The following is a 72089-nucleotide window of genomic DNA, read 5'->3' on the forward strand; positions in this document are numbered from 1 at the left end:
CTGTTCAGTGAGTCTTTTAAACAGAGTGTTTGCAAAACCGATGATGGAGAGAAAGGCAAAGCATGCCCTGCTCCTCCACTCCCCGAGCCACCTGGAAAAGGGGTTGCTTGGCACAGCGACACTTCCTTGGCTTTGGCTCGTCCAACGTCACAGGGGCAGGGGCTTGGCTGGGAAAAGCTCCAGGAGGTGAGATGCCAGGTGGTTTCCCTGAGCATGAAAAGGCTTGTCCCTAGGGCTCTGCAAGGTCCCTCCCTGTCCTAACTCTCTAGGAGTCTGTCGCCCAGATGTCCCTTGAGTTAGAAAAAGCTGGAGTGCCCCCGGAGGGTGAGGGGAGATGGTGAGAGTTCCTTCCCCTTTCTCTAGCCATGCCTGAGCAAGCACAGCACCTTCCCCCACAACCCCGGAGCACATGAAGGGCACTTTGCCCAGGCTTGGGTACAGAGGCCTGCTGCCAGGGACAGAGAGCCAGGCCAGCCCATGACAATAAAGCCACAGATGAAAACAGGGAAGGCATTAGCTGGCAGTAGGGGCTTTGGTGTCAGGTGGACCTGGACTTGAATCTCCAGTGGTTCCACGGCTAGATTCCACAACCTTGGGCAAGTGTTTGCATGGCTCTATATTCCAGTTTTCTGTCCTCTCAGTGGGGGATAATGAAGGACCTACCTCACAGGGGACAGCATGTGCCAACCTGCATAGAACTCTTAGTACAGTGGCAGGCACACAGTAAGCACTTAATAAATGGTGGCTCCTACTATTAAAACCCATGCAGCGAGGCAGCTTTGAAAGACTGATTTGACCATATTTACAAAGTTACCAACTTGGCTTTGACTCTGCTGATGACTTCACTGAAGGGAAGAGTCTGTCGTAAGAAAACCGTACTAACCATGAACAAAATGCTTTCCCTAGAAAGAGGTTCATCACAGCACCCTTTACACTAGTGAAAGCGGAAATAACTGAGATGTCCGGCCATGGGGGGATGGTTATCATTAAGAGTGATAACATACCTCCCTTTATTGAGTGCCTTCCACGGTACAGACACTAAACACACAAGATATCGTTTAATCCTCCTAACAGTGCCACTGTCCCCATAGCAGTGTGGCCATCCCCACTTAAGAGATGAGGAAACTGAGGGCAGAGGGAGGAAATCGCCAGCTGGAGGTCATGGGGGAGGGTTTACCATGATTCAGTCTCAAGACACAGAGGACTCGCTGGTGGTGGTTTCTGAGCATTCAGGAAGCCAGGGAGTAGTTATCTACCCTTACTACAGTCTCTTCAAGAGGCGCCTTTCCATGGTTAAGACTCTGATGGAAAGCAGGACACGACCAAAACCTCGGTGGCCAGAGCTGAGCATGGGAATCTGTCTGGTGTGCTTGTCCTTCCATCAACTGATGCTTTGAACTGACCTCAAGCAAGAGACCACAGACAGGTGTTGGCAAGGTGGCAGGAGTCAGCCGGGGTGTGTGGAGCTCCATTCCCCCAGAGACTCGCCCTGTTACCATCCCGAGGGCTGCCGGGAATGGGAGACACAGTAGTGTTTCCAGAGCCAGGTGAGATCTGGAATTGGAACAGAGGCCACCTGCTGGAAGATGCCATCACAAAGGGATACAACTCCTAGCAGAGACACAACAATAAAGGATGGATGGCCTGGAGAAGAAATACCCCAAGTTCTCTCTCTTCCACCTTCTGATGTCCTGCTAATGCCTCCCATCAGCCAAACGTGGGAGTCGGAGGGGAGTTTGAACAATGCAGTCCCCAAGGCTCCCAGGGCAGAGCGCTGTGAGAACAGAGCTGGGAGGAGGGCGTACAGAATACCCAGCCCTGGGTAATACCGGAGCTGCCTTTCTGGGGAATAAACGAGATGACAAGATAACTTTGTAAGGTTAAAAACGCAAACGTGAGGGATTCCTATTGGGCTTACAGAGTGGAATTATATCATCATTTATTTCTCTCCATTCAGCCAACCCGGAGCCAGTGCTGGCCTTGGGCTACTGGCTGGGGACAGATACGTAATGCAGTGTCTGCCCTCAGATGTTCATGGTCTAGCTGGGAAGACAGAGAACAAAACGAAGTAAAAACTGGCAACATTAGCTAAGAGATGGACACTGACAGTGGGATGTGCAGATGTACCCATGACCATCGAGAATTGGAGGAAGGGAAGAGGAGCCGGTCAATTGGCTAGAGGCGGGAGGAGAGGAAGGCAGTGACCAGGAGACTGGATTCTAGTCCTAACTCACTGTGGGACGCTGGAAAAAGCACCCATTCCCTTTGGACTCATCTATAAAATGAATAGAAGACTCCCCACCGAGCCACCCTCCAAAATGAAGTAGGGATGAGTGGCTGGGTAAGCATACAGCCACCATGGAAAGTTACAGCTCAGCTTGTCATTGTAAGGGTGATAAGATGCCCTGCTTCATCTAAAACACCATGGTGATCACGCAAACCAAAGCTCCCCATGACACTATCATCCTCTTTCAGTCCCAAGGTTCTTCCTGGACTCTCCCTAAAACTTTTCCTCTCCTGCAGAATGAGGATGAGTGAGGCCAGTGCCCTTGGGTAACTAGAAGATCTTGGCTGACTTTCCCATATGGTCCCAGATGTAGGAACAGTGACAGTAGTCTCCTTTGATTTTTTTCTTTTTAATTTAAAATTTTGGGCTAGGGAAGGGGTAGGGTAGATTGCTTCAAATCCATCCTAAGCTTCAAAAAGAAGGCTTCAAATCCCTTCTAACTCTGGAATTCTGAAACTCCATGTGTCTCTACTTTAGGATCCCTGGATTTTATAAACAACACAAGCAACAGTATCCATCCTTCTATCTAACCATCCAAACACCACCCACCCATCCATCCATCTATCCATCTACTGACTCATCCAGCCATTTTTCATTCATCTGTTCATCATCCACCCATCATCCATCCATCCATCCATTCATCCATCCATCCATCCATCCATCCATCCATCCATCCATCCATCCATCCATATACAATCCATGAAGGCATTGATATATACCTATATATTAAGAATCTTGTGCCAAGTTCTGTGAGTGGAGCAAGGAATCTCACCTTCAGAAAGCTTCTCATAGCAGAGAAGCTATGAAAATCTCAATAAGAGTCAAAGGCAATTCAAAGGCGGGACAAATGTAACTAAGTAGTAAGTGGTCCAGACAGGAAAGGTTCAGACAGGAGTGAGACCACTGGAGACTGCCATGAAGAAGCAGGTTTCCCAGAGAACTGGGATCTGGCCAGAGCCTTGGAAAAGAGAAGTCTTAACTTGACCCTGAGCTCTTAAGCTCAGGGACTTCTCATCCATGTGGTCCCCTATCCTTGGCTGGGCCTGAGGAAAATTGGAGAAGTGTCTTGTGTGTGAAGAGCAAGCTCTTGGATCAGATTCAGTCTTTTCTCCAGCCAGGAACGCTGTTCAATTTTATTTCTTGGGCTGGAGTTTTAGCCTCTGCTCCACCGACCAGCCCAGCACTGCAAATGTCTTTTAAGCCCCCTTGGGAAACAAGGAGTGGGAAATGGGGACGGGAAGGTGCAGATCCAAAATGGGCTCAGCCCATTTCATCATTAGTGCTTACAAAATAATAATTGCTCCTTTAAAAAGTGCCAACCTAGAGGCACTCTCAAGGAGTAGCCCCACACATTGAAGCCTGACCCCCTCTCTGCCTGGCAAATGCGCTTTCTGCTTTCCTGGCTGGGCCATAAATAACCCGGCCACCTCTAATTTGGCCTCCAATACCCTGACCAGCCGTGATTTATTCACAGACCAAAACAGGCATCTCTAATTTGCTAACCAATCGCTGCAATTCTGGCCTCGCCAACCAATAATTCTGCCATCTCTAATTTGCCAATAAATAATTCTGCAGCCTCAAATTTACTAACCAATAATGTGACCAATTTGCTGACCAATGGTTGTGTCAAGGCATAATGGTGCCCCTAGCAGATGGTAATTTGCTAAGCAATATTTGGACCTTTCCCCCTTCAGCAATAAAGAACCTTCATGATCTTTGAATTTCAGATCCATTACTTTGCTCAGAAGGATGCTGCAGGCTGCTGGGTGGCAAAGGGCCCTTCCCCAAAGCCTGCACTATCCTCTACGTTCCCTCTCGAGCTCCTGGAGTCATAGTTCATATCGTGGAATATGAGATGTCCTAGCTTGCTCATTTCATAGTTGGAGATATCGAGACCCAGAGAGTGCAAGTGACGTGCCCAAGGTCACACAGCATGGTCGTAGCAAAGCTGGGACCAAAACCCAGATCTCTGGGCTGCCGGGCCAGTGCCAGAGCTTCACTGTCCTGGTAAGTTAACTTCCTTCTTCAGGGCATTTGCACCAAGGAGCAGGTTGACTCTGGTTGGGCTGGCTGCCATGGGACCTTGGTTTGGCCTCAGACAAGTTCCCCTGGTGCCAGGGACAGAAGAAGCTGCCCCTACTGACCCCACCACCTGGGGGGTCTGAGAGCTGGACAGGAAGGAGGATTTGCTGTGCCACACAGAGGACTTGGACCAATTTCAGCCCCAGGAAATGCTGGCTGTCAGCAGAAACCAAGAGCCAAATCCCACATTCCCTACAAGAGCTGGCACCCACATTACCCAGAATGAGTAAGAACAGGAGTTCAGCCAGTAAAGCAGAGACCCCCTCCCCCAGTAGGTCCCAGGGACCAAGGCCCAATGGCCCTACAGAAGACAGGAGAAGCCTCAGCACAGGAAGACCTAATTATGTCAGGGGCTGAGGTGAGCCACATAGAGGAGCGTCCAGTTCTCCCCCTCCCCGGGTCAGGTGAGTCTAAGCTGGGTCCTCCCAAATCTTTGTGCAACTAAGAAAGACAAGACCTAATTTGGCTGCCTCTGTCCCTTCATCTGCAGAGGTCTATTTGGCTCATTTTTATGCTCCTGGATCTTTTCAGAAATGAGAGCAAATTGCTTTGAGAATGAGAGGGAGTTCTTCTTGATGCCAGAACATGCCTGGAGTCCGCCGTGGGTGTCATCTGAGCACCCTCGTGTGATTTCGCCTTGAGAAGAGGTGGCTGGCCATGGAGATGGGTGAACCTGTGAGCTATTATACATTGCGAGACTGAGGCTTCTACTCCTAAGAGACACATTCGATGCCCCCGGGACCATGTCCCCCTTCGATACTCTGCCACGTCTGGGCCTGTGAAGGGAAAGGACCCAGGTGAAAGCAAGAGATGAAGAAAAGGTAGCACAGAGAGTGGTCAGCCCAGAATCTCCTGGCCATGAAGGACAATCTTAAGACTGATTGCATTTTGCTCTCTGGTGTCTGGGAACCCTTCCATCCATCCCCTCAAAGATCAGAGCAGGAAAAAATGGATACACTGGAGCAGCCAGGCTCTGGTGAGACTCAAGGGAGTGCTCAGGCAAATCAGTAAATTCTGGTATATTCTAGAAAGGATGACACATTAATTATATTCATTATGTGTGTTCAATTCCTGTCTTTCTGGGGTGGACTTTGGGAACTGAAGAGCCAATTTGGATTTTGTCCTGGTCTAGTGACAGATCTCAGCTCAGACATCACCTCTTCTGGACCGAGTGGGTTGGGTGCCCACTCTGTTTTTCCTGATTATGGCTTTTATTCTGCTCCAAAGCTTCCGTGGGCTCATGACTCCCTCCCCCACACACTGGGAGCCCTTGAGGCCAGGACTTTGGCCCTGTCCACTGCTGCATTGGGAGGACGTAGCACGTGCCGGTCCCAGGGTCAGAGCACTTGTTGAATGGTTGGGTGGTGAATGACCTCTGTCAAGCTTGGAATCTCAGATCTCTATTTAGGAAGTTCTCTACCTGCAGTTTCCCCCAGAAGCAAAGCCTGAGACAAAGGCTTACATTCAAGAAGTTCATTAGGGAAAGATGCCAGGAAACAGGCATGCAAGACCGTAGGCAAGAAACAGGGAAGGTCAGAAGGTCATTGCGAGGATGCTTTATGGTGCTGGCCACGGATACGGATGGCTGAGCTTGATCCCCTGGGACCTTTCGGGGAGCCTTGGGACATGCATATCAGAACTGCCACCCAAGGATGAAGGGGAGCAAGGATTCACCGGCTTCCACCCTGCGTGGTCAAAGGCATTCACGTCCAAGCTGAGTATGTGTGAGTTCTGCGCCCCGTGAGACAGTGTTAGAGGAGCTTCGACAGGAAGTGAGACCAAGAGGCGAGGTCTATCTGGCTGCATCTGTGGGAAGCTATTGCTGCTTGTGTGGAACTGGTTGCTATAGCAGTGGCTACAGTGTGAGGCGAGGCTGATAGGCCCTGAAGTGGTGCACAGGGGGTGCCTGACACTTGGAGCTCCCCTTTCTAAAGAGGGAGGGGATGGGGAGCATCCTCAGACCCAGAAAGGAGGGTGGAGGGGTCTGCCAACAGCTTCCTGCAGGGCCAGGCTTGGGTCGTGGGGGGCGCAGGGAGTCTGCATGCAGGATGGGTGTTAACTATATGCCCCATTTGGCAGGTGTGAAGATCATATCTGGAGTCACCATTCCTACCAGATGCCCTCCCCTCCCTTTCCAGGAACACATACTGCCCCATAGAGGCTCCCCTCTCCCCCTACCCACTTCTGGCTCACCTGCCCCTGTTGTCAGCTACTGGGTCCTCGGCGTGAGACTACATTCCATACTGTCTGAGCCCACCCCGCTCGGGGAATCCAGCTGGGGAAATGTAGGAGGTCAGGGGCTTTGAGTCCAGCCGGGGTCATTTGCTCTTTCACTCACCTGTGCAGCCTGTTGGCACTGACCATGGAGGGCAAGACTCTCCTTGGTCTCTGGACGCTTGCGGGTCCATCTTTCCTACCCGTCTCACTCAACGTGACTTCCTTGCCACATCCTAGCCTTCATCAGTGGTTCTCCTAGTGCCTTCTCTACTGGTCCTTGCTGTTATCGGCCTTAGCTGGGAATTTGTGATGCAAAGTCTCAGACTCTGGGAGTGGGGCCCAGCAGCCTGGGCTGTGACAAGCCCTCTCAGGGATTCGGAGGCACGCTGAAGTTCAGACACCACCGCTGTAAATGAACAGTGGCCTATAGTTTCTTACTCAGTGTGTGTGTACAGCATGGTAACTAGGACGCCCTGGCGAGCCCTCCAACTCACTCTCCAGGCTGAGGCTGGAGAGGGAAAGTCCCTCCCAGCAGAAGTGCGGGCCAACGTTCAAAAGTGTGGTCAGCTCAGCTGGGAAAGCACTTTGAAACGCCATCCAGGCCTTAGCACTGATAAGACTGCGACCTCCAGGTCACCTGCAGAGATTGCCACCAGTTCCCCCACCCACACTATCCCACCCTGTGTCCCTGGGGAGAGTGAGTAGTAATACAATGGTGAGAGTAAGAATAATGGAAAAAATAATAATAGTTACCATTCTTATTGGACCCTCAATATGTGTTCAATACTTTATCTCATTTTATTCCCACAGAAAACAAGTGTATGACATATGTCCTGTTGTTATACCCTTTTCAAAGATAAGGGAGCAAAGGTACAAGGTCCCACAGCCAGCAAGAGCTTAGGGGTTGGGTTTAACCCAGATTAGGCTGGTTCAAGTGACGACGCTCACACTCCCACAAACTCTGCTTCTTCCAATTCTGGAAATTGCTACACACTTTAATCATGTGTATGACAATGTGTATAATAATAATGTCTGTAAAAATGTGTATAACATATAATAAATATGTAGGTAACTGTGTACACATATAATAGATATGTATATACACACACACACACACATATATACATTATTTTATTCACTCACTTATTCATATTTGTGTTCATTTAGTTTTTAAATTAGGGAATAGGATTTCATGGCCAAAATCAGCTGAACAGCAGAGGGAAAAAGGGACTGAGTGCCATAATCCTATAACGTGAAGAGACCTGGTTTCCAGCATCACTGCTAAACGTGTCAGTTCCCCGTGAACGGATGTGATGCCCAACCATTGTGGTTATGCAGCCACACGATGGTAAGAAAGAAGGCAGAGGGTGAAAGGGAGGAGCCAAGAAAAGGCCGTCGTGTGGAGGGTGTGACTAGGAGTGTGTAGGGAGAGGGGCTTGGGCAGGGCAGGGAAGTGCAGAAACCAGGTCCAAGGTGAAAGCCAGAGGCCACAAGTGCAGACCATGTCAGGATCTGGTAATGGTGAAGGTCAGCAGGCTGGGCTCGGAGCAGTGGGGAGCAGTGGGGATGCAGGGAACTGTCAAGCACTAACCCTGTCTAAAGGGGCAGATGTTGACCAACTCCAGCTAGTCGTTCCCTTGTGAGAATGTGGGCAATGCTGGATCTTCCCATTTCTGAAGAGAAAGTGGAAATCAGATTTTTGAGCAAAATCTCCTGCTTTTTAAATTTATCCATGAATTTAAAAGAAATATATTACTCAGGCCAAACAAAACAGTCCTGAGGGCCATATTAACTCTCTGACAGCCAGGTCCTGACGCCTGCCAAAAAGAACAGATCCATGAGGTTTCTCGTTCAACAGTCAATACTTCATACACTGAGAACCCCAGTCCTCTCCGCCTGCGAATGGGGCGATTCTAAGGCTGCTGGGGACCTTAGCCTTGCCATCAAGCTGTGTAATGTATTACTTGTGTGTACACACAAGGGTTTACTGGTTGTCTCCTCGTCCCAAGTGTAATGCCCAACTACAATGTAAGCTCCATGGGACAGACCTTATGTCCTTCTTTCTCTTTTGTATCCTAAGCACCTAGCAAAGGGCCCACACCTAGTAGGTGCACAGTAGGTATCTGTTGGATGAATGAGTGATAGAAAAGAGCCAGTTGGGTCTCCTTTCTAACAGGCCCACGAGGCAAGCTCTCCTCAGCCAAGCAATCCTACCTACCCCTTCCCAGGGGCATTTCACAAGCAGCTCAGAATACAAGGGTGATCAAAAGATATGGTGAATGTTTTTTTAAAAAATTATCACAGTAAAAGACACATTGCCATTCATTCCCCTCATAATACTCCCCCTTACTTTCAACACACTGATCTCATCGTTCTTGCCACTCTGTGAAGCCGTTCTGGAAGTCCTCTTTCATGAGTGTCTTTAGTTGTGCTGTCGTGGCTGCCTCAATGTCCTGAATCGATTTGAAACATTTTCCTTTCATGGTCATTTTGACTTTGGGGAAGAGCCAGAATTTGCACGGTGTCAGGTCTGGTGAATAAGGTGGATGAGGACACACCATAATGCTTTTATTTGACAAACTGCCGTATACCAGAAGCGATGTGTGACACGGAGCATTGTCATGGTGCAGAATGAAGTAAAGACGCTCACGAAAAAGGACTTCCAGAACTGCTTCAGGAAGTGGCAAGAACAATGGGATAAGTGTGTTCGAAGTGAGGGGGAGAATTTTGAGGGGGGTTAATAGCAATGTACCTTTTACTGTAAGACATTTTTTTAAATGTGAACATTCACCGTATTTTTCGATCACACCTCATAAGTGGGCCAAGCAACCCTAGGCTTCCCTCTATTTCCTCTTAGGCAGAATGATATGGTTGGTGGTTGGTGGGGATGGGGCCCCTGAACCACAGACTGGGGGTGAACGAAGCAGGTCTGACAGTGGTTAAAGAGGACAGAGACAGACTGAGGCAGAGGAAAGAAAAGAGAGAAAGAAAAATTGCCCCACACCAGCCACGGTCAACATGCGTTATTAGGGTGTCCAGGAAATTATAGCTTATGTCCATTAGTTCTTTCAGGGTTAATATTGATGCAGATATTATTTCTACCCAAGGCCCCATTTGTTTGAAATATTATGACTGGGAGTAGCTGTCGCTGTGAATCAAATCAATTGATGGAGTAGTTAGCTGTGCCACCAGGGCAGCCTGCCTGCCCCCTCCCCCGCCGGCAGCATGAAATATTACGGAGATGGTTCCTTAAAGTGAGCACTTTATCATCATTTGTCTGCAGGCCCCCGCTAGGACCGCCTTGCTCGGCTCCCCGTTGGGCGCAAGGAGCTGTCATAACTCAATCAGGCGACTAACGTGACTCCGGCACCTCTGGCTCACGGCAGCCACTGGGCAGCCTTCTGACAGTTGGTGGTCCCTGGGCCACGTGCAGGGGAAAAATATTTTTAGAGGTGAAAATGGGAGGCCTGTTGTCTCGTGCCACTTAACCATTCTCCAAACACAATTTGTCATGTTACAGCACCGAGCTTTTGGTCATAGTTTTCTCAGCCTGGAGTCCCTTCTCCCCTGCTCTGTGTGTCAAGATGCCATACTTGCTAAAATCAGGATTGGAGACATATATCCGTGGCCTGGTGCAGGGAGAGAGGCCACATCTGAGCCCCTGTTTCCTATCACCTCCAGCGGCAGCGTCATTTAGCTGTCACCTAATAATAACAACAATAATAATTGGCTCCTAGTGGGGTTCAGATAATCTACGCATGCTTTCTGCTAGTGGTTGGCAAACTTTGTCTGGCGAAGGCCAGATGGTGAATATGTTACGTTTTGTGGGCCATAAGGTCTGTGTTGCCACTACTCCACTCTGTGGTAATAAGAAGGCAGCCGTTTATCAGGAAGTGAAGGAATGGGAGAGGCCAGATCGGGCCCTTGGCTTCAATTCGCTCTCTCTGCTCTATGCGATTATCTCATTTAATCCTCTTCCCAGGTCTTTGCTCAAATGTCACTTCCTCAGGGAGGTCTTCACCGACTGTTAAACTCTGGGCATCCCCAGTCCACTTTCTTGCTTTATTGTTCTCCATAACTCTTATCATATATTTAAAAATATATTTTGGCTTCGGTACGTTGCCAATCATACCACCATCACCACTACCTCCTGCACCTGCCACTGGAATGTCAGCTCCACGAGGACAGGGACCTTACCTGCTGTGTTGATAGGTGGCATTTCCAGTGCCTGGCACATAATAGGAATGACGGCCCTATGAGGTAAGTGCTATGAATAGCCCCATTTTTCACATGATGAAACTGAGGATCAGAAAGCTGTACGATTGTCCAAGGTCATCCAGCTGGTAAGTGTTCTTGAGCTCAGACTTGAGTCCTCACTGAGGTTTTATTTATTTATTGTTTCAGTGTATCAAGTTATCAAATCTTTTTCACAGCTCTATAGGGTAAGAGGGCCCTGCTAGTATTCCCCTGAATAGGTGAAGAAACTGGCTCAGAGAAGTAACTTGTTTCAGAAGTAACTAGGTACCCAGCAAGTGTCAAAGTCAGGATTTGAACCCTATTCACAAAGTCCATTATCTTTCCACCTGGCATCCATACTTTGTGAGCATAACCAAGAGCCCGGGGCCTGGGGCTACCTAGCTGGGAGGTGGGGAACCCTGAGCTTGCTTACCTCACACCAGCTATTGACTTACTCATACCTGTGAGCAGGGTGAAATCAGTTCTCCATGACCAAACTTGGAGACCCCAAGGGCTCTGGGCTGGTCACGAGGATGCTCCATGGTTCCTCCTCCCACCCCCGTGTTCCCAGGACCTGCTCTCTCACTCGCCCCCCACACCAGTGGTCGCACCACCCACCTGCTGCCCACCGCTTCGCTCCATCTGGAACATCTTCTCCCCAGCTCTTCCTGTTCATATTCTTTGCACTCTTGCTGAACAAAGGCTGAAAACATACAGCCTTTTAGATGGTGTTCTCAGGGGCTACTTTTTATTGGTGGGAAGTCAAACTTGAAACCCCCTCCTCTGGGGCTGTGCCACTCCAGAAGGAGAGAAGAGGGAAGACCACTTGGGGCAAGATCCCTCAGTCCTGTCCTGCCACTGCCCTAGGGGGCCCGAGGACCTTTGGCCACCTCCAGCCACCTTCTCAACCTGAAAACACCAGAGTTTGAAGTTCCCTTGCAGAAAAGCCCATAGGAACCAAAGAAGCTCAGAGACTGTGACGATTCAGTTTGTGTCAACTTGGTTAGGCCATGATAACCAAGTGTTTCGTCAAACTCCAACTCTTCCCTGGATCTCCAGCCTGCCATCTTTTCCTGTGGATTTCAGACTTGCCAGGCCCAAAATCGTGTGAGCCAATTCTTTAAAATAAATCTATCTACATCTACACCTACATCTCTCTCTCTCTCTCTCTCTCTCTCTCTCTCTCTCTCTCTCTCTCTCTCTCTCTCCTGGTTCTGTTTCTCTAGAGAACCCTGACTAATACTAATACTGAAGTCTAACTTTCCATTTAACAGAGAGGGAAACCAAGGCACAGAGAAGGCAAGTAACTTACACGATGTCACACAGCAGAATAATAACTGAGCTTGGATCATTCAAAAAGTCCTTAGGCTAAGACTCTTGCCCTGTAGTGAGGGGTGGGGATGCCCCTCCACCTTTCCAAGCCTCTCGGTCAGGTGGAGGGCAGAGATCACAGTGTTCTGAAGAAAATCAGCTCCTCACCAGAGGTGGGTGGGTGGGGATTAGAAATCAAAAATTCAGTGTGAAAATACAGAAATCTAACTGCACAGCCAATTTTCCATCACACTTAGCAACTCCATTTGATGTGATAGTTTGCTAATAAAACATGAGCATTACGGTAACATAATATTTTAGGTATCCATTAACTAATACGTAAATATAATGGAACCTTATGGAAATATACTTAAGCTGTCACCAACACCCCTAATGTAATATGCATGATTTCCAAGGCTATTTATAACTCCGTGGGTTCACTCTCTCACCAGTGACTTCATTGGCTCCATCAAAAGAGGATCTTGTTTTCTCTCCCCAACCCCTCTCAATACACTCTACTGCTTGGCCCCTCTCCCGTGGCACTGCATGGGCCTGGCCAACCCCCATTCATGCCATGAGTGCCGGACGTGTGCCTGCTCTGGACAGGGCACATCCTGCTGGCGAGGAGCTGTGAGCTGGCAGACACATGCCACATGGGTGATGAGCGCTGTCAAAGAGGAGTGGCAGGGAGTTGTGAGAGGGCAAAGCAGGGAGGCCTCTCAGAGGAGGTGATGCTGGGCTGAGGAATGGGGAGGATGAGCAGGAGTTAGCTGGGGGAAGCAGGGCAAGGGGAGGGAATGGAGCAGCACGGGGAGGGATCGGCCAGTGCCGAGGCCCAGGTGTGGAGAGCAGCGAGCATCCTTCTGGGGACCGAATGGAGTCCAGATTCTGAGGGGCAGAGAATGGCGAGACAAGAGGTGGGACTGGTGAGCAGGGGCTAAGCTGCAGGCCAGATGACAGGAGGAGACTCTCCTACAAAAGGCCAGAGGCTGTGCACGTGTGTGAAGTGCCATTTCTATACTGACACCTCTGTCCCCACTTCAGATGCCAATCACAAGCATTGGGTTCCCAGGGTACCCACACTGCAATCCAACTTGGCTTCAAAATCTAGGCGGTTCCCTCTGCCACCTCCTCAGGTAGGATAATTTGCTGGACCGGCTCACAGAACTCAGGGAAATACTGTACTTACAATTGCTGGTTTATTGTAAAGAATACAACTCAAGAACTGCCAGATAAAAGAGAGGCCAAGGAAAAGGAATGGGGGTGGGGGTGCGTGGGGTTCCAGCCCTCTCTGGGCATACCACCCTCCCAGCACCTCAACATGTTCACCAACCCAGAAGTTCTCTGAATCTTGTAATTCAAGAGGTTTTATAGAGCCTAAGCTCCAGCACTATACTCCTTCCCAGGGGGACCAGTGGTTGGGGCTGAAGGTTCCAACCCTCCAATCACTTGGTCTTTCTGGTGACCAGCCCCATGCTGAGACTACCAATGGACCCCACCCTAAGTCACCTCATTAGGACAAACTCAAGTATGCAACGGGGGTTCCTTATGAGTAAGAAAAGACACTGCTATCACTCAGGAAATTCCAAGGGTTTTGGGAGCTCCGTGCCAGGAGCCAAGGACAAAGACCAAATATATTTTTGTCTTGTACCACAAAGGGACTCACTTTCCACTGGCGTAGCATTCTAAACTCGGAGGAGAGGAGAACGACAGCAGGAGACACCCCAACCAATTCTATCCTGGGTTTGTGTCCTGAGATGTGTTTCGTCTCCTGTTTCCTGTTTCAGGAGGACTCCCATCCCCTAGTTTCCACTCAAACACTCTACGCAGCCCTCGACAACCTCTCTCTGAGCCCTAGCGTCCTTATCTGCGAGCCTGGAGTAGGTCAGGCCTTCCGGGAGTGCTTTGGTGAGCCCTGCCCCTGCCCACGAAGCACCACATTCACCAAATCCTGACTGTGGGCAGCAGACTTTGTGCCAACATCTAGCAAATCTTCACCTGCAAAGTGCACAGCAGGAATCACCACCGGGCACCCCTGCCTCGGGTGGAGTAATGCCTCCTTCATCCGTCCCGTGTGTAGGGTTTTGTAGCTCTCTTAGTTTGGGTTCCCCAGATACAAATGCTGAGACAGGGATTAGGGCGCAAGTGCTTCATTTAGGAAGTGAGGACCTGGGCTGTGAGGCAGAGAAGGTCACAAACGCAGGGACATTATTTAACTCGTTGCCACATCGGACACCGGGAGCGTAATGCCCTGGGACTCCAGAAAATGAGGCGAAACTCTGCCTTAGAGTTATTGTGCCAAGGGGGCTGGGGTATTCTAGGACAAATCTCACCTGCTATTGCTAATGGGTGGCTCCCACAGGGGGCTGTGTCCTGAAGCCTCCAGCCTGCCATACGCACAGCCAGAACGACCTTCCCAAATTCTGGAGAACAGCTCTGAAGCAAAGCAAGCCAGATAGGGGCAGCTGAGAGCTGTTCAGGCAAGAAGATGGTAAGGCACACAGGACACTGCCAGAATCAACTACAATACTAAAATGCAGCACTTTCAAGGGACTGCGCGGCCTCCCTCACTGGCTTCTTAAAGGGCCTGTTTGGAGGCGGTAAGGGAGGAAGAATTGATAATCCCCATTTGACAGGTAAGGCCATTGTGGTTTCCAGAGACGCTGACGTTCCCCTACCTAGGATGTTTCCTTCTTCTCCTTTTGGCTTCCACATGTCTCCTTTGGCGATGGTACATCTTCACGTAACCTTTTCCTTTGCAGACACGTCACTCACCTTGGGCTGGAATCCTAGAGGATGACAAACCACACAGTGTGATGAGGTTGTTTGTTACTGCAGCATGATTCCACGTACCCTGACTGACACAGATGGATGAAACAAGGCTGATATAAAACTAATAGCAATTAAAGAAGCAACAGCAGATGACATATAGCTGCAGCAAAAGGGAGTCTGCAAATCACTGAGCAGGTGAAGCAAACAATGTGTTTGTGCTAACAGGTTGGTGTGTTTGCTGGGAGGCGGCTTATTTGAACAGTGGAAGGACCACTAAGAAAGAAAAATATCTGGTAAACTCTGATGCAGTATCTTACCAACAGTGTAGGCAATGGTTAGTCAGACCAGCCGCTTGTTGCTTTCAGTTTGTTTCATGGATCCCCCAGTATTTGGCAACTTCTCCTGACTCTGGCTCATTCTCGGCAGGTGCTCGACAATCATCTCAAAAGCGTCTCAGTCTATAAAACAACACAGCTTCACCTCCTTGAGATAGCGTCCTGCCTTACGTCCCATAATGCACTCTGTGTGGCTTTGCAGGAAAGTCATGCATTGCGGTCCGCCCCACGAGCCTTTGCCTCACTAACCCCGGCTGCACGCCCGCCGTTCTCATCCGCATCTCTCTACATGCCCAGCAAGTTCTCAGTTTGTTGCTGAATCATAGTCTGGTCTTTTTGAAGAGGCGTAAAATGGCAAGTACACTCAGCACGGTAGTCCAACAATGCAGAGCACTCCGCTGCCAAAGAGACAACAATGGGAAGAGCTAGGGCCACGCACGCCAGGCAATGACAACTGCATCACGACAGCCACTTGGCTGGTGGTTGGAGATGTCATCGCTTGTGAGATGGGGCCCAATTTCAGCGTGTGAAAATGGGGGAAAGCCATCTTCGAGTTGGTGACATAGGGTGGTAAGGTCCAGTATGCTCATCTCATTGGGGGGATTATGACTATTTTCACGGCACTCGTGTGGTGGGCAGGAAGCAGGGCCCATGGAAGGGAAGGTGGGGATGGTGGTGGGACTTGGGATGCGTGGAGAGTCGTGCTTCTTAGCCAGGACAGAGGCCACTAGCTCCTTACCTCTGCCCCCACCTCCAGAGGAACAGAGACTGCATCCCTTTCAATCCAACCAGTGTGGATTGAGTGACTACTGTATACATGGCTCTATGTGGGAGAAAAGGGAAGGGAGGCCCCAGGATGGGACCTGAGGTGGCTGCTGTCCTCCTGGGGCCCTGGAGCAAAAGGGGGAGACAGACACCTGCATAAACAGTGATGGTGCCCAGTGGACAGCAGTCACCACTAACATGACCAGCAGCTCAGGCAAGGGTTTGGGGAGCCCTAAGGACACCCCCATGGTTCCACCTGGGAAGGCTTCCTGGAGGAGAGAATATGTGAGTTGAACTTTCAAACAGGGAGGTTTGAAGTGGGGGATGGCAGGGGTGCTGGGCAGTGGCAGCAGGTGGAGCTGAGTGGCAGCAGGTATGAATTAGGGAATAACAAGGTCTTCACCAACTTAACCACCTGTGGGAAAGTCTAGACCTGGGTCCAGGCCGAGGCCCTGACTTCTTTGCAAGCTGCGCGTGCACAGAAACACACAGAGGCAGACCCAGGGGTAGGCATTGCACCTGCTCGAGGGGACAGTGACACATGCCCACATGCACATGTCCATACACTTTGCATACACATGTGCTTCTGCTGCTGCTCTCTTCAGCAATCGTGCATGCACACATCTGTACACATGCATGCACACGCAGGTATGTCCACACACACGTGTGCACACACAGAGACACACCCATGTGCACTTACACAGCCTCCTGCAGCTGCTTTTTGGGACAACCACACATATGTACACAAACAGGTGTATGTGTACATGCAGGGGTACACGCACATGTACTCTGGGTAATTTTTTTGTAAAAACAGGAGCCGTGAGTCCCCTCCTCCCATCCGTGTCCTTGGTAATGTCTCCCCCTCCCCCTGGTGACTCTAGGCTTAATCGTGTGACCAGGGGCCAGTGGGAAAGTAGCAAAGCAATTGAGGTAGAGGTTGAAACGTGTTGGTACACTAAGACTTGTTCTTCCCACACTTGGAACCTGAGGCCACCCTGTGAGCCAACCCTCACAGCATGTGGGGAGAGACCGTGTGGCCAGGTTAGCTGCTGATACGGAGTAAACTGCCCCCAGCAGACATAGGAGTGATGCCACTGTAGACTGTCCCCCAGCAGAGTCACCAGCAGCCACAGACACAGGAACAGGCTCAGGAGAGTTCAGTCAAGCTGAGGAGACCCTCCTATCAGTCAACCCACAAAATTATGAGAAATTATCAGTGTGTTTTGAGCTGCTAAGTTTCAGGGTGGTTTGTGACACAGCACGAGCTCACGGATACGGCAATCACTCCTAGGAAGGCGCAGATACACAACAGGCACGCACCCAGGCATTGCCTGGGGTTATTTGTCTACAAAAGCCCAGAAGATAAAGTTCACGCGTGTGGTGATCACACACGGCACACGTGTACATGTATAAACAGCACACATACACAAGAACGCCTACGACACGTGCTGTGGCACACTCATGCCTGCTCACATAGGCAATACCACCCAGGTCAGGACTGACCACACGACAGGCAAGTGGGTGGACCTGGGCCAAGCTCCCCATTCCCTTCTGGAACCCCACTGGAGAGGGTAGGCAGTGGGAACAAGCATCATCCTGGGAACAAGCATCACCCAGCCCAGCCAGGGCCCTCAGACACAGTGTGGGCCACAACTTATCAAGTCGGGTGACCATTACTTGTTTAGTCATTTGCACACACATGTGCATGCACTAGAACAGGAGCTCCTTGAGGGCAAGGCCTGTGTCTCGATCGCCATTTTATTCCCAAGCAATTACCTGGCACATAGTAGGTATGGAGTAAATGTTTGTGGAAGGAAGGAAAAAGGGAGGGAGGGATGGAGGGCGGGAGGGGGTAAGGTGAGAGCTCTGGAGAGAGTGGGGACAGTCCTTGGCTGGCATGGTGTTGATGTTGGTGGACACACTTCATTCTCACCCCCCTCATAGAAGAACGGTGCTTGCAGGTCTCATCCTCTGAGCTGCGTCTCCTTCTTAGCAAGGTCCTCCCACTTTCTGAACAGATCTGTGCATTTCACTGAGATGACAGCTTTTCTGGCCCCTGCCTGGTCTCATCCCAAACTTACTCATGTGTCGGTCACTTCAGGGAACACCTGCTTCTCTTTACTCACATTCCACACGGTGGAGGTGTCGGTGCTGACGATGGCGGGGCTGTGGGCATCACAGTAGATAAATCATGGTGGACAGACAGGAGAGGCCCCAAGACCCAGATTCAGTGTTGAGAGAGGAACCAGGTTGAAGCAGCACAAGGATTTGAATAGGAACTTCTAAAAGGAAATGCTCTAATGTCCATTTATCCTGATCAAGAGTATTTATTGCAGCCCATTTTGTCTGAGTCAGGAGGTGTCCGGGGAATGCAGGATGACTGAGATGTGACCCACGGCCCCTACCCACATGTGAGTCCATGGTTAGAAAGGTAGGTCTAAGTCTTACACCAATATGCCAAATACCCACACGATGATGAGGAGATGTGTGACATGTCAGGCAGCTGGTACCAAGTTCTGAGTCAAGATGCTTTTCTTCCGGCTGAGGAGGCAGAAAAGGTACCATTGAAGAGGAGGGGTTCAAGTAGAAGAGAATTTGGCTAAACTGAGACTGAGGCTGGAGACACAGGACGTGTTCTGCTTAGAAGGGGTAATAATACCAGCTCTCGTTTATCAAGGACCGCCTGAGCAAGGAACACTGCGCTAGACATTTCCCTGTATCCTCTGTGAGCCTCGCAGCAAGCCTGCCGAGAAAGTGTCATCGCTTCCGTTTTATAGGTGAAGAAACTCTGGTCCAGAAGGTATGTGACCTTGACGAAGCAGCTTATCTTAGAGGGAGCCTTTGAAATAGAGCTTTCTAGCGCTACAGCCCGAAGTGTCAGCAACCTACTGCTGTGTAACAAAGCACTCTAAATTAGCAGCTTAAATATCAGTAATCACTTATTTTATCTCCTGGTTTGAGGTCCACTGGGTCCACCTACGTGGGACTCACTTGAATGTCCCAGGCAGCTCCTTCCAGATGGTGGGGGGCTGGAGTCCTCTGAAGGGTCCCCTGTCACACAAGACAGTGGCTGGCTCCTGGGCTGAAGGTTGGAGGAGTGAGGACTCCTCAGGCATATCGCTCTCAATGCGGTCTCTCGAGCATGGTGGCTTCAGCATGGTGGTTCCGAGAGAGAATGTCAAGTGGAAATGGGGTTGCCCTTCATCATCCAGCCTTGGAGGTCATCTAGTGTGTCTCCTGCGCTCTTTCAGGAGAGGCAGTCACGAAGTTATTCCCCTTCTCCAGTTTCCAGGGACAGCCCTTAGCCTTACCATTTTGATGAGGGAGTGGAAGGTTCTCGAAGAGTATATGGGACAGGAAATATTATTCAGACTATGTTGTACCACACCTGGGTTCTCTTACTCTCACACATGAAGGCCTAGGAGCAGGGAAGGAAAATGGTGTCTGATCTGGGAAGTGGAGCCAGTGACCAGTTGAGTAGCAACAGAGTTTCCCCCGAGGAAGTGCGGAAAAGCTCAGCGGTGACCGCTTTGAAAGTATAGACAAAGGTCACAAGTCATGAGCTAGGTGGCACAGGTGCGAACAAAGAGGACAGAAAGGGGAGAGATATGGCCAAGAGGTACAGACTGGGAGCTGAAAGGACAGTGGGGGACAGACAAGGTGCCTCCCAAGTAAAGGCCAAGGTTTGGGCCTGGATGACCCTGGGAAGTGGTGGTGCCAAGAGCCAAAGTGGGGACATCAGAGGGAGAGCTAGTTTGGGGTGGTTTACTTTGGAGCCATGTTAAATAAAAGACATGAGGAAGGCATGTTGGAAAACTGCCCAGAGGTGGGTAGAATTGTAGGGCTAGAGATTAGACAGGGGACCGGGGCTAACAATACAGATTTCAATGACTCAAGGTGGGATTGGAAGCCATAAGCATCGTTGAGCCCATCAAAGCCAGGAGAGGAGAGTGTGCAGAGAACAGCAGAACACTGGAGCTCTGATATTTGGAGAGTGGTGCCGAGAGAGAGAACAGGTATGACCAAGCTGAAGGAAAGGCCTCAGGAGACCCTCTGACCCCAAGACCCCAGGGAAAGCCAAAGTGAAAGGAAAGGGTAAACAGTCACTCAGCCCAAGACCCATCTCCTTCACGTCCTCTGCAGGGTTCCCATGAGCCCTTTCTTCGTTAGATACAATTATTGATCATGTCAGTGTAAATTCTATCTCTGGTCATATTAGAAGCCCCCATGAAGCCAGGCACCATGTCACAGGTACTTGTGACATCAGTGGTGGTCTTGATATGCATAGCTAAGTATATGCAAAGAACGTGGATGGAATGATTGGATGAAACAGGTAAAAACAGGGCTGCTCTGAGAATTGAGGGCTTGACATCTTTGGTTGGCTATCTCCCTTTCGTCGGAACTCCCTCCACCAAACTCCCAAAAGAAAGTTCCAAAACCACTCATCTCCCCCGAAGTTTTCATGGTACAGCAGAAGCCTAGAGCGGGAAGTGACTTACCAGGAGGTCACACAAAGGGTCAGTGTCAGAAATGGGCTTGGGAACGAATGCCCTGTTGGTCAACTCCATGACCAAGAGTGCCCAGCAGTCTGACCAAGCAACTGCGGGAAGAGACAGGCCTGTTTCCCAGGAGGAGGGCAGGGCCAACTGGGCGTCCTCATCCAGTGGACACACGCACCTTGAAAAGCAGCTCTGGGTATGATGGCCAGGCCAGGCCAGCGCAGTCAGAAGCATGGTCAGCACCGGCCCGGGGCCCGCGGAGTGAGCGCCAAGCTGGCCGAGGCCCCTCCCTTGGCAGCGGTGGCGCCTCTGGGCCCTGGCGGCAGGCCGATCTCCTTGCAGACCCTGGGTCCGAAGGCGGAGGGGAGGAAAGGAGACATTGCTGTGGTTTTGCGGCCAAGGAGGGAACATACTTAGGATATTTAGGGGATAGACAGGGATCCAACCCCACTCCCCCCGGGCTCTGCCTGCCAGCACTCAGCCACTGGGACATGCCATTTGAGAAATGTCTTCATTTTCTCTCAGGCGTTGGCCAGGTTCCCGCCACACTCGTTGAGAGCGGGAAGAGGGGGCAGGAGAGGGAAGGTAAAGGTCATAGCCGGGAGCAAGGAGGGTTGGAAAACTAGTTCCCGAGCTCTCTGTGCAAAGAAAACACCATGGGGCCTGCCAATTCTGCCTGCCACTCAGGCTGACATCATCCCACGTGGCTCCCCAAACCCCCTCCCGCCATCCCACAGGAAGTCACATTTCACCCTGGCCCATGGCTGGATGAGTGCACACCTTGAACCAGGGGCCCGACCTGCAGAGTGGGCTCCATCCGTCCAGCCAAGCTAGGGAGACTTGCTCCAAGGAGGCCAGTCTAGGGCTGAGCTAAGCTGGGCACCTTGCCTGTAAACCTCTCAAGTCAGTCTTTATTTTCATAGACCACGGCTTAAAGGCCCCAGCCACTGCTAGTCCTGGCTCCCCTTGCTTATTTGTAATTTTCAAACACCTTGATTTATTACTTGAAAGCTACTGACTGTATCCACTGACACAGAATTTCAGAATGTCAGAACTGGGAAAGAAAATGTCAGAGCTGCCTTGGTGTGACTGCCTTAGTTACAGATGGAGAAACTGAGGCCCAAGGAGGACCCCATAGAAAAACGCAGACATCGAGAAATACACTGCAGGTTGATACAAAGAAATACTGATATTGGTGGGAGGTGGTCAGCTGTGGGGAGAAGTAATAGTCTTAGAATCAGATACGCTTTTGTTCGAATCCTCACTTTGTCATGTTAGCGGCGTGACCTTAGAAAAGTTACAAACGTCTCGGCACCTCGGCCTTCTCATCTGTAAAATGGGAAAGTGCGTGCCCATCGCAGTGTGAGATAATGCATCAAAACCACCAGCAAGTAAGTGGTCTTCAGCAAACATACACATCTCTAGGTATGTCTCACGCTAGATGTCAGATGATGTCTGTATATTGTCCTCTGTTACTGGTTTTTCACAAATTCGAGAACTGGGCATTTCACAGGAGACCCAACTCCATGCGACTTTGTCATCCGGAACGTGACACGGTTTCATAGAGACTGTTGGAGCCATGCCTGGGGACAGAACCCTCCTCCAGAGAGGGCCAAAAGACCAGCAAAGGGGAGGGAGGGGTGTCAGAATGCCCGCCTTGCTGCGGTACCCGAGACGTCACCCGATCGGAGCGGATTCAGTGGTGGACCGCTCTGCCCGGGCATCGGAAAGCAGAGGCCTGGCTCTGAGTGTGGAACAGGAGATTTACCTTAGAGATACCCCGGCTGGGGCCCGATAGCGATCAGCTGGCATTTCGAGTGGCTGAAAGAGTGGCAACTGAATACTTTGCCCCTCCTGACCCAGCCCCTGTACCAACGCCATAGATCAATTTCTATTTTTTCCTTTCTTCTGTAAACAGTGGTGCTGGGGCAGGTCTGCCCGGATGGCTTGCCCACAGGTCCGTCCCAGAATCCGTGATCGTCTGTGGCAGATAACACGGGCTTGAATTTGCACCCACCCCAATTTTCATTCACATTGAGCTTTTTTGGCACTTAGGAATGAAAAAAGAGAGAAGAAAAAAGAGAAGGGGTGGGGGGACAGTGGGGGGAGGCGGGAAGAGCCATCGATATGAAACATCCCGGCTCAGATTCTGGGCAAACAGCTGCTTTGTGTTTAGAATTTGGGGCTTGACTGGGTTTCAAGTCAAACCACAGCACTGAAGCAAGCCTTTCTTCTCTCTGCCAACAGGCGCCCACAAACGCCTAAATTTAGAAGCTGGCAATTGCCCTCATTTAGGATTTTAGGGGAAACTCAGGTAATACAAACTATCTCAGATCAGAAAGGTTTATGAGCTCACTTTGTCGATGGAGCTGACTTGTTTCGTTGTTGGTGATGGTAAGGGTCTTTTCAGCTTCCCCTTTTTCTCAAAAACACAAATGCAATTTCCATCCTGGAAATGAAGTCGACAGACTCTGTTTTGAGACATCCTTTCTCTGGGGATTACCTCGAGCGCGTCTGCCAGGCGCCCCCATAGACGACGCGCCGGGATCGTCTGCCACGCGCCTCATGCCTCTGAGTGGCCACTTGGGCCTTCTTCTTTAATGGAAGGGCTTGCAGGTGCTTAGATGCATAAAATCATATTTTATCAGAGGTGGTGAGATTAGAAGGAAAGAGATAGAGGAAGAAAGAACAGCAGAGAGAGGAGAAGGGAAAAAAAGGAAAGGAGATTCTGGGCTGAGATACCACCCAGGTTGTGTCTCCTTTATCGATTTGCTCTGAGGCTGTGTGTGTGTCCGCTCCCTCTGGACGACAGTGTCATCACATTGCCATCCAGGGGTCTCATCCTCTTGATACATACGTGCAGTGGGCCAGGAAAGAGAAGCCTACTGCTTTATGCCCTCCCCACAGTCTTCTCTTCCTTGTAAACCAGAATAAAAAAGTTGTCAGGTTGGGTGGAGGCTGATTGCAGTGTGAGCTTGGGTAAGTTTCTTAACTTTTCTGTTCTCAGTTTCCTTATATACAAAGTATTGATAATAATATCCTCCTGCCTCCCAGAGTAAAACTTAAATGAAATAAAATGTATAAGGCACCCGGAGAAGGAATTCTGGGTATTTGGGAGGGATTTGGCGGTTATATCATTAATACTATTACTACTGATCCTTGGGCTTGATTTGTTCTTGTCCTTACTGACTTCTGTCAATAAAACAGAGGTGAAAAGAGCTGAGAAAAGGCAGTGTATGATAAAAGCTAAGTGGCACAGACAATAAGCACCACAGTGGTGGGGAGGTTGGTGGGGAGGTCTACCTGGAAGGGGTGAGAATGAAGGGGCAGGGTAACAAGTGCAGACTTTGGAGCCAGACTTCCTGGGTCCTTATTCCACCTGTGCTCCTTACAAGTTGTGTGACTTTAGACTATGTATTTAACCTCTCTGTGCCTTAGTTTCCTCATCTGTAAAATGGAAATGATCATAACAGATACTTGCCTCATAGGGTTTTCACAGAGGTTAACTGAGTTGACAGAATGAATCACTTAGGTTCACTCCTGTCAGAGACAGAACACTCAGGAAGTCAGCTGTTGTTAAGCTGAGCCTGACACTGGGGTGGAAAGAGGAGGGGACTCCAGGCTAGTACGGGGTTGTGAGCAGTAATGTGGAGGTGAGAGGAGCAAGACACAATCAGGGACTGATGACTAGGTCTGGTTAGTTGGAGCAAGGGGCTGGCACTGGGGATTAATGGGAAACTGAGGGAGTGAAGGAAGCTGGGCTTGACCTTTCGTCAGGTACGTGGTCAAAGATGGTTTCTGGGCAGGGGCTTGTTGAATGCAAGTGTTGTCCCTGTTTGATCTCGTAACAGTGTACAGGACAACATGAAGGAAGGGTGTGATCGAAGGCCGGGAGGCCAGGCAGGTAGCAACAACCTCCTTGGTACAGGTGTTCATTATAAAGGCCTAGCCTGAGGATGGCAAGTTTGTGCCACCTTCCCCGCTTCCTGTGCCCAGGGCAGACATCACTAATGGAGTATGGCTGTCCTGCCCACCGAGGCCAAATGTAGCCTTGAAACCTTTCTCCATCCACCCTGTACGTCAGGTGGTACCGCCTGTACATCAGAGTGGAGACGTGAGAGGAAACCTGCTTGCACACCCTGGCCTGGACTCGGAAGGTAGGATTGGGGAGAAGTGGGAGGGACTGGTATGAGTACTGTCAGAAAAGAAAGACGGAGCGGTACCAAGCGGGCTGATGAATCAGAGCGTGACGAGCAGGGAGGTCTCAGGGAGGACAGAAAATGCGTGACCACCCGGAGAGACAGGTGTGGGGGGTGCAGGGTGCAGCCATCTGGGTTAAGGTGAGGTGGCTTTGGGACGTGCAGGGCGGGAGGCTGATGCGGGACATCCGAGAGGAAGCATTCAATCCGCACTGGGACATGTGGGTCTGTCTGGCCTCAGCTGGAGGCGGGAGCTGGGGACACAGATTTGGAGTCCGGCCACAGCAAGGTGATAGCTGGCACTGTCAGGACGGATGATCTTTCGGAGTGAGAGAGTGAGAGCAGAGGAGCAGAAGGCTGAGGCCCAGTTTAAGCAAACACTCAGTTAAATATCAAATATCAAAATATCACAGCAAGAGAACTAGAGACAAACGATCAGGAGGTAGGAAGAGAAGGCATCTGTCTTATGAAATGGGCCGAGTAGATAGGCAGTCTGAAAAGCAGTGGCTGGTCAGCGGGTCAACAGAGCCGAGGCGTGGAGAATAAGGACTGGAACCAGTCTTGGGTCCAGGCCTCCATGACCCCGATGACCCAAGGACTCTTTCTTTAGAAGCCCCGCCCCCATCGTATCATGCTCACCCACAGTCCACACTGGACGTAATTTTTATACAACTACATACAAATTGAGTTGGCTTACAGTTGAGTCATTGACATAAGGTTATGGTTTGTAGACATTTAAACCTATATTAATTTCAATTTTGTGGTTTTCTTTTCATATGTTGGAGCCAAAAATATATTTTCCGTTCTCAAATATTTTCACAGGCCCTTGAGAAGCATATTATAAAGCTGAGATATTTGACTTGTAGTGCCAAATGTTTTAAACAGCCCAGCATGGATTGAGGTGGCAGGTTTGGGGGGTGGGGGTGGGTGGGGGTTAGGTGGGTCTCACAAGGACCGTCCTATAATCTGGGTGCATTTACTTCCATCAAATATCCCCACCTGGTTGGTTTCCACATGACTCACAGCCACCTATCTGGGCATGGGTAGTCGTCAGAGGGATGTCACAGCATTGAACAAGCGTTATGGTGTGGGCGTCAACCAGCCAGGACAGACACTGCCCACACGTTGGAGTAGGGTCCCGAGACCCCTTGGGTGCCAATGGTTTTCTCTTTAATTTCTGGATTGTGGAGTTGTTCTGGGGGTCCCCAAGAAGTGACTGGGGCAGTCAGGATGGTGGGGGCGGGGGGCTTGCACTCAGAAGCTCGAACAACAGCCGTGTCCAAACCAGTGCAGAAGTCTTTCAACGTGTTCAGGACCTGCTGAAAATCAGCTCTGGTGACGTGCATGGTCATATCCCCTGGGGGCCTCAGGTGACTACCCAGTGTCCTTGGCTCCTCTGTCATAATGAGAATTATACTTCCGCTCAGCAGATTTTCAGAAATGCTAACACCATGATATGGGTAATAGGCATGGGGAACCTCGAGGGCCATGAGAGGGTCAATTCACTGAGAACAAAGTGCTCAGACCTGGAGGGGGGTGTGTGGCCTCTAAAGCTCAGAGAGAAACCTGTGCCCAGGTGAGCTGCGATCTGAAGAAGGAGGCAGGAGGGGCATGGGCTGATGGCCAACCAACCCTACGGATCTTCCCTGCAGCTGAGTCCTCGCTCTGCCCCTGCCAAGGGTCCTTACCCTTCTCCACCCCCACCAGAGCAGGCCAGCAGAGCCAAGATGCAAAGTCTAAGTACTTTTTAAGCACTGCAATTTAGTGCAATTATTCGAAAGTAAACAATCTGCTCTGTCAATTAAACATTATTTAGCTTGCATTTCTTCTGATATATCACACAGTCAGCTCAGAGCTCGCTCGCTGAGTGGGCCCAGGAGCCGGCTGCTGGCTTTTTAAGTAGCCCTGTTACGTGCAGTTCCATAGTACGAGCTTTGACAGCCTTTCATGTTTGCTCCCTCCATTCTAAGAGCACGTGTAGTAAGAGGCAAGGAGCCCACAGCTGCGTCATCTAGGACAGTTTTGAGGCCCATCCCATCAGGCCCTTCCCTCTTCTCTCTCTTCACTCCTTTCTTCCTCTTACCCTACCTTAGTGGAACTGAAGGGTGCTGTTGAAGGATAAGTCCACTGTCTCAGAGGTTTTTGTTTTTTCATTTTGTTCTAGGTAAAATGAATCCCAGCGCGCAGTGCCTGAAGCCTTTCTTTCATTTTTACATCCATATGTATTTCATGGAAATTTCATCCATGTGTTTCCCATTCATTGACACTTAACTCCTCAAAATATTATTTCTAAGAACTGTTTGATGTCCAGAGACCCATGCCAGCCATTTATTAGAGATTTCTGCTCCAGCACTCAACACATCATTCCCTCAAACTGAAACAAGCCTGGCTCCCTGAGGAAGCCAACATCTTCAGGGCATGATTCTGAGTCTAGAACACGGAATTGTGGGCGTCAGCGACGCTCACACTTGCTTCCGTGGGCACTCAGAGGCCAGGAAGCTGGCAGTGGTGCCGCTGTGCTTCCATCTTCCGAGGCCTTACGCTTGGCATGCAGTGATCTCCAGAGCCAGCTGCATCCTGAGGTCACATGCACTCACGTCGTTTGGACGTCTTTCCAATCTTTGCCTCAGCTGTCTCCTTGTTACCTGGTTTTCAAGACCTAGGCTTGCTCCAATCATCTTTGGCCAATTGACATGGATTCATGAGACAGAGTATTTTGCTGACAGATGCTCTAATGATAATCAATAATCGTTTGCATTTGTAAAGGATATCACAGTTCATAAAGTGATTTTATATCCACTGTCAGGTCCCATCTTTCACTGACTCTTCAAGAGGGCCAGGACAGGGACCAGCCCACCTCCTGCTGGGGAAACTGAGGCTCAAAAGGATAGAACCCAGACTTGAATTCAAATCTTCTGCGACTAGTTTGGTGATCTTTCATCACACCACACCCACCTTTCTGTACCTTTCACAAAGTGATTCACTTGTACTCTCTGTTCTTTTACAGAAAAAGAAAATACCATCCTCACCCCATCATTATCATGACTATTATCACATTCATATATCTGGGGATTTGTCATCTGCAAAATGCTTTTGGAGTCCCCACACTAACGGTCATAAAAATAAATGGAAATGTCTACCTGCTCTCCCCAAACTGTATATCCAGGTGTGCGTGTGTGTGGCCTGTGAGTGTGGATTGAATGGTGCCACACAGAGTGCCAACTTTATGTTCGTTACCATTGGAGAAAGCAGCTTTCAGCACTGACCCATGTAAGGAAGAAACTCTTCCCAGAGAAAGGGGTTCAGTGCTTCTCTCTTGGCCCAATGCAGTTGAGAAGAGTAAAGTGCTGGGTGCAAAATCACCATGTTGTTGCAGGGTTAACACAGCCCTGGCTCTCACCTTCTTCATTCGCTGTCCACCTTTGTTATCTGACACCACACTAGCCCTGTGAAGTAAATATTAAGAAAAGTAGGAATATTCCCATTTAATGGATGGAGACACTGAGGCCTAAGAGGTTTATAATCCTGTCTGAGCATTCATACTTGAAGCCTAAGCTCTTGCTCCCCTAAAGCGCTACTCACAAATTAAAACTTGGGGGGGCAAGCGAATGTCCGAATGTCTTAGGATCCCCTGGGGCAATTCATTTATTTTTTGCACAAACATTGATTGAGTACCTAGTTTGAGCCAGGCACCATGATAGATGCCAGGGATAGAAGAGGGACCACGACAGATGTGGGGCTTGTTCTCAGGCAACTGCCACCTTAGCAAGGAGGACAGACAAATTAGGTTACAGAAAAATCATCACAGGCCTGAGAAAGGTAATCGCCAGCACGGTTAGGGGAGGGAGTGAGAGGACAGGAGATAAGAAAGAAAAGGTATTGTCCTCAGCTCTACCCACACCAAAATAAGAAGCATTTCTGGTTTTATGTTGAAACCAAAAAGGCAATTTTGCCCACAGTAAGGTGTTTTCTTTTACTTCTTAGTGCAGTTCCCTGGGGCCTGCCTCTGTCCAACATTTACTGAGCGCCAACTAGGGGCCAGGCATTTTTCTAGACCAATAGCGCACAGTCACAAATGCTAGCCGTAAATGTAATTTTAAATTTTCTAATAACCACATAAGAAACAGTAAAAAGAAATAGATGAAATTGAGTTTCATAGTAAATTTTACTTAATTCAGCATATCCAAAATATTATCATTTCAACAATATTAGCATTTCATTATCAATATGAAAAATTGTTAATGAGATATTTTACATTCTTTTTTCATACTAAACCTTTGGAATCCAGTGTGTGTTGTGTACTTGTAGTACATCTCATTTGGACTGGCCACATTTTAAGCCCAGTGGCTACAGTATTGGGTAACACAGCTCTATACACTAAACATGTATGTGCATATATATTTTTTTCATTTGGCTCTTACAACAGCCTTTTAAGAAATCTACTAACGTCTCCATGTAACAGATGATAAATCTGAGGTTCCAAAAGAAGAAGTAGTTTGTCTAAGGGCCCATTGCTTCTGAGAAACGAAACCTGGGTCTGGCTGAATAATTCTACACCAAGGCTTGACTTTTCCAAGTTGGCAATGGCTGGGCACAGCTGTGTCCATCTGGTTGTGTCATGTCCCACCACACTGTAAATACTGGCATCCTCAAGAGCTCTGCTAGAACTAAATGTTCTAAATGCTCAAGCTCAGAGGGTTTGATCAGGAAGACTTCCTGGAGGCAGTGTCCCTGGAGGGTGACTTTCCACTCCCTCACCACACCACTGAATATTCTGAAAGCATTTCCACTTCATCAGATCCTTTAAGATTATGATTCCTATTTTCCAGATGCAAAACAAACCCAGAAAAATTCAGTGAGATAACGTGAAAGATAAGAATAATTTCTGTTTACTGAGTGCCAACTCCCATATTTAAGTAACTCCGACACCGTTTATAAGGAAGTCCGCATTGTTTATATGCCACTGAGAAAGAAAATAAACGGCCAGCTAATTGGAAGATGATACTGATTATCATCAATATCAGAATGTCAGAAATGTTGAATGTAAAGAAACAGGCGTTTCAGAATCAATGAAATACAGTAAGTATAGTGTAGCCAACAGGCTAGACACTTACATGCATTATCATTGAATCCCCATAGAATGTTGAGAAGCAAGTATCATTATCCTCATTTTACAGATAAGAATAATAAGATGCAGAGAAATTTAATTAAGTGGTTCAAGGTCATAAAGCTAGCACTAATACTATTAAGAGGCGCTGAGGAGCTAAGAGCATGAAGCTGGGAGTCCTGTGACTTGAAACCAGAGCTTCCTCTGCTCCACTCACCTAGATGGTTCCACGCCATTCTTTCAGTCGGTAGAGGCTTGATGGCAGTAACAAACAGCACCAAGTTTCAGAAACAAACCAACACAGGTTCACACCTTGTTCACGCTACATGTCCATTGTGGTTGGCGGAAAGGCTGTGTTCCGGTCCCAATGATCAGAGCTTCTGCTGTCTCAGATGCTGTGAATTGCAGTACCAGGAAGAGAAGAGATAGACCTAGAAGATCTCCCGTCCGCGATTCAGTGCTGAGCCAGGCAGTGATGCATGTCACTTCCACTGGCAACTCTTTGGCTAGCACTGGTCACATGGTCCCACTCACCCACACAGGGTGGGGTGGGGGCAGAATGTATACACCTACCTATTCACCTATTCTACCTGGAGCCCAGGAGGGGTAAGAACCAGAAACATTTGTTGAGTAGCAGCAAGGACTAACAGCTACACCCAAAGCGTACTAATAGCCCCTCTCAGGAAGTCCCATCTTCCTCCTCCATTTTGGAGGCCAAAGCCAGGCTTTGACAGAGTACCCGTGGTTTTCTATCACTGATGACTTCCTGTCCAGCTCAGCTTCCTCTCTATTCCAGAATCCATGTGTGTGCGGGAAAGAGGCTATGTGGTGACTGCTGGCTGATGTCGTGTTTCAAGGGCCAAGCCTGTGTGGGGCTGCACACACGTATGGTGGAGGGACCTGGTGGGCTGTGGTTTCCCCAGGGCTTCCTTTTCCCTTGAATACTGGATTAGTCCCTGCCTATCAGAACTTGATAAGGCCATGGAAAAAGTGAGACTGTGGCTGGTGACCGGACGGGAGGCCTGAGGGGCGCTGGGAATTTTCCTACCATCACGGGAAAAGTCTGTCTTATATCTCAACATGTCCCTCCTGCGCCCCCGGATTCAGGAACTCAAGCGAGTTTTCCACCCACTGATTTTGTTGCATAGAAATTGATGAATGAGGTCAGGCATGCAAGTTGTCATGGAAAACAGCCGCTGAGATACTGGTCACCGGTCCCTAGCTCCGGGGCAGAGCAGATGGTGGGGTGCTGCATTGAGGGGACAGAAGCCTTCATTTTTCTTTACATGAACTTCATCATGGCTGGCTTCCTGTTCAGGTCGGGGCCCAGTCCTGGGAGGACACAGCTTTGGCCTGGACTACTCAGGGGCGAGACCTTGGTCTGCAACAGTGCAAGCCCGTTAGCAAATATTTGTCATGGGTTTTTGGAGGCATCCAAAGAAATGGAAGAGCCAGAAATGTTTTTTAAATGGAGTTTGTGGTGAATTTGAAACACATGTGAAGGTGACTTTTTGAAAGGGATCTTAAAGATGGGGGAGAGAAATGGCCTCAGGCTAGCGCTTCCCAGACCCAGGTTAGGAGGCTGCTTCTCCCCCCACACTGGTTGGACAGTGGAGGGCTGCAGTGTTGCCCTTGAGCCTCAAGCTCCCAAGGTCAGTCACCTGGCCAGGAATTGTCCCCACCATGGAGCGCCACCAGACGTAGAGAGGAAAATATTCGTTTTGGCCCCCCAGAGGCCAAACTCCTTCCAACAAGTAGACACACACTGGGGGCATGTGTGTGAAGTCATCTGATGGGGGCCACTGCTGGCCCATAGGGGACTGGTGTGAACTTGAGAAAGGCTTCTGCTCTAGTGAAAGCAGATCCTGAGCATGCGGCTCACAGCGGGTTGGCGAGCAGCGTTTCAGACCCACTCCCTGCCCTGGCTGGGTAGCTTTGGGCAACTGATTTCCTTCTTAAGTCTCTGAGTATAGGCCCTGTTCCCTCTTCAAAATAGAGACCCACCCTCCACCTGCCGCCCCTTTTGGTCATATGAACTCCGTTCCTTAAAGCCAGGCTGCTGCTCTCTCTTCCCCTCCTGTCCCATCCCCCAGCACCTTTATCTGGCCTGTCCTGCCCTCCCTTCAGTCCTCTGTAACCTCTAAAGGAGACTCACCACCCTGCTCTTTGTTCTCATAGCTCCCAGATTGTTCCCCTGCATTCTTCTCTCTCTCATGAAACAGTATATTTCAAGAGACAGGGATCCTATGTACCCAGTGCCCTCCTGGAACCCCAGTCCCTAGAACAGTACCTAGAACGTAGTAGGAACTCAATAAAATGGCTGAATGAATGAACGAATGAACAACCCTCGCTGTATCATCCATCTTCAGTCTCTGGGTCTCAGTTGCCTCATATGGAAAACGGGGGTTATAATAGTACCGATTAGCAGGGGGTTAGTGAGGATTAAATGAGATAATGAATGTGAAATGATTAGAATGTGTCTGGCACATAATAAGCAGTCAAGAAATGGTAGCTCTTATAATGATAACGGCATTACTGCCCATGGTTCCACAGTTCCCTCTGGCTGGGATCCCCTCCTGATCCTGACCCCAGACTGCTGATCCGAGTCGTTCAGTCTTTCATCATCCAAACAAACCTCAATACTGGCCCTGTGCCTGGCCCTCCCTTGGCCTCAGGGATGCAGGGACTGGGGAAGGAGGGGACAGCTGGCCCAGAGGTCGGGGTACTAAGGGAAGCCCCGGGGCAGCCGAGTGCCCTGTTCTGTCCTCCCGTGACCAAAGCTTAGCCTCTCAGAGAAGCCCGTGAGAGAAGCCTCCATGGGAGTAGTGACTTCAACATTGACTGATTCATTTCATATGCTTATTAAACACTGACTGTATGCAAGGCGCTGGAGACACAGGGGTGAAGGATGCGGTCCCTGCCCTCAGGAAGCGGACCTTCTAGCAGATCTAACATCAGAAACTATAACCATGGGATACCTGATGTCAGACAGGAAGAAAAAAAACCAAGGGTGATGGGGCGGGCTATCTCAGACAAGACGGCCAGGAAACGGCTCTCGGAGGAGTCATGTTTGAGCAGAGGCCTGAACGACATAGAACCATGTGACTCCTAAGTAGAATGTTCCAGGCAGAGGGAAAAGCATGTGCAAAGCTCTGAGGGAGGCATGGCCTTTGGGTGTGTGTGGCTGGGCCAGAGATACCTGATGACTTTGGGGAGCACTGGCTCAGTCACCCACATTCCAGGGAAAGGGGAATATCTTTGTTCCCAGTTAATCATCTGAGACACTTGGTTACATCTTTTCAGAAATACAGAATCCTTAGCTTTTTTGTTGAGATGCATAAGTCTCGCTGGGAGGCATTCTATTTTAAAAACAACACATTCTCACCCTTCACCTTGGGCTTTATATACTGAACATTAGGTTTGGGGCTGCTCCCATCTCTCATAGAGAAAATCGGTTCTCTGTGCTGGCAAACAGCAAAACTGGGTCCACGATGGAACTCTGTTGGGATGAATGCTAGTGACTGTGAAGGCCATTTGTCTCTCTGAATCCAGGTGGGAGAAAACCCCACCTCATCTGTGCCCCAGCCCACCTCCCAGAAGGCACAGGTTCCTCCAGCCTCTGGCACAGGTTCATCCAGCTGTGTCCTCTTCCAAATCATCAACACAAGTAGCCAGGTATCTTTCTAAGACACAAAGTTGACCTTGTTGTTTGCTTTCAAGGGACCTTGGAATAAAATCCAAGAAATCCAATGACGTTTCAGTAGGGTGACCCTACACACTTCTTTGCGTGATAGGTACTGATTGAAGACTATTGTTCTACACTCTAAGATCTAGAGTAATTATTAATGGAGCCCACTCCCCTCACCACCCCCAAAATTGGAACATTCATGCCCAGAAATAAAAGAAGGGGCCCTTCATGGCTTGGTCCTACTTATCTTCTTGGCTTCTTTTTTCATTCCTTGTAATCAAACTGTCCTCCTTCCTGCCATGCTCCCTCTTACCTCTGAGATACCTTACATGCTGCTGCTTCTAGTGGGACAGTCCCCTGCCCCACCATCCTATCTCTTGTCTACCTCTTCCCTGTACCAGCTTTTCATCTTCCAGGGTTATCTCCAGGAAGCCTCTTGGACCCCCAAATCCGTCCCCACCTCTGTGCCCACACACCCATGAATTTTCTCTAACTCACCCTTTATCACCATGACATCTTAAATATTATCTGTCTCCACACTGGACTGAAGGCTCCATGAGGACAAGCCATACCTGATCACATTACTGCACCTTTAAAGGTTAGCCCAATTCATGACCCCTGTTCAAAATTTGTGTATTAAATGGAATGAATAGACACATTGATTCAATGTCTCCTCAGGTGAGAGAGCTTGGGGGAATTCTCAGGATCCCTGAAAATGAGAAAAGACTACATCTTTATAAAGACTAAATGGCACCTAATGTGCAATGAAGGCCTTTGTTCTCTTAAGGAAACACAAATGCCCCTAAGAATAGCTCGTGCTCTTCTAGTCTTGGGAGATTCCTTTGGAGGCACCCATGCTACTTTTTAGATAGATCCCAGGCAAGGACAACCAATCACACAGCTTGCAGCCAGACCCCACTGCGACAGGCACCAGGTTTTCCAATGGTATCCTCTTCCAGGGGGACACATATCCCTGGGACCAGGCTGACGTCTACTAGCATCTCTGCAAGCCACACCTGCCAACGCTCCCATGTGACTTCTTCTTTCCTAATACACACAAACCTACTTCTACAGCTTCCTGAGAAATCTCTCCAGAAGTAGCCAGCCAACGAAACAAAAATTTTTAATGTTTCCCAAAGCCTGGTCCCTCAATGTCCATTCCAGGGGGACACTGTGTGGGACGGGGGAAGAGGAAGACTAGCACAGGATTTATTCCCCATGGAAGAATTGATCTGTGAGGGTGATCTTCGCTAATACGATAAAAAAGTGGAAGTTAACAATAGTCAAACATATCATAACTTACTGGGACATCCTACTTGGCGGCAAATACACGTGTACGAGGGCAGAAACCCGCCAACCGCGAGCTTATTCTGGAACAGAGGAGGCATCTGCTCCTGGGCCTCCCTCCTTCCAGACAAAGGCTTTCGCAGCCTGATTTTCTCCGCCTGGAGGTCCCTGGGCACTTGTACCATCAGTAACACTTCAGAGAGCCTTCAGTCCTAACAAATAATTAGCTAAAATTGAACCAGGGATTTCTTACATGCATGTCATAGGTCTGATATGAATAATGAGGCAGAAGGTTAACGGTGGGTCAGAGACAGTTCCCCATCTTCCAGCTTATTTATTCAGCGAAATGAGAAATTGATCACATTATTGCGTATACGGGTAGGCTGATTCATCGCAATCAGCTCAGAATTGGCAGTTTTGACTGTAGGCAATTTGGAGACATTACTTATGCCTGAATAGGCCGGGAAGGTCATTTATAGCTTGTTAACACCTTTCCGACCTCCTCCATGGCCAGATCTCACTCCCTAACCCTCTTTGCCCTGTACCCGGGCCAAGTAAAAAAAAAATCATAGATTGATGAGAATGACACTTCTTATAAAATTAAAACCACTGTGAGAGCTACTCCAGAGAGAGCTTCTTAAAAGGTGTGTGTGTCTGAATATGATTTATTTGTTTATCCATCCATCCATCTGTCCACCCATCCCTTGCTTCTCATGTAAGTCAGCCTGTGGGGACAGGGCCAGGAGAGCAGTTTCCAGGCTCTCGGCCTCACGTGGAAAGGTGCTGGCTCAGGTAGTAAATGGCCATCAACTGTGATTGGATGGCCATCAGCTGTAACCAGTGAGCCATTGGCCACTAATATAACTGCCGTGGCTACGGTAGCAGCAAAAGGGGGCTAGCAAGAAGATGGTGGCTGAGCTAGCAAGAGTGGATTGCAGCTAGCAAGTGGGGTAGGTTGGCAGAGACAAGTGGACGGCAGGTTGTGGATAGTGTGGCTCCTACTTTCTGTGTCTCCAGCCCAGCCACCAGCGAGAGTATAGTGGTATGACTCCCCTACCTATGGCTCCATGGGTGCTCCTTTTTGGCTTCACCATGTCCTGTGTTCTTATGTGGGGAGCGGGAGCTGAGACCCCGCATGACACCCTGCATGACACAGTCATAAACCATTTCATGAATACGCGTAGCTTATGCAGCTCGGCCATCGCGTCAGACAGAGCAGTTGCAGAGATTAAAGATCACTGGAAAGCCCAGGATGCCTGGCCAAGGACAGTGAAAGCCTCAACAAGAGGGAGGGCCATGGGCTCATGCCAGGCTCTGGGGACATTCCTAGAATCCAGCACGGCTCCTGGCCACCGGGTGATACTTGGTGAATGTGGGATGGTGACTCCAGAGAAGATGATGGTCTAATCCGTGTCAGCTACTACTGAGCACTTTCTTTGTGCAGGGCCTTGGACTGACAGCTGTGGTGCAGTGTGTTAGGTCCGGCCGTGGCAACTGAACTGTGGTTAGCACAGCGTAGAAATCAAAAACATGGGCTCCGGCATCAGGCTCTGAGGCTCGGTTTCCTCATCTGCAAAGTGAAGACAATAACTGCATGTATTTCAAGTGACATACAAAACATTCAAAGGTAGTGCTTGATACATTCTAGATGTTCAATAAATGACAGCTGTCATTATCATTACTAGCATCGTTACGATCCGGATGACAGGAAGACATCTTCGTCTGCCCTTGGAGAGCTGCTGCTTTTCCCAAAACCTCTAAGAGAAGGAAGAGAGGGAAGCGTGGTGAGCTGGCTACTTATTGCTGCATAACCATCCAATACAAATCTTAGTGGCTTGAAAAGGCAACAACCATTCATTGTTTTTCATGTTTCTGTGGGTTGGCTGTGTTCAGCAGGGTGGTTCTGCTACTGGTCTCACTGGAGGTCACTCGTGCAGTTGCTGCCAGATGGCATCTGGGTCTGGAGCCTGTCTGCAGGGTCAGCTGGGGGTTCCTCTCCACAACCCCATGTAGTCTCATGGCTCCCCTCTCTACAAGACCGGCATGAGGACCAGCAGAGCCATGAGATATGCAGCAGCCAGTTCACTGTCTCTGCTCGGGCAAGCAAGGGAGGCTACCCGCATATACAGGAATGGTTTTATGTCATGGTCTTTCCTTAATATCATCACACACTGCCCCTGGCCCGCGAGCACACTAAAAGGACAAATGCTGCCAGCCGTCTGCTCCCACCATCAGCATCCATTTAAAAACCTGTGTGCACAGTGCACGTTTGTTTGTCAGATCTCATTTTCAACATTCTTTTTTTATTTTTCCCAAGTGAAGAATCACCCTGTTTTGCTAAATTCCAGTTGTCTTGTAGCCAGACCCAACTCTACCATAAGTAACAGACTGATAGCCCCACAAACAAATGCTGGGCTTTGGACACAGACGTGGGGTGGGCAGCAAGGGGCAGGGCTGAGACTGTTGGTGGTCTCGGCTTTTTCCCCATCACACACACACACACACACACTCATCCCCACCCTCTTCCCAGTCCTTTTTTTCCCTTCCCTTAGAATAAACAAAACTCCTTCATTCTGGGGCCTGGAAGATTCCATAATGAGTTGAGCCTCTTAACAGTCTATTTTAATAAAACTCAGTTCCCTGGCTGTATAGAGACCATAAAACATGCAGGTTCCAGCAATAATATGTTTAGTAGCCCTGCTTGATAACGTGGAAATGTTTGCATGTTTCAAATTATGAGCAATTTAAAGTAGGAAGCCAGCAAGCCAGTTCTTGGGTTATGAAGCTTGACATTGTTAAGCCTTAAGAGAACACACACTTCAAAGTCTCCTGGTCTGAAATATGTCCGCTACGCAATTCAGCAAGAACCAGCTGGGATAAGCCTGCAACAGCCGGGAGGGGAAACCACAGCGAGAGTTGGCTGACAGTGTGTCAATCCTTCAGCACATATGCAACCTTCTTGTTCAGGAAGATGTGTCCCCCAGGAAAGCCTGGCCTGCCTCAACACCCACCCCCTCCAGACATGTACACTCTGAGGTGCCCATGAACGTGCCCAATTTTGGAGGAAGTGCGTTAGCACCACCAGAGCCTTCCAACAAATGCTGAGTATTACAGGGGAGATCTGAATTCTGCCAGCAGTCGAATCCTATCTGTGGTTTTAAACTGGCTTTATCTGACTCTCTCTGTTTCGGTTTATTTTATATTAAACTCTGTGCAATATTTCATACGAACAAGTGATTTTTGCAAAGTTCCCTCTGCTCCAGCCGTGCCAGCCTCCTCTCTGCCCCTCCCACTCTCCAAGCTTGTGCCCGTTGCAGACCCTTCACTTAATTAACACTTGCTGTTCTCTCCGCCTGGAACCCTTCCTCCTGTTTTTTAGTATGGTTTTCTCCTTGTCTATTTTTACCGTAAGGCTTGGAGAGGCCTCTCCTCATCATTCCAGGCCTTTGTACTTATTTTCTTACATCTCTTGCTGGGCACTTATTACATTTTGTAATGATTTTGTTCATTTACTTATTTGCTTACTGGTTTACTACTCATCTTCCCCAATAACATGTCAGTTCCATGAGAGCAGGTACCTTGTCTCCCTTGTTTACCACTGGGTGGCACATAGTAAGTGTTCAATAAATGTTTCTTCTATGGATGGATGGATGGATGGATGGATGGATGGATGGATGGATGGATGGACGAATGGATGGATTCGTGGGTGGGTAGATGGATTGATGAATAAATGGATGGATGGATTCATAGGTGGGTAGATGGATTGATGGATAGATGGGTGGATTAGTGGATAGATGGATGGATGAATGGATAAATGGATGGATGAACTATACGGATTCTTCAAACTCCAAGACTTTAGGGTTCTGAGACATTAGAGGATAAGACATTGGGATAACGTGAACAGAGTTTGCAAAGTTAAACATAGTATTTCGACATCATCAGTGGTTCCTGCAACAGTAGGAAGGCACGTGAGCTCATAGGGTCACTTCTGAGAAGAGGAGCTGCCAGCAATGAAAAGAGCTCCACTTGCCCCTTTAACTTACATTCCCTTCTTCAGTTTATTTTCCCAAGGTCCAAGATGGGAGATACAATTTCTATACCTTTAAAAAATCCCATAATTGCACCCACCCTGGATCTTCCATCCCCAAGCAGCACCCCCAGTCACACAGGAACAAAGACTAGCCTGTTCCTGGCTAGACAGCCGAGTCTGGCCCAGCCACCGTGTGGTATGCGACCCTGACCGGCTGGCTGAATTCTTCAGCTGATAAGATTGCTTCGTCTCTTGCTGAGAGGGAGCGTGCAAATTGGGGTGAGGAGAGTTCCCTATGGTTCATTCTGTCCCTGCCCCTCTAAGGAGGGCACCCCATCTTCCACAGGGTCTCCTCTTACCTGCGTCAAGCCCAGGTTGCATTCCAGTCGGCCGGTGGTGTCCAGGCTGCCCCGCTTTCCGTGGGTATCACTTGACAGCTGGGATTTGGATGCTAAAACGAAAGACGTCCCCATCAAAGCACTTGGAGGGAGGCAGACGGTGGAGACAGTGTAGCACCTAGAAAGCACAGTCCAGAGTGGGGTTGAACATAGATGCTCTCCTCGTGGGCCCCACTCCTGCTGCCACAGCTTTTCACAGACAGGCTCACTGGGTCCCCTGCATCTTTGCCATCTACCCCCTGAGATTCGGAATGGGGTTGTCTAGGACCACAGTGTACAGTGCACAGCGTACGCCCACTTGCAGGAGACACTGGGCACAAGAGCACAGCATGAGTGGCATCTCACCAGTGTTGGGCCTCATGGCTGGCCGGGGAGCCCCCCACAGAGGTTGATCTAGGGCGCTGGGACCCAGGGGTCCTGCACAACGCCACCTGCACGTGTCCCCATCGTGAAGGATTAGGGCAGTTGTGCATCGGACCGCATTTGGGTCGTTGGCTGCGGAATATTTCTAGTCAGTTCAACAAAAAGTGTGATGATGACAGTGAAGTTTAACAAAGAAAATGCTCGCAGGCAATTAGTAAGCCCAAGTCAGCAGGACCGATGTGAAATGTATCATGTTGGGAATAGCACGTTCATCTGCACGTGACAAATGTCGGCGTGTGAGTGCTACGCCTGGGAAGCTCGGGAAGACATCAGCTTTGCTCTTTCTGCCCCAAAGTTAGAGTTCAGACCCTCTTCTCCTCTGCTCTGGGGTCTCAGGAGCAAGGGTGCAGGACACACGCAGAGTCATTTTGTATAGAAGGGGTGAGGGGCTGATGTACTGAGCTGGGGTGTGAGATGTCACTTCTAAGGTGGAAGAAGTGAGGGAAAGGAGCTACAGAGAGAAGCAGCAGTTTTGTTTTAATCCCAGAGAACCCAGAGTAAGACACTGCTTTGAAATCTGTCCTGACCTGCAGGATTGTCTGCATGGCATGGAATTGGGGGGCGGGAGGGAATCCCTGCTCAGCCTGGTGATGCTTATTATGCACACACACTCCCCTTCACGGCTCTGGAGGTACAGGCCAGCCTGGGTGACAGTTCCAGTAAAGGGGCCATGGCAGCCTGCCCACACCCCTCAGCCTAGAGGCCAAGCATCGTCCAGCCAGGCCTGACTGGGTATCAGGTCCCAGATGCCTCTGGAGAGGTAGCAGGGATTTGGGGCATTATTCGATTCGCTCCTTGCCCTCTGATTTCCTTTTAGGAACCTGCCTTTACAAACTTACGTGTGTTTGCTTTGGAGAACAGTGTTCAGGGGGAGCCCGAAGCTGTGGCCTTCTCAGCGGACCTGTGAGCCATGCTGCGGAGTACGGTGGGCTTAAATGGGAATAAAATGTTTATTGGGGCTTAAGTGTTTACTGGAGCTCGGGAAGTGATAAGGACAGCTTTCCGTGCCGAATTCCTGAATCCAAGGGGATGATACCAGGATTCTTGGCTCCGCAAAGCTCTCCACTTTGCCTGCCATCTTGGTCTGAGCTCCACCCTCTGTTCCCCTCCCCTTGGCTCTCACTCCAGCCCCACTGGCCTACTCTTGGCCTTCCTTCTTCCATTAGCCAACTGCCAGCATTTCTGATGGTCCAGGTTTTGAGAGCCTGGACCAGGAAACAGTCAATGGGAAGATTTCATTGATTGGGCAGCGACTGGCTGCCCAGCACCCTGTGAAGCTGAGGATACAATAGAGACTGAGGTACAATCTCTATCCTCCACAAAACCTTCTGTCTAATTGTGCTGAGCAATCAGGGAGCAGTCGGTGATAACTCAGGGGGAGAAATGCAATGATTGGATGGGTGAGTTATGGGAGTACTAAACTAGTGGGGTGGGTGTAAAGCAGGAAATACTTCCTGGAAGAGGTGTCGCCTAACTTGAAATGTGAAAGACAGGTAGAAATTATTTAGGTATGGAGGAGGAAGACTTGAAGAAGAAGAAGCTAGAGCAAGCTTGACATTGTTTTAGGAAGCTCACTGAAAAGTCAAGGGTGGGAGTGGGAGTGCTTTACTCCTGGACTCACTCAACAGACTGAATTTGTCAAACACTGAGATGCACTCAGAGTTAAGACCTGGGTAACCTCGCACACAATAATGGGACTGTCTCAGCAGGGGAGGAAGACGCTGGCTGTAGCTCAGCAGCTCTCGGGTGAGGAGAGGTAGGGGTCCGGGAAGCTCAGGGATGGTGGATTAAAGATGACCACAAATCCTTTGCCGTTTCTCCCACCAGAAGGCAGTCTATTTCCTCTCCCCTTGTGTCTGGGCTGCCCCGTGATTTGTTTGGAGCAGGGGCTGCAGAGGCAGTGTCCTTCTGGGACTTCCAAGTGCAGACCTTGAAAGGACAGTTATGCTTTCATCCTCTTGGAGCCCAGTGACCACACAGAGAATTCCTAGCCAAATGCAGAGGCCACAGGGAGGTGAACTGAGGTGTATGGCTCAGGGGCCCCGAATGGACTCCCAACCACAGCCAGCACCAACTGCCAAGCATATGGCAGAGCCATTGTGGTTGTTCCAGAAGAACTGAGTCCCCAGCACCAGTCAACAACACCGAGCCCCATCAACCCACAGAATCTTGAAAGATGATAAATGATTATTGCATGTAGGCACCAAGTTTGGGATGGTAGACAACTGAAATAGCAGGCAAAGCACCAATCCTCTGAAATTGATGTAAAAGTCCGTCATCTGTGCTGAATAAACTCCCCACATAGCAACGTTAGAACGCAAGATTTCACTTTCCTGATAGGCCTTTCCTATTCTGCCTTCAACTAGCCAGTACGCTTCAATGGAATATGTTGTCTGAGGCAGTCTGGGGGTTACAAGAAATCACCCCTGCCCTCAGGGGTTCACTATATATGCGAAAAGGCGAAGGTACCCCCCTGACTTGTTCGAGCCAGAAATTTATATGTTAGCCTTCATCCTTCCGTATCCCTCTCCATCAAGCAGTAACAACTTATATTTGCTCAGTGCCCTTAATATGCCAGGCATCATTCTAAGAATTTTACATGAATTAACTCATTTAGTCCTCATAACAACCTTAAGAAGAAAGTGCTATTTTCTTTTCCACATCACAGCTAAGGAAACCAAGGCACAAAGTTAAGCCACTTGCCTAAGTCACAAAGCTAGTCCATGAGAGAGCTAGGATTGGAGTCTAGGTCAGGTAATTCCAGAACCTGCATTCTCAGCCAATCCTACAGAATCGGCTCCCACTTTTGAGTCAGAGTTTGAGATGCAAATTTTTTTTTTATATATAAACAATTTTATTTGCTTTTATGGTTTTACTGTTATTTTCATAATATAGTCTAATAAATTATTGTTATATATGTTTCAATTTTTTATTTGTTATTAAATTAATCTATATGCTTTTTTTTCTTAGTTTCAGGTGCACAAGACAAAGTAATACTTAGACGTTTATCATTTATATCCCTCACACTGTGTGAACCCCCCGCCCTCCATCCACTATTCCCTCTGACATCGCACAGAGCCATTACATTTCCACTGTCTCTATTCCTAATGCTGTACTCTGCTTCTTGTAAATATTTACACACACACACACACACACACACACATATATATATAAAATTATAGTTGGCATTCATTATTGTTCAGCTTCAGGTGTACAATGCAGTGATCAGGCATCTACATCATTTAAAAAATGGGCAGAGGACATGAAGAGACATTTTTCTAAAAAGGACATACAGATGGCAACCAGAAATGCTCAACCTCATTAACCATCAGAGAAGTGCAAATAAAAACCACAATGAGATACCACCTCACCCCAGTCAAAATGGCTATCATCAATAAATCAACAAACAACAAGTGCTGGCGCGGATGTGGAGAAAAGGGAACGCTTGTGCACTGTTGGTGGGATTGCAGATTGGTGCAGCCACTACGGAAAACAGTATGGAGGTATCTCAAAAATCTGAAAATGGAACTACCCTATGATCCAGCAATTCTACTCCTAGGTATCTATCCAGAGATGCAAATTTTTTTACTGTGTAACCTTAGTCAAATGATTTCAGCTCTTTGAATCTGTTTCTTTCTCTATAAAATGGGATCACATTCGCTTATCCAGATTGTTGCAAATGAGACCATATATGTGTCTTTCCAGATATACAATCACAGCTCAATGAATGCTGACATCTTTTCCCTTCTCCCCTTCTGGAAAAAAAAAATATATGACATAAGATTACTGACCTTAAAAAGTAAGTCATGGTTGTAGCTTGCCTCAAATTGAACACACAGTAGTTTAGGCAGTGGCCCCTACTGGAGAAGTTTTGCATTGCAACCAGGCTCTATAACCATTGTAAATATGTAGCTCTAGGGCAGGAGTCAACAAACTTTTTCTGTGGAGTGTCAAATAGTAAGTATTTTAGGCTTTGCAAGCCACACAATCTCTGTCACAACTACTCAACTCTGCTCTTGTAGTATGAAAGCAGTTAAAGATGGTATGTAAATGCATAAGTATGTCCCAATACAACTTCATTTATAAAAACAAGTGGTGGCCCAGATTTAGTCCACAGGCTGTAATTTGCTGACCCCTGCTCTAGGACAGGAGTGTAGAGGTTCTGCTGACAGATTCTGTTCCAACCATAGGAGAAAAGTCCTATAGGATAGGAAACTGCTTAGAGGGTAAAAGTAAAGAGAAGGTGAGAGCTTTCATGAATACTGAAAAGTTCTGCCTAAGTATTTTTATGAGTTTCGGTATCCAGCATGTCATGAACACAGCTGTACATCAAGTTTTTGATTCTGATATTTTCAATTTGGAAGTGGTTTGTATGAATATAATGATTCATTTACCTCCCCCTCCCAAAAAAAAAATCAACGATCAGCGTTGGGGCACTGTGTCTAATCAACAAAATGATGTGTCTCCTTAGACGTATAACCTTACTGTTCCTATAGAACAGTAAGCCTTGGAAATGCATTGGGGGAACAGCATGCCATAGTAAACTATGTTTGGGACAGTATGTGGATTCTATTCTTCCTCTTGGAAATTTCTAATGGATGTTAACTCTATTAAAAGACTAAGAATTCCTGTAGTAACAGAACCCATTCATCTTGGTTTAACTCTGAGTTTTACAAACTCATTTGACCACAAAAACTTAATAGCTCATAGGTTAAAAACATGGGGTCTGGATCTAATAAAATAGGAATAATAATACTTATCTCGTGGGGCTGGTGTGAAGAACACACATGATGAAGCCTGTGGCACGCTTAGCCCTGGGCCTGCGATGTCACACGCCAGTACTGAAAATTGGCTGGCAGTTCCATCAACACACAGGAAAGGCTGGTCAAGAGAAAGTAGGAAGCTATTAATAAATTTGGTGCTCATATTCATTGTGAAAGGAGTTAGTTAATGGCATAACAAATGCCATCATGGATCTTTTAGAAATTTTTAGGAATTTCAGTCCAAGGTATGCGCTCACTATTGTAGGCCTCCTCTGTCTTTTATTTTTCAAAGAAAAGACCCGTGAGTGTGGTCCATGGCAGAGCAGGAATAGCATGGATCTCATTTCCTTATGACATGCCAGGATCCTCAGGGAACTCCTACCCCAGTGTGGGCAGGTGGTGTTCTGGAGGACCTGGAAACTGGCTGAATGAAAACAGTCAGCCTGAGAGAGGAGACGTGGCTGCTGGTGGTCTCACTCCCCTCCACAGCAAGACCCTTTCATACCCCCTCCCACAAAGGCCAGAGGCCCCTGATATTGACACATGCCTTTAAGCCCTCGGATACTTCAAAGAAAGAAGATTAGGAGCAAGTCTCAGAACCCGTTCCCCAGAGAGAACCGTTTGTCCAAAAGTTGATATTATTGATGCTGGTGGAAGCTGAGAGGAGCGTGTAATTTATTTAATAAAAGTCAGACTGTGTTTTCTGGGGCTCCTGAGTTTTCCTGCTTCCTTGTGAGCATTCTCAGGGGTTAGGGGGGCCCCCTGTGATCAACGCAAATGTTTGATCAGCTATGCGTCTTCTCCAGGGCAGCTCAGATGATCTGAGAGGCTTTGGCTCTCTGGCCGTCTCCAGAGTTTTTCTCCTTAAATTCTTTGTTTCCTTTAGAATTCATTATAAACGACATAATTACATCTCTTTTTCTTCTCTGATTGAGCACATTTCTTACAAATGGTGATTTACTGCTCAGATGCGGGAGGTGGCTGAGCGGAGGCCATGTGCTGTGGCAGCTCGCCTCTTCATTCCAGAACCGCACCCCCCACCCCCCAGCACTTCACTTGCCACCATCTCTCTCCAGTTTGTGCCTGGTTTGGGGCACTGCCAGATACCCACAAATCCACAAGGAAGGTGGATGTCTGGGTCAGTCCAAAGTCGAGTTTCAGAGTACAGCGAAGTCCTTGCAGAGAATTTGGGATGTTACCCTGAAAAATTACTGAGGGCATAATATTCCCAATCCAGGAGCTTTTATCTATATGTGATTGCTATAATTCCTTGCTTAGAAACAAACATTAGATTAGATCTTTGCTTACCACTCTAGTGAAAATAGTAAAAGGGACTGGCTAGAGAGTAAATTATCAACTGCAATAGGAAGAATTGAAAATCAGAGATAGACACGATAGAATTTGTTCATTCATTTATTCATTCATTCTACTAATATTTATTATGTTTCTTCCCGTCCCAGGGACTACTCTAGGCATTATAATTACAGTGGTGAACAGTAATAACTTGCATAATTCCATGATAAGCATTATTTCATTTAGTCCCACCAGACAGGAACTAGTCTTATTTGTTTTATTTATTTACAAATAAATACAGAGAAAGAAATCAAGGCTTAATGAAGCTAAATGATTGCCCAAGGTCAACAACGCTAATAAGCAGCAGACCTTGGATTTCAACCCCTCAGTCTGATACCAAGACCCCCAACTTTGGCTAAATCACTACACAGCCTCCTAAGGCAAGGATTCTGGTGGAGAGACAGTCCATTGAAACTAAAGACAAATGTAATATTTAAATAAGTCGGAGAATATACAAGAGAGTGGTGTGAGAGGTGTGAGAAGTGGAAGTTACCAGGAAGATCCTCCTTCCCCACCTTGGTATTTGTGACGGCAGGAAGGGTTCTCCTTGGGCCTAGTCATTCCATCTGAAGACAGGAGGCTGGCCAAGATGACCCTTCTATTTCATACTGTGGTTGTACAAGTAGCACCCACCAATATTTACCGCCAGCGTTCTTCTTCTGTGTTCTGACATATGGAGTTTTAACATAGATAGAACTGGACCATTAGATATGAGCTGAGTTAGAAGATAGGTAAATAGACAGTCAGTCACCTTTGTCCTTACACAAACAGTCCTAGAGAGGGACAGCCAGGTATGGCAGTAAACAGATGTCCAAAGATTGGAAAGCACGAAAATCAATGGCTCTCAACTGAGGGTGATTTTGTTCCCCAAGGGACATTGGTGATATCTAGAGACATTTTGGATTGTCACATCTGGGAGAGGGAAGTGAGTAGAGGGTAGGAATGCTGTCAAACATCCTACAATGTACAGGGCAGCTCCCTACAACAGAAATGATCCAGTCCAAAATGTCAATAGTGCTGAGGTTCCAAAACCTCACAGGAAAGGGGTATATATGTGTATGAAGAGAGAGAGAGAGAGAGAGAGAGAGAGAGAGAGAGAGAGAGAGAGAGAGAGAGAGAGAGAGAACCACCCTCATTTTCTGAAGACTCTCTGCACCCAAAATCCTTCCAAAGTTTTAGGGAGACAAGAGCTTTCAACAACATTGTTATATACTGAATTGTGTCCCCCACCAAATTCATATGTTGTCCTAACTTCTAACGTGATGGTATTTGGAGAAGGCGCTTTTGGCTGGTAATTAGGTTTAGAATAGGCCATGAGGGTGGGGCCCTCATGATGGGATTAGTGTCTTTATCAGATTAGACACCAGAGAGCTTCCTCTCTCTCCCTCCCTCCCTCCTTCCCTCCCTCCCTCCCTCCCTCCCTCCCTCCCGCACCCTGCCATATGAGGAGACAGTGAGAAGGTGCCATCTGTAAGTCAGGAAGCAGGCCCTCCCTAGGGAACTGAATTGGCCAGCACAGTGACCTTGGACTTCCCAGTCTCCAGAAGCACGAGAAAGAAATTGCTGTTGTTTAAGTCACCAAGTCTGTGATATTTTGTTATGGCAGCTCTAGCTGACTAATACACCCATTCCCTAAAAATTTCCATCAAAAATCCAACTCAAAAGGCAGGATCAGGAAGGTTCCCACTTTCAAAATGGCCTAACACACCCATTAGAGAAAGAGGGGACCTGCACAGAGACATGTGGTGAAAGAGACAATGCCTAAATCCCCACTTGCATAAAATTGATAATACAAAACATAGCTCCATTAGGGTCTTCTTTAATTGAAACGATGCTTTCTTTCATCCGTTCCAGGAAGAACAAAAGTCATGTTTCCAGCTTGGACTGCTATTTCATCTGTTAGACCTGCCTATGAGCTAAGCCAACTTTCATTAAAAATTATTGGCCTCATAACTTTTTTTTTGTTTTTTGCTTTAAAGAGCCCCATATGGAACCAATATCATGATAGGATTGTAGCCGCACAAAACCACTGAGTATTTTGATCCACTCTGCTTCTCAGTAGGGTTTAAGTACAGATCTAATGTTTTTCCCTTGAGTTTTAAGTGACTATCTCAGCAAAAAAATCCAAACTTAGAAAGTTAGACTAAAGAAATGACAAAGCAGATTTATTCAACACAGAGACTTTTTTTTTCTCTTTACGGGACCCAATTGCTTGATTGGCCCAAAGCTCTGTCTCCAAGGAAACCTCTACGCCTTCTCCTAGTGTGCCAGCCATCATCCACTTTTGCCTGATTAAGAAATTCTCTGGTAAGACCAGAGCATTTGCAAAAGTGAAAAATATGATCAGAGCCCTTGCACAAGTATTTTAACAACCCCGATCTTATGATAGGTTATATTTCGTTGACTTGAAAGAAACACTGCATTGTCTGAGAAGACAGCACAGATGTTGCCTAATAAACGTTTTCGTTTATGCATTGTATTAACCTCATGAAACATTTATGCAAATCTCCCATTAACAAAAGGTAAAAGAACCATTATATGTTATGACGCATACAGCAGGACGACCTTTGTTTTGTTTTGTTTTATTTTACCTCGGTATTTTATGGGTGTGTTTGTAACTCTTGGGGTTTCTATTTAAAAGCACACAAGGGCATTACAGATTTTCATCTCTTCTGTTTTCAGTTCTGTTATCATTCCTTCCAGCTGATTTCACATTTTATGATGCTAATGGTGGGTGTATGGTTTTGAGTTTCTCTCCTGTCAGCTGGTCAGTAGGTCTGAGGGATATATTTAATAGAATCTGACAGCTGATAGAACTGGCCTCATTGAAAGAGGATTTGATATGTGGAGACCCTGAATTCGCCATAATAACGGCCATTATTATTCAGCCTTTCGTAGCCAATATAACTCTTTCTCTTGTATACAGCAGTACATGTGTATAAAAGACATGACTTATGGATGACTTCTTCCGTATACTGATCTGAGGGCCATTTAAAGAGCATGTCAAAACAGATTAGCCATCTTATCCTGCCACAAAATTAAGGGAGAGAACTTTGTACAAGTCTGCCCAACAAATGCACGTGTGCCCATATATAAAAACAGTGTAAAATGGGCAAAATGTCTCTGTGGGGGTTGCGGGAACCAGGACACAGGAAGGCTGCAGATCACCCAGCCAGAGTGCTCCAGTAGGGACCCTGAGGGGCACTGCCTGGCATATGGTGGAGCTGGGGGGGCAGGGGCAAGGCTGGAGCAACAGGTAGGGGTTCACTGCCTGGGAGGCTGGCACCAAGTTGTGGCTCATATGTACGCGGCTGGGACAGTAAGGTGGGTTTTGGCTCACCTCAGTCAAACTGAGCTAGAATCTCTGTCAAAATAACATAGAAATATTTGTCCTGGCTGAAACATCACCATATTCTTTGCTAGGTCTGCTTGTCTATTCCTGTGTTTCCCTGAAAATAAGACCAGATCTTATATTAAGGTTTGCTCCCAAAGATGCATTAGGGTTTATGTTTAGGGGGCGGTCATCCTGAAAAATCATGCTAGGGCTTATTTTCCATTTAGGTCTTATTTTGGGGGAAACATGGGTGTTGCTAACGTTAGCTAACATTTATCAAATACTTGCTATGTGCTAAACTACCTGTCTGAACACTTTGAATCTTCCCAAGCCCTTTAAATGTAGATATTATTAGTAATTGTTATTATCCCATTTTACATAAGCAGAAACTGAGGCACAGGGAAGCTAGGTTACTAGTCTAAAGTCACAGCTAGTAATTGGTGAAGCCAAGATTGAACCTCAGGCTGTTAGAACCCGTAGCCATATGGTGACACTCTTCTGCTTCTGTCTGTTCCCATGCTAGTGAGAAGTATGTGTGTGTGTGTGTGTGTGTGTGTGTGTGCATGCATGCATGAGCATGTGTACATGCACAGTTGCATACATGCGTGTGAGGAAATTCTTGGGCAATAAGTCCCCTTAGAATTTATCTGGTCCATCCCCCTGGCTGCAGGGAAGCTGCCATTTACTCAAGGAAGCAGCTGGTTGTTTCTTCCCCTGTAAACTGGGTGCTTCTCGTTCCACAGGGCTGTTACAAACAGGGAGAAGCACTCAACCCTTCTCTCCTTCATTTGCAACCTCAGAACCCTACTCCATCAGCCTCTCTTTATCGGTTGCCCTCCCCCTCCCCGCCTTCAATCCCAGCCATTCCATACGGTCCCATGAAGTCATCCTTTAAGGTGATAATCTCCGGAACGGTTGATTCTACATTTCCGAGTATCACTGTATTTATCCACTGTCATCTTCTGGCAAAAAAAGAAAATGGCCACAGAGAAGTGAGCACACGTGTCAGAGGTAACTTGGGAAAGCGTGCCAGATGTTAGGAGATATAGCTGTCCGTGCTTAAATTACACAGCGTTGGTACTTTTTAGGTCAGAGGCATAAAACCTACTATTGATCTTGAGCAATGTGTCCAATTTTGAATGTCTCTTAAAGCCCCAGGCCCTTCAATGCCACATAATCAATATCTTTTCGTTCTTTCTTTCTTTCTTTTATTTATTTTTTTATTTGGGAGCAAATGTATGGGTTTGTTTATCCATCCTGCAGGCATGCAGCCTGGCCTTTTGTTCCTCCTCAAGTAGGACAAGCAGCACGCTGGGGGCCCGCTGCTCAGAACATCCACCTGCAAGGTCGCTGGCCCGCGACTCAGGTCGAATAGAAACATGCCCACTCCTGACAGTCCACAGAGCTCTCCAGGAGCAGGCTGCACCTGGCAGTAGCCAAATAACCTGGGGGAGGGGTGTGGAGGGAAGACAGAGACAGTGAGATGGGGATGGGAAAATGGGACACATGCTTAAGCTGGTGCAGAACCTAAGAGAAGACTATATTTGGAATCTTGAAATTTCTAGGGCAAAGGGGCCTCGGTCATTTGGAAAAGTGTTTTCTTCCAATTTGAAGATGGAAAACCTGTGGTAATCAACCCAAGGGTCCATAGGTTCTGAGTTGCTAAAGCAGCCCAGAGAAAATGAGCTGGATCATGTGGAAAATGGGTTAAGCTTTGGTCTCTGTTAGGGAAAGGGTTTCAGGTCACCCAGATGACCATATCATTCACTTTACAGTGACCCCGGGGACATGTGGTAAGTAGGTCAACCAGGCAGGCTGGTGTGACTCGGTGCTACTAGGCCATTCTCCTGCCTAAAGACGCAGCCACTGTGGAGGTGGGGGTGGGAGTCCAGAGCGGCTTCTTCTACAGGCTGCCATATAGACTTAGCCTTGAAGGATGAAAAGAGTGGAGAAGTGAACCTGGTGAAGGTGAGGTGGGGGCAGAGGTAAGAGGACAAAGAGACATCTTACGCAAAGGCATAGAAGCAAGAAGGTGCACTGAGGGAATTGAAAACGGTTCACATGAGTGGCGGGGTGGGGTGCACGAAGGGGCAGCTGGAGAGACTACATCACAGAGGCCGCCGGTGTCCTGCAGTGAAATCTCTGCTTTGAAAGATTTTGAATCAGGACAGTGACATGCTCCGCATCGCACTGTAGAAAGTTCAAGCTAGCTAGAAGGCAAAGGATGGATTGGAAGGGGCAAGACTGCAGTCAGGGAGCCAAACAGTAGGTTATTCCAGCAGGCAATGACAGTGTCCAGGCCAGGATGGGATAGAGCAGGGGTGGCTTACAGATATTTGCAAGGGAGGCTCTGCAGGGTTTGGTGAGAGACTGTAGGTGGGGGAAGTAGTGGGAGGACCATGGTGGGAGGCAGTGACACTTCACAATCCTGTCACTACGTGTGACTTATTGTGACTTACTGTGTGACTTTTGGCAAGCACTTAACCTCTCTGAGCCTCAGTTCACTTATAATATGAAGATACTATTGTCTACCCTGTGGGGTTTTGATGACAATGAAATGAAGTAATATATGAAAAATACATTGTACAGTGCCCAACACATAGTAAACCTTCAATAAGTGGTAGCTGAATTTTGTTATATTATTGACCCTGTAAAGGGTGTCCAATGTGATATGCTGTGTTTTGAAGTAGTGCCATTCCTAACATAGTCTTGAAATAGATTGCTTGGGACATAAGTTGTTCCCAAGAATCTCCATAAGCTGGAGTTCCTCTCGAGGGCAGGAAGACAAGTTAAGCACACATGTCTAACTTTGTCCTACTTCCCAGCTTCCCAAGGCAGTGACCAACCACATGTAAAAATAGGAACATACTTATATCAGCACAGGGTATTAGAGAAGAGTGATATTTACAGGCCAGAAGATCTGAAGAATGTCTGTTGGATGCAGGCCAATTGGACCCACGATTCCCAGAATGTGAAAGAGTAGACTGCTTGATAAGTATTTCAAAAAAGGCTTTGTAGAAACCCACCAACAGCCCCACGAGGGTGAGAACTAGAGATGGAGTGGGCTGGTCAGTACGGTGAGGAAATGTGCATGGTGCCAAGGAAAAATCCAGAGGGATGCCTACAGCCGACGTTCCTTGGGACTTAACCATGATGCAGAATGCCAGTCAGACCTGCGTGAGGGCATTGCCCCAGCACACACTTGGCTGGCTGCCAGTGCTCAGCAGACATTCATTCTTCATCTTCTCAGTATTGAACTCCTCCTATCCTAGTAATGACTGATTTTAAACTTGGTATCAATTCTCCCTTTACTCTGAGTCCACATTCTGACCCCTACTACACTGAATGGATTTCCGGGGTGGAGTGGATGACCTGGGTTTGGTCAATCCAGCACCCAGTGGACCTGGCTACAGCGATTGATTCAGGAATGGTTACATCACCCAGGATTAGAGCCATCCAGTCAGGAGGGCTCTCAGAGGTTTAGTGAGAGTCCAGAGTGAGAGACCACTTCACACTAGGACGGCTATAACCAAAACGATAGATAATAATAAAGATGAGCAAGGATGTGGGGAGGTAGGAACCTTCCTACATTGTTGTTAGGACTGTAAAATGGTCAGCTGCTTTGGGAAACAGTCTAGCAGCTCCTCAGAAGGTTAAATAAAGCTAGTCATTACCATATAACCCAGTGATTCTACTCTTAAATATACACGGAAGAGAAATGAAACCAAATATTCACACAATGTACACGAATGCTCACAGTAGCATTCAAGAGCCCAATGCTCACAAGAGCCCAAAGGTGGTAACCACTCAAATGTCCATCAGCAGAGAAATACATCAACAATATATAGTCTATCCAATGGAATGTTATTCATCCATAAAAAGGAATGAAGTTCTGATATATATTAATACTACTACATGGATGAACCTTGAAAACATTATGCTAAATGAAAGAAGCCAGTTTGAAAGTACCACCTGTTTATGATTCCATTTATACGAAATGTCAAGAATGGACAAATTATACAGACAGAAATCAGACAAGTAGTTGCCTAGGTGTGCGGGATGGGGAAGTGGGGAATGACTACCAATAGGTATGGGGTTTGTTTTTGGAGATGATGAAAATGTTCTAAAATTGATTGTGCTGATGGCTGAACAATTCTGTGACTATTCTAAAACCATTGAAATCTACCCTTTAAATGGGTGAATCGTATGGTATACATATTACATCTCAATAAAGCTGTTATTTAAAAAGGTTTAGTGGGAACCAAGGGGAAGACCCACATGCTGTGGCTAGAATTGAGCTACAGGGACAAGAGGCCGGAGATGTCGTAGCCACTTGACAGCCCTGAACTTCCAGGGGCTTTGATGTGAACTGGAGAATGAAAGCAACTGGGAAGAAGGCAGAACTCAGTGATGGAAAGAACCTGGATTTGCAAGGACATCAATTGTACTCTGAATCCAGCTTCACTTGACACCAAAATGACTTTTGGTTTCCCTCCCTCATTTAACCCAGTCTGAGTTGCGCTTGGTGTCACTTGCAATAGAAAGATCCCTGATACAAGTACCAAACCCAGAAAAGGAACTCCTTACTCTGCCCATGGCTACCTAGCTCCCTTTTCCTTCCACTTCTGGGTCTTTGAATCAACAAAATAAAACGCTAACACATTAGGTCCCTTCCTTTCTCTTATCATCCCAGCCTAAATGATTCTGACAGGGACCCCCACCATCTCCAACAGAATTCCTACTGATGGATAAATGCAGAGAAGCAGACAAGGAAAATCACAGGATTAGGAGAAGACAGACTGTTCAACAGAAGGGGGCCACAGGTGCCTTCCCATAAAACTGAGTTACTGCCAAGTAGCAAGACAAAATTTCCCAAGATTGTTCATTCAAGTTGTCAGAAGGAATCAAGAACAAACTGTGGCTTCCATTTCCAGATAACAATTTGAGTTTGTCTGTTTAATTCCCTTTCCTTTCAAAACCTCATTATGAATGACCAAATTTTAAAAAGGAGGGAAGAAAGGAAGGAAGGAGGGAAGGAAAGAAGGAAGGAAGGAAGGAAGGAGGGAAAGAAGGAAGGAAGGAAGGAAGGAAGGAAGGAAGGAAGGAAGGAAGGAAGGAAGGAAGGAAAGACCTCCACCAGTGTAAGGAAATGCGCCATGGTGGAACTAGAAACTTGGGTGATTTTTTTTTAAAGATATGATGGAGAAGGAAGCTGAAATAAGAAATCAGGAAGTCTGTAGTCCAGTGCAGGCACAGGGTGAGTAGAGTCAAAAGTGGCAGGGATTTCCCAAGAGTCTCAAAAAACCCTCACCTTATTTAAAACAACCAAGAAAAAAAGAAATCTCTAATCTGAGTATTTCCTGAGATGTGTTTCTTTTTAAGAAAAAACCTGAAATTCAAAAAGGTAGTTTCCCAGTGAAAAACATAATCATGGAAATTTTCTAATGCCATTAAGGCAGTAAAGAGTGGATTTAACATTTAATGTAAAAATCAAATCTATGAATTAAGAAATGAGCTCAAGAATTCTCCCAGAAATCAATGAAAAGGGGGAAATGAATGGAGATAATGAGAAAAATGGAGATAAAGGGAAAGAGGAAGAAAGGAGAGTGGGAGTGAGGCGGGAGGGAAAGAGAGAGCAAGAAAGAGAAGGTAGATGTTGCTGCAAGGGATCAAATATCTATGTAGAAGAGATTTGAAATGATTACAACAGAACAAATGACGGGGAAAAAGTAATTAAAGATATGATGAAAAATTCCCCTGAGCTGAATGAAGAAAGACTTGTACCTTTAGTATCTAAAGGCAAACTATATCCTATGGGCCATTCATCTATTTTTGTCAATAAAGTTTTATTTAAATGCAGTTGTAGCTGTTCATTTACACATTCTCTATGGCTGCTTTCAGGCTACAACAGTAGAATTGCGTAGTTGGAACAGAAACCTTGTGACCCACAAAGCCATATGGCCCTTTAAGAAGAGGTCTGTCGACCCTGTAAGAGATCTCTGAAACATACATGGATAAAGTGTATCAATTTCAAGAATAATTTTTAAAAATCCTATAAATGTTTAGTCCTCTGGGGAAAAAAAAAATCCCAAATTCTCCCCCAAAAAGGGAGAAGAAGTTCCATTTGGCCACATTTCTTAGCAAATTCTAGGATAAATGTTTAAAAATCTAATGACTTCCAAAGGCAAAAGACAGGGAACTAAGAACTGTATACACAGCCAAGCTGCCATTCTTATAGGCGGGTTATCTTACGTGGAAGGACTCAGAGCATGATTACTACTTTCTTGAAAAAAACTGATCAAAGAAATACTAGAGGTGCCTGAAAAATGAGGCAAAGTAAATAATTCAGATATGAGGAAAAGCAATATAAAAGAAAGACTGCTGAACAGAGAACCAAAATCTTAGTTAGTTTCTCAATAATTGCAGTTAACATGATTATAAAACAATACAAGTGTCAAAAAATAATTCTGGAAAGAGATGGCATACAATGTAAAAATATATTAATTATAATATTCTTATTCTAAAAGCCAGATGGGGCTGGAAAAGGAATTGATGAGAATACTGATAATTATAGCTTCCATTTTTAGAAGTTACTGTGTATTAAGCACAAAAATAATGCAGATATAAGTATTGTTTTTCATACATCTTTGTACACATCCCTAATACTAATGCCTTAACATAAATTCTTAGAAGGTAAAATGCTGACTTGAGCATCTAAAAATCAACACAATGGGAATTTGAACTCTCATCAGAAATATGTGTCTTCATTTCTCTTCACCCTTGCCAACATTGGCTATTATGTCTCTGAAAGTAATAGTAGTTAAAATAATGTAGTAGAAATATATAAGTTTGAAAATTTTTATACAAATTACAGTAAATTGAAGGTTATTTGCTGTTGTTCTATAATTTTCACTCACTTGTGTTGAGATGCACTTCTGAAATATGAGAGACATTCTTTATTTAGATGCTTTTCATTTTTCATAAAAGTTCTAGGTGGCATATAAATGACAATTTTAGGGGGATGTAAAATTCTTTATTTGAAGATGACATTTATGACCAACAATTGGGGGCTGGTTAAATAATTGACTGCATGTTCCTGAAATGGAATTCTCTACACCCATTAAAAGTCATACGCATAAAAGTTACTCGGAGTATAAGAAATGTCTCACAATATAATACCAAGTGAAAAAAATGGTTTATATAATATGATCCCAATCCTGTGATTAAATATATATATACATGTATATGTATATATTATGTAAAATAATAAAAAGGATATATACCAGATATGACCAAGGATTATCTCTAAGAGGTGAGAATCCAGAAGATTAATTTTCCTCTTTATGCTTTTCTCTGTTTTCTAAGTTTCCTACTTGGATATTTTAATACATAGGGGAGGAGAGGGCCAAGATAGTAGAGTAGATAAACACTATGCCTGCTTCCTTCCATGAACACATTAAAATTACCCCTAAATTGTGGAACAACCAACCTGGCGAACCACCTGAAGTCTATCTGAACACAAGTCCTATAACCGAAAATATGAAGAAGCCAAATCAGGACTGGTAGGAGGGCGAAGACGTGAAACAGGCTGGCCCCAAACCTCTGTGTAGTGGTTGAGAATCAGGAGGGATATCTCAGCCACAGAGGTCCCCCCACAGGAGTGAGGGACCCCAGCCCCACACCAGGCTCGCCAGCCTGAATTACTAGTGCCAGGAAAAGGAGCCCCCACAACATCTGGCTGAGAAAAACAGTGGGTATTCTGACCATCTGAGTGGGACAGAAGGCTGCAGGAAACCCAGACGTCCTTTTAAACGGCCCGTGTACAGACTCATTCACTTGCAGGGACTCACCCATCCAGAGGAGAGACAGTGACTCAGGGGGCATCAGAAGCATACGGGGGGTGGGGGGGAGGGCAGACTGAGGTGTGTGGCATCGAGGTGAGGGCTGGAGGAAAGTTGCCATTTTTCCTGTGAGGTAGCCTCCTCCCATACAGCTGGCAGGCAGATGTCTCTTTGCTGTGTTGAGCCCTCCCCCTCACGGCCAAATCTGTATCTGACTGGTCTAGTGAGCTCCACTCACTCCTCCCTGCTGACTCCATCGGGACCCTGCCCCACCCAACTCCCCTAATGCTGGAGGCACTAGCTCCATGAGCAGCGAGCCCCGCCTGTGTTGCATTCTTTCTTGGACAATTATCAGAGTCCATGGGTCCCAGGCAGGTGGTGACTGGCCTTGGTGTGCTGTGAGACTTTCGCTGAGTTGCTCCAGGCTCAGCCCTGGCACCAAACCAGAATTTACATGAAGCTGGTGACCACAGCTCTTCCCACTCTAGTAACTCCCTGAGACCCTGCCTCACCACACTCCTCACCACTCTGTGGTCCGTTTGCAGCACACCATGCAACGCTTTATCAGTGGCTGAAACTTAAGGGAGTCAGGAGGTGGCAAGAGGCCTCAGAGTGTCCTGGTTTTTGTGGAGTTACCCCCAGCCTGGTACTGGTGGCAGCCATCCTAGGTTTGCAACATGGCCTCTCCCACACACCTCCAGGTTTAGCACAGGCAGTGAACAACTGCAGATCACTTTTTAGCTCTACCAGGTATTTGCCAGCTGCTCACAGGAAGTGGGTTACCTGGTCTTGCACTAGATCCCCTCCCAACATACTTGGAGGCTGGCTTCAGACCACACCAGAGCACCACCCAATGAGCCCCACAAGTGGCACACACAAAGGGCAGTCTCAACAGGCACCAGAGCCCACTGGGGCAAAGCCCACTGAGTGGGGTAAGCTCCCATTCAGCAGCCGGTAAACTGTTTTATGTGGCCAAACCCCACAGCCAGTCAGCCTGAGGGTCAATCCCACCCACTGATATCCCAATAGCAACCAAGGCTCAACTATAACAGAAGAGCACATGCAACCAACACAGGGACACTCCTGGAGCACCTGGTGCAGGTGACCAGGGAGACTGTGCCAGGCTCCCACAGGGCACTTGCTATATAAGGCCATGTGGCCAAGACTGGGAGACATAGCAGATCGACCTCATACATAGAAACAAACACAGAGAGGCAGCCAAAATGAGGAAATAAATAAAAGCACCTCAAATGAAAGAACAGGAGAAAAATCCAGAAAAAAACTAAACAAAATGGAGGCAAACAACCTATCAGAGTCAGAGTTCAAAACAATGGTTATAAAGATGCTCAGGGAACTTAGTCAGAACTTCAACAAAGAGATACCATGCATAAAAAAAAGACACATAAATCATAAAAAAAGAATCAGTCAGTAGTGAAGATTATAATACCCGAAATGAATAATGCACTAGAAGGAAATACCAGCAGATGAAGCAGAGGATCGAATCAGCAATTTGGAAGACAAGGTAGCAGAAAACACCCAATCAGAACAGCAAAAAGAAAAGAGAATCCGAAAAAATGAGGCTAGTTTAAGAGACCTCTGGGACAACATCAAGCATAACAACATTCGAATCATAGGGGTACCAGAAGGAGAAGAGAGAAAGCAAGGGACTGAGAACCTATTTGAAGAAATAATGACTGAAAACTTTCCAAATCTGGTGAAGGAAATAGACATACAAGTCTAGGAAGTGCAGAGGGTCCCAAACAAGATGAACCCAAACAGGCCCTCACCAAGACACATTATAATTTGAATGGCAAAGGTTAAATGACAAAGGGAGGATCCTAAAAGCAGCAAGAGAAAGGCAACTAGTAATTTATAAGGGAACTCCCATAAGACTGTCAGCTGTTTTCTCAAAAGAAACTTTGCAGGCCAGAAGGAATTGTCACAATAATATTCAATGTGATGAAAAGCAAGGACCTACAACCGAGGGCCCTCCATCCAGCAAGGCTATCATTTAAAATTGAAAGACAGATAAAGAGCTTCCCAGACAAGAAAAAGCTAAAGGAGTTAATCACTACCAAACCAATATTACAAGGAATGTTAAAGGGACTTATTTAAGATGGAAGCAAACAAAAAAAAAAGATCCAAATTATGAATAATAAAACGCCAATAGCTACATGTATATCAACAATTACTTTCAATGTAAATGGATTAAATGCTCCAATCAAAAGACATAGGAGGGCTGAATGGATAAGAAAACAAAACCCTTACATATGCTGCCTACAAGAGATTCACTTCAGATTGAAAGAACACAGAGACAGAAAGTATAGGGATGGAAAAAAGTATTTCATGAAAATGGAAACAAAACGAATAAAAAAAGCTGGGGTAGCAATGCTTATACCAGACAAAATAGACTTAAAAAAAAAAAAAAGGCTATAACAAGACACAAAGAAGGACCCAATAATCCCACTTCTGGGTATTTAGCTGAAGAAACCCAAATGCTACTTCAAGGGAACATGCACATCCATATGTTCATTGCAGCATTGTTTACAGTGACCAAGATGTAGAGGCAGCTTGGGTGTCTGTCATTGGAAGAATGGATAAAGAAGAGGTGGTACATATATACAATGGAATACTGCTCGTCCAGAAAAGGGAACGGGTTCTTGCCATCTGTGGCAGCATGCATGGACCTGGAGAATCGGCTTCCTTGAAGGGAATTTTTATTTGTAAAACTCACAAACTGGTTCATAGACCGAATTGGCGTTTAAGTGCAGAACTAATCTCCACCCATCAACACCAGCTGATGCAATAGCTGGTTCCCTTCTGATTGTCAATGATTATACTCTACCCATACTTCAATATTTTAAATTTTACCCTTGTTTCCATGAGAGTCTGAGTGAGGAAGAAACAGTTGGGCAGTGTTCTCTGGCTGACTGAGACTTCGCGGGCTGGTATAACACGTTTGCCCTATCAAAAAATAACTGCGATTACATAACCTCTCCCCAGAGCAAATATGCATTTGAGAGGCAGTGAAACATACATAATTATAGATGTAAAACACTAAGAATAGGCTCCGTGCCCCACACACACAGCCGAGAGCATGGCAGTTGAGTGCCACGCTGCCGCATATGGTAATATTAATAGGGCTGTGGCACCAGCCCAGGTGGCCAAATGAGACGGTGCGGAGCTACTGCAGACATGAAAAGGCAGAGATTTTAAATGTTTGTGTGCCAAGAAGGACGCTGCTTATTTGAGTTTGTCAAACTGACTTCTCCCAGGGGATAGGAAAAAGGTCCTCAACCAACAACGATTGTTATGTCGTGTTACCTTACATTACATGACTATTACAGCTAACCGATATTGATATAGCCACTACTATTACTATCACTACTAACAACAAACAACAACAACTTGTGCTTAAAAGACCATGGTGTATTTTCCAAAGAACTTTCACCTCTAGTGTTATTCAATTCACCTCACTTACGCTGAGGACTGTTTCAGGCAGCCTTTACTCTATCACAAACCACCCCAAACCTGATAACTGAAAGCAGCAACAACTTAACTGTTTCTCACCATTCGGTCCATTGGCTGGGTGGTTCTGCTTGTTTCAGATGGAAGGCAGCTAGATTAGAAGATTCCAAGATGGCCTCACTCACACGTCTAGCGTCTGTGCCGGGCATTTGGCTGGGTAGCTTCGTGCCCCTCCATGAGAACTTTCAACCTCCAGGCGAGACCAGCTCCCTTACCAGCTTCCAAGAGGGCCAAGGCAGAAGCTGCCTTGCCTTTTAAGGCCTTGCTTCCAAAGGCACATGGCATCACTTTCTTTGTTTTACTGGTCAAAACCAGTTCCCAGGCCAGCCCACATTCAGAGGTGGAAAAATAGATACTGTCTCTTGGTAGAAGGAGCAGCAAAGTGTTGTGGCCATATTTAATAATGTAAGACAGAGGGGCTCTGTTATTTAATTATATCATCTCATTTAACTCTCATAAGAACCTTGAAAAGAAAGGATTGCTATCCACACTTTATTGATACAGAAACTGAGGCTCAAGGAGCTTAAACAAATTTTCCAAAGCCACACAGCTAGCGAGACAAGCAGAACTCAAGCTTATTTGACATTAAAATCCATTTTCTTCCGTGACACTGACACATTCCCTCCTAACTTATCGAACTTGATTTCTGTACATCACATAACTTTATTACAGTATATTGTTATAATGGTTCTATTCTATTATTAATTACTATTGTTTATCTCTTACTGTGACTAATTTATAAGTTAAAGTTTATCATAGGTATGTATGTGTAGGAAAAAACATAGTATATATAGAGTTTGGTACTATCCATGGTTTCAGGCATCTACTGGGGGTCTGGGAGCATATCCCCAGTGGATAAGGGGGGACTACTGTAATTCTCATAGTAACAACATGAAATAGGCAGGAGTTTTTATCACTGTCTTACAGATGGGAAAAACCGAGGTGCGTCAGTAAGTGGCAGAGTCAGGTTCTTAAACCTAGACCATCCAGCTCCAGGATCCCCCGACTCTCATTCCAAAGCTGGCATCATCACCATTACCTTCTCGTCTCCCAGGACAGCCTCTTGGTCACCCTCACTTGGAGGAACATCTGAGCCATGAGTCCCACTTTAAAGTTAGGGACACTGAGGTACAGGACAGTTAGATAAGTCTCTGAAGGTTTCCTGGGACCTTGGTGGCAGAGCTAGGACCCAGATCCCCTGTCTTTCAGCCCTGGGCTTTGACTGAGAAAAAAAGAAGGCGAATTCTTAAACCCTGGGGACACTCCCTGAGCCTGAGGACCCGTGTCAGTATGGATGTGGCAGCATCTTGCAAGGCAAGTGAGGATAAAATCATTTAAAAATAAGAAACTTCTAGTCTTCTCTAAGCTGGCTGAAGAGCCCAGGCCACTCCCCACCCCCACCCACGTCAGCCACCAGTTACTGTGAATTGACCAGCACTCCGTCTCCAGGACTCAAGCAAAGGACGCCCCCAACACACACATGCTCACGCCTATAAGGATTCCTCCTGGCATTTATTTCTTTTTTCAAGGAGAAAGGAAAAGCCAAGAAAACCAAAACAAAAAAACTACCAGAGGCAGCACGTTATTCTGACTGAGTATCAAGGGTCTCCCAACTCTGGCTCTCTCAGCACCGTGTTTCCCCTTGAAACCCGTCGCCTTCCCTAGGCGCCTTCTCCAGCAGTGGAGCAGTGAGGAGCCTGCAAGCCCTGCGGTTTGGCGAGCCCAGAGGACAGAGGGGTAGAGGCTGGGGGAGGGGACGGGGGAAGGGGCAGGGGCCAGGCTGCAGAGAGCTGGCCAAACATCTGGACAGTGCTTGCTCTGAAGGCTGTGGCCTCTTGGTGCTAAGGGACCTGAAGCCGCTGCAGGACGGGTCTCAACTTCACCCACAGAGCTGGGCTGTCCCAGTCAGCGTCTGCTGTGTCACCTTGTACGTCTTCATCATCACGCTCAGAATGAGCTGGGGTGTCTGGCAGTTGGAGTCCTATTCATCCTGGATGAGAAACCCGGGCATTTTGTGGTTAAGTGAGTGGGGAGCTTCAGTCATCCATCCAAATGGAGACGGCAGCCAAGACATCCAGAGCGGGCTGAGACTCGGAAGGGCAGCAATGGAAGAATCAGGAAAACTCACCAAGAGCAAAGATGTGTCCTCGGAGACCAAGAAAGACTGAGACCAGCCCCACCCTCGTCTCCCCAGTTACTATGTACGGGTGTGAAAGCTGGACAGTGAAGGGGGCTGATAGGAAACAAACTGATTAGTTTGAAATATGAGGCGAGCACTACGGAGACGCTGGACCTCCAGAAAGACGGACACGTGGGTCCCAGAGCAAATGTAGCTGAAACATCGCTGGAGGAAACATGACAAAACGAAAGCTGTCTGAGAGGGGGATGGTAGGGAGCTGGGGTGTCACATTTGAACCCTCCTCCTAGACCACAAGGAGAAACACAAAGAAGCCTGGGTGAAGGGGACACCTAGGGGGCGGGATTCGTCAGAAAGACTTTGAAGAGGAGAATCATGGGTGATTTATTCACACGTGCAAAGAACACTCACTTCCCAAGCGTGTTATGTTCAAGGGGAGTGGTGACGATGTCTAAAACTTGGTCACCGCTTCAAGAAGTTTGTGCTGTGTGGGAGAGAAAGACCAATCGTGGTCAATGGACAATAGCCTATTTCAGCGATAAGGAGCCGTAGGATTAAAAAAATAATAAACAAGACAAAACAAAGTAGCCTCTGTATAGCATTTATAATAATTCCCTCCTCAGAAATCGTCCATGGTCCCCTCACCCCATGCCTAGCCCCCCTCAGGCCCCCGTAGGGTTGAGCCCCTGACTGAGGGGGAGGTCGTCGCTCACCAGTTCTGTGCTGAGCTCCCCAGACCCGGCTCACTGAGGAATTTGAATCAAGAGACACTGAGAGCCTCGAGAAAATGGGGCATCGGTTGCAGGATTTGAAGCAGAAAGCTTGGCAAATAGGGGAGGAAAGTTGTTAGTGAAAGTGGTCACCTTGGGCCATGCACGGGCTGATGTGTGACAGGGGAAACGCGTCAGGATGGAGCCAGACGAGGCAGAGGCTCCTTGAAGGAGAAGCCCCACCCAGGCCTCCACACAGCCTCAGGACGCTCTGACCCCTAGAAGGTTGTTTTTTGGCAAATGACAACAGACCCCTGTATCCTTATAACCATTCTCACCCCCCTGCACTCCCTCTTTTTAGCTACAGGAGGAGAATTTCTGTTACTTGAGTGAAAGCCCCTTGACTAGAACATGCTTCTACCTCATCTGTTCTCATAACAGCCCCCTCAAACAGAAACCATCTTCTTTCTCATATGCAAACTGAGACTCAGAAAGGCCGAGTGACATGGCCAAGGTCAGCCTGGACGCCCTCGTCCGTGCGCCTCTTTTTACCGGCTGTCCCCTCCAGGGTTTGCAAGTGTACAGACTCTGGGTGGGCAGGCAGAATTTGTTCACGTCTTTCTTTCCTCTTAGGGCTGAAGAGGAGGCACTGAGCGAGGCTGGGAGGGGCAGGGAAAGCAGAGGCCTGAGGGCTCGTCTGAGGCTCGGGAAGCTGGAACCTCTCCCAGCTTCTGCTTCTGCTTCTGGCCCTGTGGTGGGAGGAGAGAGGCTACACGTGTGAACTGTGCCCAGAGGACTTGGGGAATGAGGTGACAATTCTAAACTGATGCCGGCAGATTTTGGTCTGAGCTCCTGGCTTGTGCCCTCACTTGTCTACATTTTTCCATGGATGGAGGATAAACTGGGTCCTCACATCTACTGAGAGGCTGTTTAGAAAGAGAGACATTTAAATAAGTGAGCGACGTGGTCAGACTAGTTCTGAAAGATGCATATGGCAAATGACCCAAAGATAATGCCCTTATTATCCTGGCACACAGCCTGGCACATTAGTAAGTGTTCACTGGAGGAGGGAAAGTACCTTACCGACCTTCCAAATGGTAGGTGTTGGGATCCTCTCTGCTCCCCTTGGCTCCTGGGGTGAACCCCAGGAGGTAAAGGCAGCGGCTGGAGGCCAAGAGGCTTTCTAAGGAATGGGGATAGAGATCGAGTTCACCAGAGGTCAGGCGGCTCTGGCCGGCCTGAACCCCGGCTGGTGGAACTGCTGAGTGAGATGGAAAAACGTCTGCAGCGGAGCAAAGAGGAAAGGGCTGAGTGAGCCTTGGAGACATATAAGGTGTGCTTACTGGGGAGAGTGAAAGAAAGCACAACAGCCATGTGAAAGGGCCCACAGTCTGCATAAAAGTGCAGAACCAGCCTCAGCTTGGGGGGAAGTGTGCAAGACCCAGACATACGGGACCATATCTCTCTGAGTGCAACCCATAATACCTGCAAGGCCGGGTGTAAATCACTCACGTGGCTGGCATGTTGCAGAAGACATTACCCTCTAAGGAAAATCGTTTCCTGGCCCATTGGTTCATCTATTTCGGGGTGTTGTTTTTGGAGTAATTGCAGGCATATCACTTGCAAGAGCATCGCGTGGATATTTTTCTAGAGGCCTGCTGAAAAGCAGAGTCTCCCAATTGCCCTTTGCAGCCGAGGATTGTCCCGCCGGCCATTGCAAGCCCAAAGGGACATTTCTGAGATTTCCTTTCCTCGACTCAGTGGGCTATTGCAACCCCGGGGTAATATTTTTCCTTGCAGGTGAACGTATTCATTTTGGGGGTTGTTGTTGGGTCACACCAAGTTCTAGGAAGTGTGGCCTAGTGTTCGGAGTTGGAAGGCAAAGGCACAGAAGTAATGACTTCTTATTACAGGTCTGATGAATAAAACGCAACGATGCCGTTTCTTTTGTTCTTGCCGATGGGGCCCACAATTGCCAATCTAGAACTCGCTATACGGATTCAAACTTATTAATCATTTTAAAGCAAAATTCTATTTAATGACTGAAACAGCAAACAGAGGCCTTAAGGAAATGAAATGTCAGTCTGGCCCCATTTTCTGTCGCTGTGGATGCAAAGTGGCAGATTCTCAAGTTCCCCACACCCCAGAGAGGGTTTAGGGGAGTCGAGGGGGACCAGACCGGGGAAGGCTGGAATGTTCGTGGGTGACGTGTCATCTGTGCCCCGTGCACAGGTATGAACAGGCGTCGTGGCTCCAAGGGAGACCTTTGGTTTCGCCATGTGGTGTTGGTGGCTGCTTCCCACGAAGGCAGGCCTTGCTCCATTTCCCACCCCGCTGCCTCATAGCGCTTGGAGAGCAAAGCAGGGTAGGGAGTGGCCTCCTCATTTTACAGCTGAGGTAACTGAGGCACAGGGCCACCCAGTGATGTACCCGAGCTTCCATAACTTAAAAGGCAGAGGTGCAAACCTAGGGGGCTGAAAACCTGGCATAGCCCTCAGTTCTGTTTTATTTGGCACACGCACAGTATTTTTTGTCTGGTTTGGCTTGTGTTTTTTTGTTTGTTTTTGTTTTTGTTTATTTTTAATGAGCTTCCAACATCTAAAAAATCAGAAAATGTGACTCCCTTGCACCCTAAAAAAAAAGTCCAGATTTGCTACTTGGCAATGGACACCCACTATGAGGAGAGGCTGCCCCCTGTAGAGAGAGTGGAGAGCCCCAGTTATTGTGGTCTAATCTTTCATGTATTTAGATTACCTACAGGGATGTGCATTTGGGATCCTTCAAAATCAGTGGAATTGAGACTCTAAGCCAGCTCCAGCTGACTCCAATTCTGCTGCTTATCAGTGGAGCAAATCATATCAAACACATGTGTTTTTAGTCATCTGACAAATGTTTACTAAGCGTCTATCATGTGTGGGTTGGGGGTGGTGGTGAGCAAAATAGGTACCTGAGCGTGTGTGTGTGTGTGTGTGTGTGTGTGTGGCTGTGTATGAGTGTGTGTATGCATGGGAGGGTGTGTGCATGCGTGTATATGTGTGTATGCATGTGCGTGTGTGTATGGGTATGTGTGTGCACATTGGTATGTGTGTGCACATTGGTGTGTGTGTGCGCATGGGTGTATATGAGTGTATGTTTGTGTGAATGTGTGTGTACATACATGTGTATGTGTGTGTGTGTGTGTGTGTACAGGGGTGTATATGTGTGTGAGTCAATACATTCGATCGCTGCCATTGATTCGGTGTGACCATCAGTTTCAGATTGCATTTTCTGTTCACTCTTCTCTGAAAGGGTGGCCTGCATCTCCTTTTGGGGAAATAGCTGCTTCGTTTCAAGTGTTGGCCCCTGGAGTTCTGTCCTCAAGCTGCAATGAGGCCTTTCAGTGAACCAAACGGGCTCATGAAATGCTCACCCCAGGGGAAACCCAGCACAGCAGCCAGGCAGCGGGCTGCGAGATGGGACCCACTGTCCTGATGGCCCAGGACTGAAGCGAGACTTTTAGGGCTTCTGGCTCTGAAGTCAGAGAACTGGGGTCACATGTGGTCTGCTGCTTTCTACGTGGGGACCTCAGGATATCACTTTAAGCCTTAGCTCACTCATCTGTAAAATTAGGCTAATAATTGTACCAGCTCACAGGGTCCCTGTGGGAACACAGTACAAGATGAACTGTAAGGTGCTTAGTAGGTCACTCCTTGGTGTACACCCACAGGAATGCATCTGTGTCTATACTAAAAGGCATGTACTGGAATGTTCATATTCATAGGAGCACCATTTGTAATTGCACAAAGCTGCAAGGTGCCCAAATGCTCAACCGCAGAGAACAGATAAAGAGCTGGTGGTAAAAAAATAAATTAATTAATTAATTTAAAAAAAAAAAAAATCACATGATGGAATACTATGCAGCCATGAAAAATGAAAGACCTAGGCCATGCACAGTGAAATGGATGAAGCTCATATGCTTTATGCTGAGTGGGAAAAGCCAGACACGCAAGAGTACATGCCATATGATCCACTGATACCAAGTTCAAAACTAATCTGTGCTGTTAGAAGGCAGGAGAGTGGTTCCCCTGGGGGGGAGGGAGAGTGACGTAAAGAGAGTGGCGATGGGTACGTGGGGGCTTCAGTATTCTGGCTATTGATCTGATGCTGGTTACATGGCTGTGCTCATTTGTGGAAGTTCATCAAGTTGAAGCCTTGCATCAAGCTTGAATATGTGGACCTGTTTGTACATATGTTACATTCCACTAAGAGTTTTTAAAGTAGACAACCCAATAATAATTATTATCACTAAAAAATGACCAATAGTGAATTCTGGGAAGGTGAGAACTTGTTGTGGAAAAGAGGATGGTCTTTGGAGCCAGCTGGCCCAAGGCCCTGCCCCTGCTCCACTTCTTCTTGGCTGTGTGGCCTGGGCCATGTTGCTTAACATCTCTGAGCCTCAGCCTTATCCTCTGTTAAAAGGCCATATAGCTCACCAGGGTGCTCTGCAGACAAAATGCGAAAATGCACACAAAGTCTGGCACAATACCTGGAAGCCAGTAGGCATGCAATAAGAGCTTGTTCCCTTCCTCTTTTCTTCATCTTTTGAAATACCTGGCACAGTGAAGGGTATGCCATAGACAGGTAATAAATGCTTGCTGAATGACTGAGTAAACCTTATTGAAAGTCACTTGGCTGTTTTCTGAGTGGATGTGCCTCCTAAATCAACAACTGCATAAATACATGAAACGCGCTTGCTTGTTCCCCAGATGGGGATGCCTGCCTGCTCAGAGGTCAGAATGTGGCTCCCAATGTTCTGGAGTTCACTGCCATTGAAGCCTGGGCTTTGCCCTAAGAATATGTCTTCTCTCTCCCAGCTTACTGGCTCTATTGCTTTAGGCAGTGAGGTGTGGGGAAATTGCCCACCTCCTGTGTCAGCACACGGTCTTCTTTCTTCACCTGCCTCCAGAGCAAAGCAAAGAGGGACCTGCCCTGTGTTCCACCAGACCCCCCTTCCTGCTCTGGTGAATTAAATCTGACTGTTCTTGCAGCCAGGCCACCACTGGCCTGTGAGTTAGAAGCCAAGCCTGGGGGTGGGCAGTAGCTGGAAGGCAGCTCCCTGCAGGGTGTCTGGGTGAGGTGTCCGAATCCCAGTACGCAGTGATAGCCCGCCCTGCAAGGGAAGGCCTCCCCGAGTTCTGCCCACACCTCGCTTATGTGCATCTTCCTGATACACATTGAATGATTCCCACAACTTCCATTTCACGGTAAGAGAAACAGGCTCAGAGGCTGCCCAGGCTGGGAGGGAGTGGTTCCCAGGTCAGTCTTCTGGCATTATTCTCTGCCATTCCTGAGCCCACAGACACTTCCTCCTGTTCCCACCATCATTTCATATCTTAGGCCACCACATACTTATTCGGTGCTTATTTCACACTAGTCACGGCCCCACGTGCTGGGATACAGGCCTGTCCCTGCCCTCTCAGAGATGACAGCTCATTGGTATATTTTAATTCATATATTGGCTCAGGGGCGTTAACAGAAATGAAGTAACAATGGCTTTAACAAAATAGGTGTACTGCTCTCTCACTGAAAGTCCAAGTACATAGGCATCCTGGGGTGGGGAGGGTGAGTGGCTTTGCTCCACAAGTCATCCAGGGGCCCATGTTCCTCCCACCTGCTCTGTCAGCCCCCATAATGTTGTCATTCACATGGTCAGGGCTGAAAAGAGGGAAGTAGAGGGCAGGCAGTGTACTTGAAGGGCCTGACCTGAGGTTTGTACCTCTCACTTTTGCTCACGTCCCATTGGGCTGATCTCAGTTATATGGTCACATCTAGCTGCAAGGGAAGCTGGGAAATATAGTCTCCAGTTGGATGGACATCTGCCCAGTTAAAACTTGGGGCTTTTTTATTAAAAGGGAGAGGACAAAGATGGATTTGGGGGCTTTCTCTGCCATTTGGGCAAAGACAATGATAAATACTTTTATGCCATAAGTCATGTGGACAGAGAAGCCCTCTTGAGATGACTTTTGAACAGAAGGCTGAATGAATGAAGGTAGCCAGCCATGCCCTAAGAGAAGGGCGTTCCAGGCAGAGGGAGCAGCAAATAAAGGGCCCATGTGGGTTGGTGTAGGTATGGAAATCAGTTTGACGTGTTTGAGAAAAGCAGCTAGAGAATGATTACAAAGGGTCTGGTAGATCACAGAAAGGGGGTTGACTTTATTCTGAGGGTGAAGCGTGTATGTGTGTATATGTAGGGGATTGGGACCCGATTCCAGGCAGGAGCCAGGTAGGAAGCTGCACATTTGTCCAGGTGAGAGATGGGCCTTAGTTTCTGAAAGTAGAGAGGGGTGAGAAGTGATGAGATATATCGTATCCATGAAGAGGGTTAACAACATATACTGTTAGGAAAATAGATTGGGGTCAAAATGTTAGATGCCCTTACATGCCTTGCTGGGGAAAGAAAAAAAAAGAACAACTTTATTTTGTAGGTGATTTTAGAGCAGAGGGTTGGCATGGGCAGAGCTACACTTCAGAAGAGTCACGTTCCCTTATAGACTTGTGGAGGAAGTGATTTTATTAAAGACGGACAAGAAGGGTTTAGGGGATGCCCTAACAAGATGTCAGGGGACATGCTGAGGCCCAGCTTTTAGGGCTGATGGAAAGTCTGGGTCTGGTCACAGCCGGGCACTAAGAGCTCAGAGCCACCGGCCAAGAGGATAAAGTGGAAAGAGTTCTTAAAGACGTGTGTCCACACACACACTGCTGCTGAAGAGCCTCATATTGCCAGAAGCAGCAGCGGGAAGCCATTACGAGAGCTTACACAATCTATTCTAGCTGAGAATGTTTCCCAATATAATTTACAAAATTTCAGTTGGAAATGCATTAGCAGCTGAGCAGTGAGGAACTTCTATGGGGTAAATAGAAAACTAAATTAAAACCCCAGCTTCGAACACGATCGAACAGTATGTCAGCCCCTGCAGTCTTCTCTAACCTTTTCAAGTCCAAAGAGCCCTTTTGTTCTGCCCCGTTTATGGGTTGGTTTTCATTTGATTTGGTTTCAGAAAGTTTTTATGGAATCCGCTCAAATGACTGCTGATGAGCTGGCATGCAAAACCATCCGTTTACACATCCACCATAAAAGGATCTCAGAAGGAGAGAGATACAGACATTTTAAAACCCACAGACAGGATAAAAGAGAGATTGAGAGCAAGCGTAAGACAGACAGACAGGAATGGAGACAGAGAAAGAGAGAAAGGCAGAGAGAAAGGCACTGAGGAAGAGACAGAGAATGATACGCTTTACTTCTCCATGCTGCCTTTAAAATAATGTATTAACCATGAACTGGTTTTCAAGCTGTGCACATGGTCTCCTGGCCCGTGTCAACTGGCCCACGCAATGGAAAGTTTGGCTGGCATCGACAAGGCCCTTCACCCCTTCCTCCTGGGCATTCCAGGGGCCCTTATCCAGCAGGAGACCCTCCCCCGCCTCCTAACAGCGCCTTCTTAGGCTCTGGCCTCCCCTCCAGATGGCTCTCTTTCCTTTCTCTTCTGTGTTGTTCTTCTAGCGTCACTTCCTAGAGCAGGCCCCACGTTCTGCTCGACATGGTAGGGTTAGTTACATCCCTTGGGGAATTTTAAACCCAGGCGACGCCCTAGACGGAGTCTAGGCTGACTCCTCAGCCCTCCGTGAAGACGAGGAGACGTCTGTTCCAGGGGCGCCATGACCATGCAGCCAGTGCGAAGGGCTCAGCACGCCCCCAGCCGAGAGGCCGTTCCCTTCCCACCCCTGTGCTTCCTGGATCCCTCCATTCCCAGAATGAGTCCTGTTAGCAATCAGTGGGAGGACCTACTGTGTGTTGCCCAGTGGGCGGGATCCAGGACAAAGTCTCTGCCTTCATTCTAGTGGGGAAGACGCCAACAAGCAAGCAAACTTTGTGTGATCACGAACATAAGTCTAAGTAGAGATCAGTGCTTTCAAAACTAGTAACATAGGAAGGTGACAGTGCCCGGATGCTGGGAGAGGGGGTATTAGGATGGGGTGGCCAGGGTGGCCATGTGGGAGGCACATTTTAGCAGAGTTAAATAATGTGAAAGGGGACGAGCAAGCAGATGTGCCCTGAGGTGGGAATGAGCTGGCCATCGTTAAGGAACAGAAAGAAATGCTTTCGTGTTTCTTGGTATCATTTGGTGACCTAGATAAGAGGAGCAAAAAGCATGTTTGGAGTCTCCACTTGCACCAGCAGTGTGCTTGTGTTACACTACAGTGGGCGTGAGATAGGTAAGGGGCAATGCCCCCCGCCACCACCAGGTGTCTGCAGCAAAGGGGCCCTTAATCATGGAAGAGAGGGACCCTCCGAGCACCCATGGCTGCACCCACAGAGCTTTCCACCTGAGGCTGCACATTGCATCCATGCACGGCACTCAGGCCATATCACCTGAGTGTGCTAAAGCCCTCTCCCCACGCAGGTGGTCTAGCCAAACCCCTGGACACAGCTAAGTCCGAGGGAAGCAGGCCTGGACGCTGCAGCACCACGCAAACAGCCTAACCCTGGGCTGCAGGTGTTCTGTAGCATGCAATGGAGGCAGAGGGCAAACAACCAAACACACCTTAAACATTAAGACATCAAGAAGAGACTGATGGAACTTGGGGCACGCAGTTGATAATTCTCAATGCTTAACTCTGAGAAGTTGCAGACAGGGGAATCAAGAATTCTCTGTCACGGGTGTGAAGTATAGTTAAGTGTTAAGTAAGTGTTAAGTACTACCCAGGCCAGCCTGCACCCCGGAGAAACATGTTGATGCTACAAAACTT

The sequence above is a fragment of the Rhinolophus hipposideros genome (assembly GCF_964194185.1).
Source record: "Rhinolophus hipposideros genome assembly, chromosome: 21".
NCBI lineage: Eukaryota > Metazoa > Chordata > Mammalia > Chiroptera > Rhinolophidae > Rhinolophus > Rhinolophus hipposideros.